Here is a 72,089-nt window from a genome sequence, read left to right as displayed (position 1 = left end):
CAGGTACCTGGGGTTAGAACTTGGACTTATCCTTTATGGGAGACATTATTCAGCTCACTACACAAAGCACATTGTTTACAAGCCTGTTCTAGCTTTTACTTCTCGGCTGCAGGCCTCAAGTTCATCCAGGGGTTTGTGAAGAATTCTTGAGCATGTGCAAAGCCTTGGGCATGTAGGCCATCTTCCAGACCACCAAGAATAAGTGGGAGTTTACCAAGACCCACTGTGAACTGTCTCATTCCCTTTACCTCCCTAGTAATTTTCTCTCTAGTCTGTTGTTTTCTTGTTTATTCCAACTAGGAGCACAACATCAGGCTAGCTGCATCATTAACCTTCCCTGTTTATTTTCCATTTCTGACAATAATTGAGGGCATGGGGTTTCCCACTCTCCTCTCCAAATCAAGTCAGACCCCTCTAGTGGCTAACCTGCTCTTTTTCATGGCTTGCTCCACCCTAACCAAATTATCACATGCTAGAACTGTGGGAGGTGGAATGGAAGCAGCCCAGGTTAATACAGCACAGACTCATTGCTTGTACCTGAGGTTCAGCAGTTGTTGTAAAATAAATACTTATCAATTTGTTGTATGCCCTAAGTCAATTTACAGACCTCTGAAATGGTTGTTTTTGGTAGTGTTATCCAGTTTTATCATTGCTTTCTGAGAAGAGGATTTGCTATGCTCCTTACTTTACTGCTCCAATCTCTCAATATTAACTAAAAATAGAGCCATTGGGCTTCCCTCTTGGGGCAGTGATTAAGAATCCACCTGCCAGTGCAGGGGACACGGGTTTGAGCCCTGGTCCAGGAAGATCCCACATGCCTCAGAGCAACTAAGCCTGTGCACCACAACTACGGAAGCCTGCATGCCTAGAGCCAGTGCTCCGCAACAAGAGAAGCCACCGCAATGAGAAGCCCATGCACAACAGCGAAGAGTAGCCCCCACTCGTCACAACTAGAGAAAGCCCATGCACAGCAATGAAGATCCAACGCAGCCATAAATAAATAAATAAATAGATAAATAAATAAATATTAATTAATTTAAAAAAAATAGAGCCACTGCCACATTGCAACTGTACTCTCAGCAGTGAAAGGAGAGAGGCAGAGAAGTCTCCAGAAATGCTCTCTCTGCACAGTTGAGATGGGACTGGATAGAGCGGGAACTGACAATAGTTTCTTTTTCCCTTCAAACATATTTATTGTCTACATTTCTCAACATCTCAATAGTAAAAAAATAGAGTATTATTGCCTAAGCCTATATTTTATAGATGAAAGGAAGAATTCAAGATCTAGATAAAATAATCCATCCATCAAGATGCAAATTGCTACAGCAATTGCAGGTTACTCTGTATACATAGTCAAAAAATTCTCACCTATTGTCATTGTCCAGGGACCATACTGATTCATTTTAAATATTTACGAAGGTTTTTTTTAGTTTTATAAATCTATAAACCTGTTATTATGAAGTTTCCATAGCTCTTCTTTCTGACTAGGAAGCCAAATCATTGAAAACCACTCCTATTTATAATATAGTCCAGTTAAAAGGTGATAAATGCAATCGTTCATTATTGACTTTGGGGCTATTAAGGTACAAAGTAACTGGATCTATTTTTCCATCTATTCTTTCACCTGCACATGCCCACACATGCCCATAAACATAACTGCAAGATAGTCTTTATTTCAGAGGCTACAAGCTAGTAAACTCTGGCTGAAACAGAGGTTTTATTTAGCTCTTACAATACATTTAAAAATATTGAGCTAATAATTAAAAATCCCCATATTTCACATAAAAAAATGAGCACCTGCTTTTATTTTGAAAAAAGGGCAAGCAGTCTCCAATATGTTGCAACCTCCACCTGTCCCGGTAGTTTCCCTGACATCGAGAACCAAAGTCAGCTGCCATCAATCATTTCACTTGCATTATTTTTCTTTTTATGGTAGAGAAAATTTTTTTGTAAAAATGTCTTTATTAAAAACGGGAAGACAAAATAGAAACTAAGAGGGCTATTTGATTATCCTTCACCCAGTTCTCTTCACTTAATGCCCTTGTCTAACCCCTATAGGCATTTGAATTTGTGATCTTCCCTTTTTGTTCCTAGATTAAAACCAAATAATATCTTGAAATAAAAATAATTCAAGATTGTGGGGCTCTTGCTTATCAGGTTGGCCTATGCCAGAAGGTAGTCCAGAAGCTGTCCAAAAATCAATTGATTGCGTAGTATAGTGGTTACATGCCTAGATCCTAGAGCCAGATTATTTGAGTTCAAATCCTGACTTTGCCACTATAGATTTTGTGACCTTGGGCGAATTACTTAAAGTCTCTGAGATTCAGTTGTCCTGCCTGTAAAATGGGGATAATAATAGCATCCACCTTGTAAGGTCATTTGAGGGTGAAATTAAGTGCTCAGAACTGTGCCTGGTAAGTGGTAAATGCTATATACATCTTTGCTATTATTGTTATAGAAAAGCAACCACCCCTATAAGCACTCCCACATTGTCGAGTGTCAGTGGAAACAATCATGCTTTGTAAAACTAATCTATCCCCAGGACACATATAAACATTTTTATGAAATTATGTCTACACAATTAAAATTGGTTAGAGAACAAAGCAATTATCTAATAAATTGAACTAATGTAGACAGTTAATTTGCCTGGATAATTCAGGTCCTAATTTTTTTTAACCTTTCAAAGCAACTAGTAGAGCTTGGATCCTGAAATGTCTAAATATCTACATCAAATCTCCAAATTACTCACTTTGCCTACATATTCCTAGTTGGTTTTTTTTTAAGTAACTTGTTTAAAAATAATAACAATTATGTCTTCAACAAAAAGTTGAAGTTCTACAAATATTAATGTCCCATCTAAGAACAAGTCCTTTGAGCTCCCTACTCTACCTCTGAAATTTTCCTTTCTGAAAGGAGGTGCTTACAACTCAACTTCCTTCCCATTGTCCTCAGAACCTCTGCTTGGAGGGTTAGAGATTTATGGTAATCTGAGGCAAGGAAAGGAGAGAAAAGTAAAAATGTACCTAATTCAAAGGAATACACAAAGCATCATTTATAATTTAACAAAAATAGATCAAAGGCAGCTGTTAGATTCCAATACATGCATTTCATTAATGCAGTAAGGGGAAAATATAAGGGCATGAATACCACTGAATAACACAGAGTGAGTCTTAATTATCTGTCCTGGAAGAAACCTATTCGCTGAAACATTGCCCAGCAATACAGGGAGATCCCTGCACTTCAGCCCTAACTAGAGCCTTAACTATGAAATCTGTAGTCCCAGGAAGGACCCATCCTAGGCCATTCTGGTTTCCAAAGGACCTACTTTCAACTTCAGAGTAATTTATGATGTCCACTGGAGACTCCCAGGGCAAAACTAGACAGTATGTTGGTGGATTTGATCAACCAAATCAAAGTAGCCACATCAAAATGTAAAAGATTTTTTTAAATTACCAATTAATGTGTGCTACAAACATTCCTCATCTTTACCCCAATCCTGGAGCTCAGGGATAGAGGGTCAGTTTCAGGAATGATACGTCTCACATGACAAGGAATATTTTTTTCCTGCAAGTTTAATGTTTCTCAGAAAATGACCAACTTGGATGTTCTAGACGCTCTCATAGAAATAGAGAGGACGCTACAAAGAGCCAGTTTCAAGTTTCAAATGGGGCCACTGATGAAGATGTTAATAAAGCAATGAATACCAGGTTCTGACCATACAATAAGTATTTTAAAAGTCCAGGGGTCAAATCTGGAGCTAACTTTTCCTACCCCATCTGTCCAACAGCTCCTCTCTGCTTTCAAACTCACTTTGCCCTCACTAAATTAATTATTTCATAAAACTGAATTAAGCACTGCCAGGTGAAACAATTTGGACTCCTGGAAAAGAGGCAAAATATATTTTTCTGCAAAGTGTTCACCTAGAGAATCAAACTACCCACAACACTATAAAACACAGACAAACAATATATATGCATGAGCAGAGCAATTTAAGGGCCCCGTGTATTTTTGGATTAATGCAAGCTTTGGGCCAAGCAAGACTGAGGGAAAAGAACAGTGAACTAAAAGGTAAAAGAATGGGCTGTAATCCTGAATGCTTACACAACAACGCACTGCTTGTGTAACCCTGCACAGAATATTGTTCCTCTCTGGCACCAGTGAGTGAAGTGACCAGATTAGATAGAAAAGTTCCCTTTTAAGGAAATTAATTTTACAATTTTCTTTGAAAGTAACTTATCATGTGTTTTCTAATTATTTTCTTTTCTGAGATGTTTTTATATTCTCACTTTTTGCCTTGTTTTACATTACATTTCATTATTTTGTGGTTCTGTTAGCTTGATAATTTATACTTTCCAAAAGTAACCTTTTAGTGAATGCCTTAGATTCTACACATACCTGTGATTTTTTTTTAATTATAGATGATCTGAAGTTTTCTTTCATATTGAAGTACCCCAGCAAGTGTGCTGCTAAAAATAATTTTCAATTTTTCCAAAAGACATTACTATTTTCAAATGATATTTATAAATGATATATAGAAGTGGTTAAAGTTTGTTTCTTTAGATATCCAATTGTTGCAGTACCATCTTTGACATCACTTTTATTTCTCTATTAAAGTACCTTGGCACATTTGTTGAAAATAAATTGAACATGTATGCATGAAAAAAAAAAAAAAGAAATTTCCCTTTCGGCTCTGACTAGAACTTAATACGAAGAATACCAAAGACCTTCCAAAGGCTTGTTGCTGTATTCCATAATGGTATGGTTTAAATTATTAGGAAAATCCTGAGCTTTTCAGCTCAGTGGTGTTTCTTATAACAGGCTTTGTCCAGGATATCATAAACTGAGCCTTTAAATACACACAGAACGTAAAGAACCAATTAGTATAAAGTAGAATTAAACATCGAAACTTCCTAAGGGCATAATCTGTGAAAGAAAGTAGACAGTATGTTTAAAACTACAAATCTCCCCCGGAAAAAAAATACACAAACACGCATTTTGCATACAATTTTAGAAGACTCACTGACCCTTAGAAAGTTTTGAGAAAAACTGGAATCTGAACATGAGAAATTAAGGGGACAGAGGAGGGTGACCTAATGAAGGCTACCTAGCCAGTGTGAGAGAAGGGTATTCATGTGATACTTCGCTTAAAGTCTAAATGCATTGTATTTGACAGCTACTTTATAATATAAAAAGCTTATTATGACTAGTCATCAGCTAGAAGGCAAATATGGCATTTTTAGTCACATTCCAGCTTTTGAAACATTAACATAATATTTTCATTCATTCATCCCGAAAAGGAAACGCTGTTCATTTTCATTCAAAGACCAGTTTCCTTTTCATTCTTAAAAAAAAATAAATAAATCTGACAAAAGGCATGATGAGGTGCCCCCTTCTGTTTCTAAACAGTTAATGCAGGGTTATTGAATCCAAGAAATTTTTGGAGGATTTCATATTAAACTATGAACACAGCAGGATTTTAAAATCCTAAAGTACTCTATTGACCTCCAGCAATTGGAATATCTCCTTATGCAGCAGAAGTTCCTCTTTGCCAATTAAAGAGTCCTCATTCCTCTCTCTGTGTAATAGTATACCCTGTTCCTGGCTGAGAAGAAAATAGAATTAACCTTGGGCTGGAGGCCGTGTGCCTGATTTCCCTGGGCGAGTGAATAAGCTCACCAAATGTATAAATAATGTGCCCAAGTCCCCTTGTTGCTCAGTTTTTTTATATTCACTGCCCACAGCCTTGAGCACAATTCTAAACTGTTAATGTGTTAAATATTTTCATCAGGGCTTGATTCCAGTTGCTGAAAAACCAGTAAGATAACAGTAAACCCAGAAGGGCAGCCCAAACTTCCTGTTCTTTGTTGGCAGAGTTTTGCTGTGCAACTTGCAAAGTTTGACAAATTATGCAAAAAACCAAGCGTAAAAGGACAGTTCCGAGATGCACATCGAGGTGCTGGAGCACAGTTGTTTTAGTGGAACTGCTTCTGGGCCACTGCCAGTAGCATCTGGGCAGGAAGGAAATGTAAATTAAAAGGAAAAATTAGGCCATTTTAGAGCAAAGCCATTTTTCAGCAAACACTCGGTGCTAACACTAAAGAATAAAGAAGGCATTATGTAGTTTTAAATTGAATTGATTGATTCTTTTCCTGGGTTCTTCTAAACTGCTTCTTTCCCTCTTCCCTGGAGGCACTGAGGGGTTTTGATAAGAGCAGCGGCTGTTCTCATCCTTGGTACTTCATACAACCTCTTCTCATCTCATTCAACTACAGAAAGTGAGTTTGTCCTTATGTAAGATGTGTAACCTTTGCTGACATCAAAGCTATTCGCTTTTTTTTTTTTTTTTTGTATTTTAATCATCTTCAAAACTAAACAAATAACTCTAATGTAGAAAACTAGACTTTGGAATCAGAAGTGAATTTTAGACACCTCTCTACTATCTACCAGTCCTTTGAACTTGAGATTCCTTGTAAGATTCAGAAATAGATCTGTTTCCTGTTACACTATCAAGTGGATTTTAAGATAAAATGAGATTATATATGGACGTTCACTTTAACACTATTCTTTGCCCTTTATATTTATTAACTCATTTAATCCTCGCAACAGCTTTACAAAGTGAAGACTATTTTATTCCTATGTTACAGATAAGAAAACTGAGATAGGGAAATTAAATATTTTGCCTAAGTCCTCCCAGCTACTAATGTCAGAATCTCTGACACTCAGACCCAGGTAGTCTGGCTCCAGAGCTCAGACTTTTTACAACTACGCACACCGCCTTCCAGTATGGATGTCAAGGGTTGTCATTCATTCATTTGTTCAGCAGATATTTATTGGCCATCTACCATGTGCCACACACTCTTTGATTATAACTGAAAAATGATCAAATCAATAAGATTTTTATTACTTTTCATTTTCACCCTACAGAAAATGAAGAAAACACAGAAGGAAAGAAGAAAGAACCCATCACTGCGACCCTTTTCAAGATAGTCTCATAAAACCTTACGATGCTACCGTTCCAAGGAGAGGACCCCTCTGTGGCGCAAACTCAGTTACTGCTGATAAGAGGGGCTGGGGGTGGGGGAGACAATGGTGCACAGCAGACAGCCTCCCCCTCCACAGCAGGTGCAGAGGGGGGAAGGCCACAAAAGCACAGGGAAGCTAAATCGGGACCAGGATTTCCTGCTCACTGAACAGCAGAATCACTACGCAGTAAACCCCAGAGCCCCACTAATCTTCAGCCTGCTTCACTAGGTTCTAGAAGATCCAGGGAGACAACGTGAACTGTGAACACACTTGCTGGACGGAAAGCGCTTACGGTGTTAGATGTAATGACCAGGAGACCTGTAGTGAGTGACCCCACCTCAGCAAGGACTCCAAAATTGGTAGCTCTATACAGGAGACATAGATGTAGTATTTAATTTGTAAAATGAGGGAAAGGAGATTCAAGTCCCAGAATTTACTTATAATCATCTAGAAAAAAAAATAATTAGAAAAAGGATAATTAATAGTTTTAACGCTAATAAGGCTTTCTCTTCCAAAGTAATCAAGAACATCAAATAAGTTTAACTTCATTAGTCAATCACCTTCCCCTGTAGTAAGTTATCATGGATATTATTTACCCTACTTTTAAGAAAGGGAAAATTTAAATGATCAAGAATAAATAGGATTGTGATATTGTGACATAATAAGAGATATATATTTGGACTTCATCCCTGATTACTGGCACAGAGTTCCTAAATCCCTTCTAATTTTCTAAGTCATAGGGGTGAGAGGAGTGTCTTTTGCTGTTCATAATAAGCCCCTTTCAACCCCACCTGAGTTTATGCTAATGAGGTGACACTCAGCGGACTGCTAGATAGTTTCAGGATGGGGCTGGTAACCAGAGTAAGCAATAGTGTGATTAGAAGGTTGGAACTTTCAGCCCCACCCCTGACCTCCAAGGCAAAGGGAGGGGCTGGAAATTGAATAACCAATGGTCAATGATTCAATCAGTCATACCTACATAATAGAACCTCCATAGAAATGCTAACCAACAGCGTTTAGAGAGCTTCTGGGTTGGTGAATGCATTCATGTGCCAAGAAGGGGGTACATCCCAAATTCCATGAGGACAGAAGCTCCTGCGCCCTTTCAATCTCACCCTATATACTTCTTCATCTGGCTGTTCATTTGCATCCTTCAAAATATCCTTTATAATAAACCAATAATAGTAAGTAAAATGTTTTTCTTAGTCCTCTGAGCTGTTATAGCAAATTATCAAGCCTGAAGAGGGGCTCAGGGGAACCTCCAATTTGTAGCCAAGTCAGACAGAAGTGTGGGTTACTTGGGGGCCCACTACGTGCAATTGGCTTCTGAAGTGAGGGGCAGTGTTATGGAACTGAGTCCTTAACCTCAGTGTTCTCTAACTCTGGGTAGTTATTGTCAAATTGAATTAAATTGTAGGACAGCCCTATTGGAGTCCACAGAGAATTGGAGAATTGCTTGGTGTGGAAAACCTACACATTTGGTGTCAGAATTGTTGGCAGTAAAAACAGATAAAAGAAGAGAAATTTAGGCATTCCTACAGGAAGCTACAAAATGTCACCTGCCAGGAAAAAGATTCCCCTATCAGGGAACATGCACACTTTCTTCACTTGAAAATGTTGATTCCTTTTTGAAAATTCTGGCTAAGTATGGGCTCTGTCCTCTCCCATAATCTGCCCTTCTGATGAATATTAACAGTATTAACTTGGAAAGTGTAACATCCCTCTCTCACCATACTTTTTGGCCCATCTTCTAGGACACTTGGAAAGAGGAGGATCTTGGAGACCATTGTTGTCAATCAGTTCTCTATCACACTACACACACACACACACACACAGGGAGAGAGAGAGTGTGTGTGTATGAGTGCATATACACCATCCTGACCCTGAACAAGCTGGTAATCTTCAAAGACACAGGTGGAATGGGTAAGAGGTGCACTAAGTTCACAGAGGCCAGTCAAGCAATCCAAGGGTAATCCTGGGCCCCGGAGTTCAGACATTTCCTCAGAACAACACATCAAAATCATCTCAGAAAACTGAAAGAGCAGACAGAAATAACTACAGATATTTTTCAAAAGCAAACTGAGGGGTTAATGGTGTGGGTGATTATAAAATGGAGAAGAAGAGTGAGGCTTCATTGTCAGTGGTGATTTTCTGCTGAGTAGGGCTGTCATTTAAGAAGCAGAAGGAAAACAGAAAACATCCATGACACTGTGATGCCTGGAAACTTTTCAAATTCAGCTTTAGATAGAGGTTTGGGGTCCGAAGGAGGCTCAACATAAAAAGAGGGATTTAGGTCTTATCTTTAAAAAGCACCTGAAAAGAGAGAGCAGTTAACACACTGGTAACCAAGGGTTAACAAGAGAAGACGTGAATTCTGTAGATTTTTTGGAACACACATTCTTCCAAAGGCAGAAGAACCAATTAAATGATATAGGATCATAGATTCTTGGAAAATGTTTTAGAGATGTAGACCCTTGTTCCATTCCACATGATTCTGTAGCCTTTGACTGAAAATTTTTCTTTGTTCATTGGGATGAAATTTGCCTCCATATAACTCACATTTACTGATCCTAGGAGTAGTGAGAATAAGTCTCTGTGACAGTTCTTTAAAAATGAAGGCAGTTATTAATCCCTCTCCAAGCGTGCTCTTCTCCAAACCAAATAGCTACAGTTCTCTTTGAAAGTCAGATGACATGGCTCCTAGGGTCTCTCAAAACCCTAGGAGCTCTGTTTTGGCATCAAACTTCAGCGGCCTAAGAATCACCTGGAATGCTTGTAAAGATGAGAGGAAGCCTGCCAGCCGCACCCCACCCCCATGTCCTGTTGTAGTCAGAATATCTAGGATGGGACCTGAATCAGAATGTTTAGGTCTCCCTTCCTGATGCAGGTGGCCTAAGACCCACACTTGAGAAACTGCTAGTATATTCTTGCCACATTAAACTGTGATGTCACAAATTGGATGTGGCACTTCAAACTCCCTCCTACTAATTCAGGGTCGAGTGAAACAATAACCCTCTCTGATCTGGACACACAAGCCTATTTTCAAAGCCTCACCTCTTTTGGATAAAATATTTTGTCAATTCTGTCCTTTGGGAATATAACTACAAAGCACATTAACTTTAATGTCTAAGTGAATATGTTTTATATGACCCAAATCATAACTGTGAAAGTTGTATTTGGAGTTTTATTATGATGGGAGCAGGTATAATTCAAAAAGAGTCTTTTAAGTCCTGACCCTGGTCCTGCCTGACAGGAAAGATCCTGACAGCCTAGGAATATTCTTACACACTGATCTCTTTTTAGTTGAAACGTTTTTACTATTATTATAGTCTTTGGAGAATTATTTACTATTCTAAAACTCAATCATTTTATGTGCCTATTCTTACTTTTGATCAGAGACCACCCTGTCAGTATTTTTCATAAGTCCCCAGTGTCATAGGATCTGTGGACAATTATAAGAGCTCCTTCTAGGAAAAACAAAAGACAGAACAGACTCCATTTCATTGTGGAGACACAATGTCCTACCCAGCAGAATAGTGAAGTGGAAAGTAGCAACTCCAGGTTCAGGTATGAATCAGGAACAAGGCATGAAGCAATGTCCTGGCCAGACATCTGATATGCCCAATAGGAGCGAGGCCTCCCTGTGACCAGAGACAAGTCCCCATATCAGATTTCAGGTGTGACAAGAGAATAGAGGCTTCTCTTGTCCCCGATCTAAACAGAGAAACTTTGAAAGAAACTAATTTAAGAGCCAGACTGGTTCAGACACCCCAAAAGAATAATGTTTATGAAAATAAAACAGAAGATACTGATTATTAATGTTTACAAAATAGTTCAGAGAGGTGCCATCAGCCAGTTTTCTCTACTAGTAACAATTTATATAACTACAGTACAATATCAAAATCAAGAAATTAACATGGGTACAATCCACAGACCTTATTCAGATTTCACCTGCTTTATATGTGCTCCTTTGTATGTGTTTCTATGTAGGTATATCGTTCTCTGCAAGTTTATCACATATAGAAATTCATGTAATATTATAATATTATGATATATTATCATGATATTATGATACCATATCATACCATAATAATATTATCAAGCTTTAAATCGGAACATGATGATTTATTTTTTAAGCTTCCATGTTGTTGATGAAGTTATTGAACTAGTATTGTAATGAAATTCAACCTCACTATTAATCAAAGAAATCCTGTGTAAAATTTTAAAATACTCTTTTTTCCTTTTAAATCAGCAAATTTTCCTAACTGATAATATTCAACATTAGAGTATAGTAAGTCTGGCGTTCTCATGGTCTGCTTCTAAGAGTCAAAATCAGTACAACTGTTCTGGAAACAAATATATATCAAGGGCCTTTTAATTTTTTTCTCCTTCTGATCTAGCAACTCCCCTTCTAGAAATATATACTAAGAAAATAATCAGAGAAGTAGACAGTTATCAGGAAAATATGTTTACCTAATGTTATTTACACTAGTGAAAAATTGAAAACAGACTAAATGTCACAAAAAGGCCATTGAAGCAATGCTATGTTAAACAACAATTAAAAGTGGTGCTTTTCAGGGACTTATAGCCTAAAGAGAATCCCTATATAAAATATTAAGTAGAAATAGTAGCTATAGATCATAGCTCACATTAGTTTTGTGGAGATGTATTTTTAAAGCACTGGGCTTCTGCTTCTGGGAAGGTGGGGGGATGTACTTTTCTCTAGTCCTCCTGATAAGTAAAATGTTATATGTAAGACAATCATAGGAATAATCAGAAAGGTGGAGAAAGGAAGACAGAATGGCTAGGGACCTCAAGATGCAAGGAATGATATGGTCGTGAGTACCCTGGATTTTCTGTTTGCCTCATATATCCCAGACTTGTACAATAGCTAAGGAAGCCAGCTACTCAGAAAATAAGTGCAGATTTTTAAAAAGCTCGGACAAAAGCCTGATGTCTCTAGCCAAAGGACTAGGAGAGGGGGAGCCAAGCAAGATAGTAAATGTTCAGACAAAAACAGCTATACTCTAGGCAAATACCACAGAAAAACCTGTGGTTCCCAACCCCACCCATGCCAGCAAAGGCTGAGTGGGGAGCTAGACTTCCACCCTCACCAGGCACCCCAACACCCCTGCCAGGATTGCATCTGAGAAGGCCAAGTAGAGAAACTAGACTTGCATTCCCATCAGCCAGTAATGAGCTTCCACTCTAGCAGTGTCATTGGAGATCACATGGGAGCCTGGACTTCCATCTCCACTTAGTGCCCCCTGACATCTCCAGTGGCATGGATCAGAGGAGGCCTACTGATGAGTCAGGATCCTCACCACTGCCCAGCAGTGATGAGGCCACTGGGTGTCAGTTGAGGCTATCTGGGGAACAATAACAATGCACTCCAACCCCTTCCAGCCAGGCAGGTATCAGTGGAGGCCAAATGGGGAGCCAGAATTCCCAGCCCTGAAAGGCAGTAATAAGGAGCCTCCTCTTGAATGTCAATAGAGGCCAAGTGGGAAACCTAAACTCCCAGCCTCATTTGGCTGTCACAATGTTCTGCCGCCATTTCCCTGCTGGAGCAGGGCTTCACAAATCCAGCTGATACAGAAGGTTTAATTAAGATCCAAGGTCTCATAACAAAATGCTACCCAAATATCCAGATTTTGATAGAAAGTCATCTGTCATACTAAGAAACAGGAAGATCTCAAATGGAATAAAAAAGACAATTAATAGATGCCAACATTGAGATGACAGAATTATCTGACAAACATTTTAAATTATCTATCACAAAAATGTTCAATGAGCAATAATTAACACACTTTAAACAAATGAAAAAAATTGAAAGCCTCAACAAAGAAATAGAAGATATAAAGGGGAGTGAAATGGAAATTTTAGAAATGAAAAATACAATAACCAAAATAAAAAACTCAGTGAATGGGCTCAAGAGCAGAATGAAAGGGACAGAGGAAAGAATCAGTGAAATAGAAGATAGAATGATAGAAATTACCCAACCTGAACAACCAGAAAGAAATACATACTTCTAAGAAATGAACATAGCCTCAGGGACTCGTGGGATGATGACAACAGATTGAACATTTGTGTCATCAGAATTCTAAAAAGGGAGGAGAAAGAGGAAGGGGCTGAGAAAGGACTCAAAGAAATAATGGTGAAAACTTCCCAAATTTGACAGAAAACATAAACCTACAGATTCAGTTTGGGAGAAAATCCCAAATAAGGAAATCCAAAGAAATCCATACCAAAACACATTATAGTCAAACTTCTGAAAATGAAAGACAAAGAAAAACTCTTAAAAGCATTAAGAGAGAAATGACATGCCATCCATAGGAACAAACTATTTGAATGAAAGTGTATTGCTTATTCGAAACCACAGAGGCCAGAAGGAAGTGGCACAACATTTTTCAAGTGCTGAAAGAAAGAACTGTCAACTCAGAATCCTATATCTAGCAAAAATAACCTTTAGGAAGGAAGAGAAAGACAGTACATTCACAGATGAATGAAAACTATGAGAATCTGTCACCAGCATACCTACCCTAAAAGAATAGCTAAAGAAAGTTCTCTAAACAAAAAGGAAATGATAATAGTAGGAACCTTGGAAATACAAGGATCAAAAATATGGGTAAATACAATAGATTTTCCTTCTGCTCTTCAGTTTTCTAAATTATGTTTGAGAGTTGAGGCAAAAATTATTACACTGTCTGACATGGTTCTAAATGTATGTGGAGGAAATAGTTAAGACAATTATAAGGAGGCAAGGGTAAAGGAAAGTAACAGGGGTAAGGTTTCTACACTTCATTTGAAATAGTAAAAGGACAACACTAGTCAACGGTAACATTAGGTATACATAATGTAATACCTAGAGCAACCATTTAAAATGTTATACAAACAGATACCACCAAAACATTATAGATAAATTAAAATGAAGTCTAAACAATGTTCAAGTAACCCCCAGGAGGGTAGGAAAAAGAAAACAGAAACAAAAATCAGAGAGAACAGAAAACAAAATGGCAGTTTTACATCCTAACATATCAATAATTACATGGAAATTGTTTAAATACAATAATTAAAAGACACAGTTGGCAGAGTGGATTAAAAATCATGACATAACTATATGATGTCTATGAGAAACTCACTTTATTTTCTTTTTTTTACTTTTTCTTTTTTTATTGGGCTATAGTTGTTTTATGTTGTGTTAAGAAACTCATTTTAAACATAGCAATATAAGCATGTTGAAAGTAAAAGGATGGAAAAAGGTATACCATGAAAACTTTCATTTAAAAAGCAGTAGTGGCTATATGAATATCAGATAAGTCTTCAGAATAAAGAAAATTACTAGAGACATTATATAATAATAAAGGGGTCAATCCACCAAGCAGATATAGCAGTTCTAAATTTAGATACATCAAATAATAAAGTTCAAAATATGTGATGCAAAAATGATGAAACTGAAAGGAGAAATAGACAAATTCACAATTACAGTTAAAGACTTCAACACTCCTTTCTCAACAATTACCAGAACAACTAGATAGAAAATCATCAAGGACATAGAACTCAAAAACTTATCAATCAACATGATCTACTCATTCATAGAATATTCCATGCAACAGCAGAATACATATTTTTTTCAAGTTCCCAAAGAATATATTCCAAAATAGACCATATTCTGGGCCATAAAACAAACCTCGACAAATTAAAAAAAAATTGAAATCAGGCAGGGAATTCCCCGACAGTCCAGTGGTTAGCAGTCCATGCTTTCACTGCCAAGGGTGTGGGTTTGATCCCTGGTCAGGGGACTAAGATCCCACAAGCCATGCAGCACAGCCAAAAAAAAAAAAAAAAAAAAAAATCAGGCATCATTCTTTGACCACAGGGGAATCAAATTAGAAATCAAAAACAGGAAAATCTCCAAACACTTGGAAGTTAAGCAATATGCTCCTCACTCTTAAATAATCCACGTCAAAGAGGAAGTCTCAAGGGAAATTTTTTAAAATATATTAAACTGAACAAAGTGAAAACACAACACATTAACACTGAAGCTGTGCTGAGAGTGAAATTTACAGTGTTGAATGCACAATTAGATACAAAGAAAAATCTCGAATTGATAATACAAGCACTTGCCTCAACAGTCTAGAAAAAGAAGAGCAAAATAAACTCAAAGCAAGCCTAAAGAAGGAAATACTAAAGAGAAGAGAAGAAATCAGTGAAATTGAAAACAGAAAAACAATAGAGAAAAATCAATCGAATGCAGAAGTAATTCTCTGAAAAGATCAATAAAACCAACGAATCTCTAGCACGACTGACAAAGATGAAAAGAGGGGCTTCCCTGGTGGCTCAGTGGTTGAGAGTCTGCCTGCCGATGCAGGGTACACGGGTTCGTGCCCCGGTCCGGGAGGATCTCACATGCCGCGGAGTGGCTGGGCCCGTGAGCCATGACCGCTGAGCCTGCGCGTCCGGAGCCTGTGCTCCTCAACGGGAGAGGTCACAACAGTGAGGGGCCCGCATACCGCAAAAAAAAATAAATAAATAAAAGAGAGAAAAGACACATATTACAAATAAAATGGAGCTAGCACTACAGATTGCAGCCAACAAAAGGATGATAAGGGAATACTATGCATTTGAAATAGTACATATAACAAACATTGACAGTTTAGGCAAACTCAACCAAGTATCAAGATTTTGCTAGGTTACTCATTTCAATAATAATCCCAGCAATAAGTTAATTGAAGCTTGAAAACAATACCTTCTTTTCATTTTCTTATCTTTTAAAACAAAAATATTCCCTCTAAACCACTGTGGGTACTGCCCCCCAATCAGGTTCACCGTAGGTACTTGTTCAAAATGCAGATTTCTGGGTTCAAGCACAGGTTTACTTAATCCAGACCCCTGAAGGTGGGGCTAAAGAACCAGCACCCCAGGGATTCTAGTGCACACTGAAGCTTGTGAACTCCAGCCTCACCTCAAGAAGCCTTGAAGTGAAAACAGTCTGATTGTTTTCAGAATGTTACCTTTCATTCTTCATTCTTGTTCTATCTTTTGTTACCATCCCATGAGTGAAAAATAATTGCCACAACTAAAGGGCTTTTAGCCTTGCTTCATAAAGCAAAGATGATGATGCAAACAAGATTTTCACAAAACTAAATATGGAAAAACCAGCCTCAATGGGAAAATGTAATTTCCCTTTCCCACATTTTTTTCCCCATTACTTTACCCATATATGCATCCACACTTTTGGTTGTTTGGTTTGTTTACTTTGATTTAGGCTCCTGACTAAATTTGTTAAATGTAGTTAAGTTGAGTGTTGCCTCCCTGAATCAGGCATATCGTCCTTCCATCACTCCATGCAGCTATATTCCTGCCTGTGTTGTGGTGAATCAGTTGTGCATGTCTTCACAGGATGGTTATGAGATAATGGAAAGATTCCCACAGACATCAAGCGTGTAACATTTATTTAATGGCAAGGATGTGAAAACTTTGAAGATGGTTGTGTAAAGCAAAGCAGGCAATAGCACAAATAGAAGCAAATACATTCCACAGGGAGATTCACGGCTGTGGATAAACCACCCTTCTGGGCATGAGAATTTGCTGGGCAGGAGACATCTTTTCCATTCTCACGGAAACTGGTGCCCCTCTGTTCTGGAAACCACCCAGACTATACCAGACTACAAAACACCCCCAAATCCTTCCTAGGTGTTTACAGCAATGCTGGGGAAAGCAAAGGTCCTTTTTCCAGAAGCATGTTCTGGACAGTCTGTCCATTCCTGTATCATTTCCAAAATATGTCAGAGCCTCAAGCACTGTGGTTTCTGGAAGTGCCACAGGGAAAACCAACAACAGAGGAATGGTGCCATTTGGCAAAAGTAGAAGTTTAGTTGCCAAGAACTTGACAATGTTCTAAGAGGCAGGCACAGTGTTACTCATATTTTAGGAGCTTTTGAAAAATAAGACCAAGACCAATTTACTCTTCCTTCTTTTTCACTTTCTAGTTAAATTCAAACAAGGTCACCACCTCCTACAATCACACTGGCTGGCTCTGTCTCCTGCTCCATTGGGAAAATTTAGGTCAACTAACATCACCCATCTCACCTTTCTTTTCCCTAAGTATGTATTTTCTACATTAGCTTCCCTTAAGAAACCATAAGACATAGTGGTCAAGAGCATGAACTTTGAAACCAGATTACCTGGCAATCTGACTACATACCAGCTGTGTGATCTTGGGTAGTAACTTAACCTTTCTGTGCCTCAACTTTATAATCTGTAAAATGGGGATAATAATAATACATACCTCACAGGATACAAGAGTCCTTGTGAGGAAGAAAGGCTTACACTTGTTAAATATTTTGAAAACACTCAGAACGTGCCAGGCACATAGTAGATGGTTTTTTGGCTATCATTACTCCTATCTCAGAGAATGAAGAATCCTTCACCTTTTAGAGGTAAGCACCTGCATCTGTACCCCTGATGCCCTTCCCATCATCTCCAACAAGAGCGGGCTCCATCAGTGTCTTCTTCCTCTATCTGCAATCTCTCCCTCTCTCCTAGCTCTTTCTCCTCAGCCTTTAAAGATGCTCGAGTGTGGAGGAGTTAGGTAAGGGTTCACAGAGAAATCTAAACTGAAGCTGGCCTTGAAGGCTGAGTAGGAATTTGCTGATGCAAGGAGGGGAGCAGGGAATCAGCATAGGGCTGCAGGAGTGGGGTTTCAAGCAAAGGGAACAGCACTAGCAAAGGGCTTTGATGTTGCATGGAGTGCCTGAGGACTTGCTCTGTGTGGTCATGGTGTAGAATACCTGGAGTGAGTCGCTAAAGGAGAGTCTCTAGGACAGGGTCACAACTGCAAAGGCCTGCAGAACCAGGAAGGAAAACTGAATGAGTCAAGTGGGCTGGTTAAGAAAATTGGGAATGGAGGAGGTCTTAACCTTGGTGCCCACCAAGCAGAGCCTGCGACAGGGGCTTAAGTACAAGCAGTTTATCTTAAGGAGGTCTTCCCAAAGAATGAGAGTGAGGGGCTGGAAAGAGTGAAAACGAGGAGAGAAAACCAATCCAAGGGTGACGGTGATCTGGTTACTGCGGTGGAAAACTGCAGCTCTGTTCCACTGGGGACTGTCCAGGAGCTATGGAGAATTACTACCTGGAACACAGCTTGGAATTATTCCCCCAAGACATAAAAATAGGGAGTATTTATCAGCTGGCTCTTGATCCTCATTGCCAAAGGGCTGCCACATAGGTTATTAACACCTTGACGCTTTACAGGTTTGCACCTATAACAGAAAGGTTAGAGTTCCTTCCTGCTTTCCATCCTGCAGCAGCAGAGGAGCTGCGGGGCAGAGAGCAGGCTTGTAGTTCCAGAAGCCCCAGAGGAGTCCAATAAAGGGTGGAGGCCCGGCTGTTTTTTTGCAAAGTGGAGAGCTCATGCCCCATCCAAAAAGTGTAGCCACAGCTCACACATCATCATCTGACTTATACAGAAATGCTGCCCAATATGGCCAGAAATCCAAATTTTTATGGTAAATCCATTGGCTTTAGTCTCTTAGGAACTAACTCTAATTTTTCTAAAACACTGTGGGGCTAGAGAAAATATATCTGCAAGACAAATTCAGCCTTAGGCTGCTGGTTTGTGAGCTCTGCTTTAAAAAGACTTTGATTTAATTCTATGACAATAGGGAAGCAGTGAAGGTTTTAAAGGCAAAGAATGACACGGCCAGATTTGACTTAGGCTCCTTCCTCAGATGCTTGGCTTTTACTCTTCAGGGCATCAGTCTATGAATTCCAAAAGTGGCAACCACCTGTGATAGGGCAATTACAAGGTAGCACATAAATCTCTCTTGAAATCCAGCACAGGCCACAGTTTTTCTAACTGGTAGTGACTCTGTAGAGTCCTTGAACCCAAAGATGAATTCCTGTTTTCCTCGCCAGCTACCAAGTGATAAAATGGTGATGACACGCAAAGAAACATGAAGCCGCTCATTCTCTTTCCTCAGTCCACTAAGAAGGACTTGGCAGGAGGGCATGTGGATGAAATATATGGCGGCATCAGGCAACAGCCATTCTGAGAGTGCCCATCTGCAGAACACAATGAGCATTTCCTAAGGCCTTTGCTTATGAACCCATTGGGTGGATACTGTGCTGCCAGCAATCAAAGAGAATTCCTAAGGAACAAAGTTCATCATCCTCCTACAGGTGGAGGAAAGGAACAGAGGAAAAACAGCATCACACTCAGCAAATGAAAATCCCCCAGGCTGCTGACTGCGAGCCACTGGCACTAGAGGAAAGAGACAGGGGGTCCTCACGCAGAAATAGAGGCACAGTTCTCGTCCCAGGGAAAGGCTTTGCCTTATAGTTTTATCCATCCAAAACAGGAAACATATAACTAAGGTGTCGCTGCTTGCCTTTTAAAATACAATTTTGCTACAGCAGTGAACTCTTCAGCTTTGGTCACTTGTTTTAATTCTCTAGCATGTATTTTTAAGCTGTAACGGGGTGAATAAATTCATATCTAGTGTAACACATGGAAGAATTTAGCAAATCTGGGCTAGAGATGAGAACATATGGTTAAATAAGAAGCACTATAACAGATACTGAAAGTAAAGGGCTTAGAAAACTTCTCCAGTAAAACATAAAAGCTACATACTTAGAGATACAGTGAAATAGGTTTGGAAGGATGTACATTATGCTAGTAGTACGAGTTACCTCTAGGAAGGGAAAAGTGGGGTTGGGGAAATGGGGGTTTTAAGGAGCATTTTCCCTTTTCAAAGGTGTTGGAATATTTAACAGTGAAAATGTTTGTATGTCTACTTACGTGATTAAACATGAACTTAAGTAATGGGAAAAAACAAATTTTTGAGAAAGTTCCTTCAGGTCACATAAATACACTTCAAAATAGCTGATCCAGTTGTGATTTAATGATCTGTTCTATAACTTATTTGCAAAAATGCAGCGTAACTGGATAGGTGAATAATTATTCCCAAGACTCCACTGAAGGTCAGAAATTTTTCCAATTTTAGTGTTGGGCAGAAAAGCCCACATCACTAAAGGGACAACGTCCCAAGTTCTCTTTCTTTGGGGAGCTGAAGTTTTTATGCACTCAAATCCTATGCCCTGTCCAGTAAGTGGGTGGCAGCTTCCCCCAGGAAGAGTCCCAGACTGGATGCTGAAAATGGAGTGCTTCACAGCCCGCTGAGCACAAAGCACAGAGCCTCAGCATCCTGCAGTGTGTTCTTTCTTAGGACTAAGGTATTCTTTCTGTCAAACTGCACTTTTTCACTCAAAATTTCAAAGTTTTCTTAAGTGGAAAGGAAATTTTGCAACAAATTTTAAGAGAGATAAGATTAACAAAGTGCTCTTTAGAAGATTATCTGATATATAGTTAGTGCCTTACAAGTGTGAGTTAAGCCAATTAAGCTCTATGGACTAAGAACTAATTGTACTTAAAATAGGACAAAGCATTTGCTCAAGTGTTTTGAAAATTTCCTGCATTAGAAGTTCCATCATAATATCTACCTGCCTGCTCTAGCCCCTTGTTGGTAAAACTGTCCTTTCTAAAGAGCCATCCCAGTAAAAGCCAAGCGACATACACAATGCAGCCACGGCTGTTTTGGTCCAAGCAGTCATTCTAAATCTTGGCTACATATTATAATCACCTAAGAAGCTTTAGAAGTCTCTGGAGACTCAGGCATATCCTAAAGCAATTAAATCAAAATCTTTGGGGAATGACCCAGGCATAAGTTTGCTGTTATTTTTATTGCTGTTGGCTTTAACTCCCCAGGGGATTCAACTGTGGGTCTGTTTGAGGACAACTGCTCAAACTTTAATATGCCTACAAATCCCGTGGGGATCTTGCATAAAGATAGGTTCTAATTCAGTAGGTCTGGAGTGGAGTCTGGGATGCTGCATTTGTAACAAGTTCAGAGGTGATGAAACAAGGATCCAGTTTCTAGAGTCTATGGAGATAAATTTTTAAAATCCACTGCAGTATTGTTTCTAAAAAGGAAATATTGAAAAACCACCAGAAGAATGAATTCAGACAGTGGGACACTATACAGTATTAAAATGAATAAATTATAGCTAAATGTATATTGATAAATCTCAAAAACAATGAGAAAAAAGAAAAATAGAGATATCTGCATATTGTGATGCCATTTATATTAATTTTGAAAGCATAAACAATATTATATATTGTTTATGATACATATGATATTAATATAGTAATGTATGTGGAATAATAAATACCAAGTTCAAGATGTGGGTTTATCTGGGGGGAGATGAGATTAGAATTGGAAAAAGGTGCACAGTGGGCTTCAGCTGAATCTGTACTTCAAAATATCAGAATAAAATATGGCAAAATGTTAGGATTTGATAGAGCTGGCAAGCTTTGTGATGAGTATATGTATGTCTGCTTGGTTTTCCTCTATATTGCATATATGAAATAATTCATAATTTTAAAAGTTTAAAATTTTTGTACACCCATGTTCATACCAGCATTATTCACAATAGCCAAAAGGTAGAAGCAGCCCAAATGTCCATCAACAGATGAATGGATAAACAAAATGCAGTATATACATACAATGAAATATTATTTGGCCTATAAAGGAAAGGAATTCTGACACATGCTACAACATGGATGAACCTTGAGGACATTATGCTAAATGAAATAAGACAGTTACAAGAAGACAAATATTGTATGATTCCACTTACATGCGGTACCTAGAATAGTCAAATTCATAAAGACAGAGAGTAGAATGGTGGTTGCCATGCTCAGGGTGGGGTGGGGGGTGGGAAATAGCGTTTTTTAATGAGTTACATAGTTTCAGTTTAGGAAGAAGAAAACAGTTCTGGAGTTGGAGGGTGGTAATGGTTGCACAACAATGTGAATATACTTAATGCCACTGAACTGTAGACTTAAAAACGGTTAAAATGATACATTTTGTTATGTATATTTTACTACGATTTTTAAAGGTTTGTAAACTTAAACAAATCACAAGAATATATACATCCATCAGTAGAGGACCAACAAAAGAAATTTTGGAAATTATACAAGGGAACACCACACTGTCAAAAAGAATGAGATCCACGTGTTGGTATAGAATGACTGCCAAGGCACGTTGGTCACTGGAAAAAGTGTATGAAATGCCACCATTCATATTGCATAGAATATCTCTGGGAAAATAGCTAAGAAACTGGTAACTGTGATCGCCTCTGGGGAAGGAAACAGGGAAGCATGAGTTCAGGGGTGAGACCAAGACTTATCTATTCAAAAAACTCAACTGATTTTTTTTTTTCTTGCGGTACGCAGGCCTCTCACTGTTGTGGCCTCTCCCGTTGCGGAGCACAGGCTCCGGACGCGCAGGCTCAGCAGCCATGGCTCACGGGCCCAGCCGCTCCGCGGCATGTGGGATCTTCCCGGACCAGGGCACGAACCTGTGTCCCCTGCATTGGCAGGCGGACTCTCAACCACTGCGCCACCAGGGAAGCCCCTCAACTGATTTTTAAATGATCAATTCTCTAAACTATCCATACTACTAAGAGGGATGAAAATAAATAACTAGAATTCACACCTAATACCCCAATTCTGAGTAACTGAATTTTAGAGAGGTTAAGTGACATGCACAAGAGCACACAAGTAACAGAACTGGAACCAGTTATCTTAGTATGTACTTTTTCTAAATGTTTGAAATATTTAATAAAAGACTTAAAATATGTCTCTTTATGTACTGCTAGCTTACTGAGGTACAAAACATTATGTTCTCCAAAATAAATTATGTTTGAGAAAACCTCAGTATTATCTAGTTTAGTTTGTATATTGTCAGCATGATTTACACATGTCTGTTAACATTTGTCCCTGTATATAATTTTTAAAATTTTCAACAATCTTCTTTGATGAAAAATTTTTCTAGTCCTTTCCCTCTAGTTTGGGATTTTTGTTGACCATCATTTTAATGTAGTTTCCATGCTTGTTGTTCAAATACCCAAAAATGTATGGATAATGGATTCTTTAAAGCAAAATAGACATTTTTAAAACATCACAAAGAAATCATAGACACATATGCATATATATACAGACATATGTATCCTGAATCCAGATCCGCCACTTTTCCCACTCTGCACACTTTAGCAGCTAAAGCTGTAAAAGAATACACTCCTCAATATCTCCCAAAGACATATCTGCCTTTGCTTTATTTACGGATAAAAAGTCCTTTCCACCACTACATGTTTTTTAGCCAAAGATCCTGCTTCAAAGGTAGTGTACCAACCACATTCATACTGCTAACTGCAAGATTTAAAGAGTCCACAGGGTGGCACTAGATACCTTTGGTCAAAGTCCATAACCTGGTAAGCTGTTTCCAGAAAACAAGGATAGAGAAGAGCCTCTATCATCAGCAAAGATTAAAAAATTGAGGCTAATATGAAAGACATCTTGTTCCTGTCTGGAGGGATGGCTGCCAGCCAAAACACATTTGAAGCTCCAATTACATACTTAAAAACTTATCCAAAATGCCAAGCAGAAGTTATAGACTGCCCGTGGTGGAGCATATTTCTTCCAGTGGCAAATTTCCATCTGTCCCTTTGGACATACTTCATTACAAGTATTTGATCATCTTAAACATAACATATTTCCATCTTTCCATCTACTCCCCCCAACACACATCTCTCTCTCTCTCTCTCTCTCTCTCTCTCTCTCTCTCTCTCTCTCACACACACACACACACACACACACACACACACTATGCAGTGTATTTTCAGGTGACTTTTGTTTTCTGATACAGGGTAAGAACTCATAATCACATCTCTATTAAATAATATTTATACTTCAAAATAGTTACCTGTCTTTATCTTTTTCTAAGTTCCCAATTTTCAACAGTTTATGAATGTCTCACAAATAGGAATAAAACTTGGTGGGTTAAGTTTCAACTCAGATGATAAAAATCTTAAAACTTATCACAAAAAGATCGATTTCTGATCTTAACAATCTAGTATCAATTTATAACAGACTGGGAAAGTTCAGTGTTAGTCTTTTCCATACAGGCAATTTTAAAAGATAACACCCCATGCTTGACCTTGAATAGATTTTCAGCAAACACATAAGCCTCAGAAATGCCTGAAGAAAGAAAATCTGACAAGCTCAAGTGGTTTAAAACTCTGTTTTTATGCCCATTGTCGTGGCTTTCTTTTAAGCTAAAAGTCTCCTGTAGATGATTTAATAAAATGTGCCAATGCCTTGAGTATTTTACAACACACAGACAGATTCAATGCAATCTGTTCACTTCATTCAGAAACACTTTTTCTGTGCAGACACAAGAATTTTTCCCACGACAGTAAGTGTATGTGTCTTGCATCCCAATTAAAAAAACCACAACAGCACCTTCCAGGCCTATAATCTTTTTAAAATAAGCATTCAAATTCAAAAGCACATTGCATACAGTTAACCAGAGTGCTTAAAAGACCATATCCCAATAATATATTGTTTATATAAGCTGATTATATTTGCAAGAGTATTTTATATGTGAACTACACAAAAGATTAGCGGGCATATACGCCTTTTAATATGTGTTTATTTCCAGAAGCAGCAGTTATGGTCCCGCTAAGCAACTTTTCTCAGAATTTGAAGGAAAGATAAACTTTAAAATATATCAATAAAATTGAGAACTCGCTCCAGTCCCAGGCGAACTCCAGTGATGGGGGAAAGGGGTAGGTAGTGTGGGCAGCTGGGTCAATTCTACTGCAAGCCCAAGTAGCTGACAATACTCTGCATGAGTTCAAGAAGCAGGTGGCAGAGTACGTGCAGACTGATGAATGGTGAATCCACAGCCATCAACCATCTGCATCAAAAAGAACACCTCAGCACCTCAGTGCTGACAATGTACCTTCTTTCCTTGATCTCCAACTCATAAGCAAATGATGTGCAGACAAGACTCAGAAACTCTTTTATTAAATTGAACACAAAATGACTGTTATAATAATGTCAAGCCTTTATCAGAAATCAATATATAAGTGAGTATACACAGCCAAAATGAGCCATCAACATAAGCAGTGTAAATTTTAAATAACTTTCAGATTTCTCTATCCAATATGCTGAAGAAAATAAAACCAAAAGAGCAATTTCAGTTTCACAATTCACAGTTGAGTGGTTCTAATCCCATGACACTTTTGTCATTTATGTAGCCTCAGAACACAAACAGACTTCCAAAGTGGTGACTGGCACATAGCATATACAGCATATACAGATGTTAAACCCCTGTATGACATTTAGGGAAAATTGTAGGAAACAATCCCAATTTCATACAGTTTTGGCTGGCATTTTTTAGCTATATCCTTTACCAGAGACATTGTCCTAGTGAAACAGTAAAAGCAGTTTTAAAAGTTTGTCATGCCATTAAATGAAGGGTTCTAAAGCCTCCCTTGGTTTTCCATGATTTTATTCTCTAATTTAAAACAATGACTGTGCTAAAATGCAACATTAACAGTGAAAGCAAAATCAGTTTTGCTTCTGGATCTAGAGCATACATCCAAGAGAGGCAACTTATTGTCCTAGCAGATACATGAAATGCTTTAGAGCAGAGTCTGACATACTCTAGTAAGGCATTTCAAAGCAGACACACCATACCCAAAGTAAATTATTATGGCAGCCAAGGATACCACAAGGTGAACACCAATTAATACAGAATAACATGAAATTCTTACAAAAAGACACATTAATTTACAAAACCACAGAAAGATGCTCAAGTACCAAAAGAAGGCAAAACAATGACCAGCCACTCTAAAAGATTTTTCAGAGTAGAAATAAACTGCTTTATATGTGCTTTGCCCTAGGGTAATATCGTTCATCCAGACACATGGGGTTACTTTTCCTTAAAAAAATATATCATGTAGAGAATATACATATAATCAGCGATATAGAACATTTATTTTCACTAGTGAGGGGGTCACTTAAGCACTTACATAGAAAGAGTTATGAATGAATCAAGAAGGTTATATAATGCAAAAGGAAATCTGATAAAACCTGTATTGTTAGTGAGATTTTTAGCAGTTGCATTGACTTAATGAGGAACTCTGACCATGGAAAAATCTTGAAGTTCAAAGAATTGTGAAATGTCTAAAAATGAAAGTCTAATTAGTAAAAATACATATTTTCATTTTAAGGGCCCCAAAGGAAGTGTTATTTTGAAAGCCATGAATTTTATCAAGCAAGCACAAGAACATGCATCAGGAATACTGACGTTTCAGTTCTGACTTACCCGCTGAATCTTCATGACCTGCAATAAGTCACTTAAATTCTTCCAATTTTGTCCACAAAAAAATTGGCATAAAAATAAAGGCATATGTCAAAACTTTTTCCTAAATAGTACTAGAGTAAAGCTGAAGATGGTTACTAAGGCTCACAATTTCAACAACTCATCGTACAGTACAATCATTTTTAATCCTGCTAATTATGGCTAAGAGAAAGCATGGGCAATTACAATTCTCAGGGAAGTCAAAGGCTTTAGATAAATTAATGGTTCCACTTTCTAAACTACTCAATCTGTTCCTGTAGAGTTGATTAAAACAGCTAATAGTCTATGGGGTTGACTCTTTACTCCTTTCTACCTTCTGGTAGAACATGTGAAAGTAGTAAAAGAAGTGATACCATGGAGAAAAGCAGCAGTAGATTGAAATGAGGTATAAGCTGATTTAATAAACCCCAATCAGTAATTTACAGTTTTTTAAAGAAGCTGCATAGTTCAGCAAAAATACATCATAAGAGGAGGGGTAAAGAAAAAATTTTTGTCATGAAGCTTTAAAATGTATGACAATTAGCATTTAAAATGACCAACACCAGAAAACTTCAGTTTGAAAAGGAGTCGTCTTCCCTCACTCTAAGCACATACAGAAACTGAAAGAGGAAGGCTAAAGTCCACAGGAGAAAAGGACATATGTTAATTGGCTCAGGTTTTCAACTTCATACACAGCTTTTTAAAAGATGTTAATATGCAGACAAATATTAAACTACAGTTAATGCCACCTATGCCGAAGTGGTTAAGGGAAATGTCTGAAATTTACATTAAAGTGTGTATTTTTTTTTTTTTTTTTTTTTTTTTTTTTTTTTTTGCGGTACGCGGGCCTCTCACTGTTGTGGCCTCTCCCGTTGCGGAGCACAGGCTCCAGACGCGCAGGCTCAGCGGCCATGGCTCACGGGCCCAGCCGCTCCGCGGCATGTGGGATCTTCCCAGACTGGGGCACGAACCCGTGTCCCCTGCATCGGCAGGCGGACTCGCAACCACTGCACCACCAGGGAAGCCCTAAAGTGTGTATTTTTTAAAACTCCATTGTTTGATGGATAAATAGAGGGATAGACAGATACGCAGTAATACAAGTACTGGAGAATGTTGATGGTAGAATCTAGTGGTAGTGTACTGTAAAATTCTTCAACTCTATATTTAAAATTTTTCATAATAAAATGTCAAGAAAAATGTTAATATTTCTACAATAAAATTAATTTAGCAGTGTGTTTTAAAGATTCAAAGTACTCAGGCAATTTAAAATTTTAAATTAATTGAAGTAAGGAAAAGTTTGCTTTAAAACACCTTGAACCTGATTTGTGAAGATGCCTGTTTTTAATGTAGAGATGAACTAGCACAATTAATAAGTATTGTGAAGACAGTCTCTTCACACATTTCATTTGCAAATACATAATTCTATCCTCTCTACAGTATTAGATAAGTTTGAAAAAGACACTGGAATAAAGTTTTTCCAGACTTCAATATCAAGCTCTCCCAATCCACCACACTACTATTCACTAAATATAAATATAATACAGATCAAGGCGGAAAACAAAAATGAATGACTGTTGCCAGCCTGGGACAACTGGATTCATTTTCAGGATGTATGGTTCCTGATCAATAATGATACAGTCTTACTCAATATCAAATTGAGATTGCATAAAGAAAAAAAAAAGATGTAGAACACAGAATGCACATAAAGCTTTTTTATTCCAAGCTCCTGTTTTATGAATCGTGATTAATGGCAATAATTCTATCATGTCTTCTCTCTGTGAAATGCTAAAACTTGCTAAAGGCACTCATATTCTGGGCTTATCAAAGACAGGGTCACATGGTACCATAAGCCAGTTTTTTTTTTGGTAGCTACCCAGAAAGGGAGTTGATAAACGATCCTCCCATTCATAACAAGAAGGCAAAGTCAAACAGCTATCAGTAGAAATATCATATGAGAAGCTATTTACACAGCTATTTGTCCATTCAGTTAGATTGATAGTAATAGCTCACAATGGCAGGGGTCCACCACCAAAAAACTAAAGCAACAACAAAACATTCTTTATTATGCCTGAAGCTCCTGAAGGGTGATTTGGCTGGTTAAAATAAAAAAAGTTGGTAAGGTGGAGTATTTTTAAAATATCTGTTCAAAAGCCTGCATTAAACTTTTGCCTATACTGACAAAACATTTCTCTATCTCTAAAGCAGCTCTGTTTTCTTCAGTACATGTTCCACCAAGTTTCTTTAGAAGGTACTTCCAGCCTGTGTCTGACACTGAGGAAACAAAACAGATTAGGTTCCAAATCCATCACTCCTAGGCCTCTTTGTAGAGGATATTATGCAGAACAGTTACCTGTGTCCCCTGACACAAGCAAGACTCGTTTCACATGGGTCACTGGATAGTCCTCAAACTGTCATTGCTCATAATCCCAGCCAATTCAGGAGTGAAGGAATCATTAATCCCACCACTAATCCTTTGAGTCTATCTACAGAGGAAGATTTAACTACACATAGATATATACATATATCCTTTTATCCTTGTTCAAAGTGTAGATAGTGTAGCTACAAGCAAGCACACCAGTACTGGAGAACAGCTCTGTAAAATAAAGTGGAAGATCTCATGCTTTCCTTTTAGCTGTTTAAGTAAGAGGGACATGGGGATGATCTCTGATAGCCATGATTCTTCATTCAATCTCAGGGTTTCAAAAATTCTAAATGGTTTTCTAAGTTTACCAACTAATGAAAAGGGGCAATAGGGAGGAGGAGTTGGAGGCGGAACTTTTTCTAAATGAATCGTATAAAACAATTATTCACCTTGCAGAATTCAGTGCAATAGAGACAAGCAGACAAACGTCATAAACAACATGCACATATTTACAAGTTGTAGTACGTGATACACAAAGACAAGACCAACAAAGTGTTTTCAATGTGGGGTCCAAAGGATTACATGGCACACTTGGTTCTGTAGCTGAACATTTTTGAAAAAACACTTCGAAGGCATAAGCAATCCAATCTTTTAATTGGAACACCAAAATTTTTCCTTCACAACTTCTTGCCCTCAATATCTTAGAAGAGTTTCTAATTGTTATCTTCGAACACTGATTTTTGAATGACAACTTACACAAAGATATTCACAGAGAAAAGAGACTTTGATGCTCTGAGTTCTTCTTGCAGATTACTGGAATCTACTTATTTGACTAAAGGTTTTCCATTGGTTAGGCCTCTGTCTGTCCTTATATACAGAATATAAAAAGATACTAACGTGATTCCTGGGGAGCAAAGGGTGCAAATTCTAAAGCACAATAAAGAGCAGGACTCGATTTCACTAAATGAAACCAAATGAGATCACGTATCACTGACTGCAGTAGTAACAACAGCCTTATTTGACAGGGGAAAAAAACCACTGTCTGTAAGGAATGCATGAGTATGAGAAATTGTACCATGAAGAGATGTACTTATTTAGGCATTTCCTTTCTGACACCTCTGTCACCCTTTGCTTCACCTATGGAACACAGGAGAATATTGCAAGGTAACAAGCACAAAACATAACCCACTGTCAGAGAGATGTGTGATTTTTTTTTGGACATGTATGTAACCTTTATAAATTATCACAGAAGTTATTTATCAACTTCCTAGAGTTTGGAAATTAAGGAGCAAACCCAGCTATTGTAGGCAATATGGTATCTAAAGTGTCATATAAAACAAATACATCACTCTTTTTTAGTGCAAAGAAATATAACAAGTAAGGATTAACACTATAAATCTAACTTTTTTTAAAAAAGAAAATGCGTTTATGGATTCATAACATCCATTAAGGGCACTGAGAGATGAGAAACCTGAATATGCAAGGCCAGGAAAAACATTAAGGCCTTAAGTCCACTGCTGTTATATATATATATAATGAAATTGTTTTGTGGGGAGAGTAGAGGGAATCCTTCCTTTAATTTTATTTGCAAAGGAAAAACCGAAAGTGGGTGAATGCCACTTTTATAAAATGTAAATTCTTATCCACAATCTTTTACTGTTATCTAAGGATTCAATGAAATCTTCTCTATGGTATCACATAAAGCTATATGACATAGTTTTATACATATATGTGTGTGTATATATATAAATACATATATATACACACATACATACCTATACATGTGTATACATATATATAGTCACACATACAGAGAGGGGAAAAAATGAGATTTTTAAATAATCACAGAATCATGTGGCCAGAACAGTCATATTAAAATCTACCAAAAAATTATACTTAGCAGCAAAATGAGTAACCTACTGACCAATAAGATAAGCTCTAAATTGCCCTAAAATAATCAATTATACTTTATAGATTACTACAAAAAGGGTTATTATACTAAGAGTCACAGGTCTAGATAGAACCTCAACAGAATATTATTTCATTCTTCTGTTTCTGGGAGAAAATAAAATTACTAAGCAATTTTACTTTTCAAAAAACCACCACGTCAGCAGAAGGGCAACTTGGTGGTGTACCAGAGGTTAATCACAAAACTTAATTTTAAATATGGGTCTAGTATTTAAAAATTGTTCAGAAGTACTAAAGGAGAGGAATGATGATTATAATTTTCCTTCTCCTCATCTCTTTGCCTACAGAATTTTCAAGGAAAAATAGGAGTTTTATTTTTAATTAATAATATAAGCAATCAAAAGTGAATTTACCATAGTGCAAAGATACTGCTCAATATAAACTACCTGGTGAACATGGCCTTTCAAAAGAAGTATGGATGAGCACCAGTCTTATCCATGTAAATATAGTAAATAGGTAAAATATGGTTAATGAAAGTTCATAGAATCCTCCATTATTTAATCTAGATATAACACTAGAGCTTCTCGTTTTAAAAACAAAGAACAAAAATAATAATACTGTTGAAATTATCAGATATGAAAGTAATCTATAATATATTTTTATTATCTTCAAGGAAGCTAGATTATAAAGAATAATGCCAAAGTTCAGGTATTTTTCTATTGGAAATGATGATACTAAAATTTGATTAACTTTTAAAAAAAAATTCTTCTCTATCTCAGAAATAGTAAAGGTGTGGTATTTTTCAGGACAGTCAACAAACTAGCAAGACAAAGAAGAATGTAAGTAAAACGTAAGGATCTGTTTACCTAAAAAGTCTACCAAAACAAACATCAAGGGTTATGAACTTACAGTTGAGACCATCATATAAGTACATGTTATTATCATCAAGTAAGTCGAAATTGAAATATCAAACACATTTCATTTCCTAAAACCAACTGAAAAAAACGTATTTTTTTTTAAAATCACATCTATTCTAAACTCATTGGATATTCAATTGTGGGGCTTGGAAAACCCACAACATAGCTGGGGCATGAAAATGAGCTTATTGGATAAGCTAATTCAACTGGGGGGAAAAAAGAGGCTGGAAGAAGGTGAATTTAACTTTGCGAAATTCACAACTGGAAATGAAGTTTCACTGTTTGGAAGTACACAAGCACGTTAGAACTGTCTGAATCCAAGAAAACCTGCATTTCAATAATTGGAGGACATGATAAAGAGAAAAACTGTCCTGGGAAGGACTCTAATGCAGTTTTACATAGTCTATCCTACTGACAATGCATTGAGTTGAGGTGGTGATTCCAAAGAAGCCTTGGGAAACTAAAATCTTTGCTTACCTGTTTTTACTATGATCTGAAGCAAGAACTCAATAAAATTATTTATTTAGCAGTACGTAACATTAAAATTACAAAAAAAGATGAAGTTTTTAAATAGCTAAAGCTCTAAGTGGTCAGGCTACTAGTTGACCAGAACTTGGTCAAGATAAAAAGTTATTTCTCATGGGGTAGGCAGGTCACAGGCTTTAAGCAGCTCAACACAACTGACCTGAAAAAGCATCATGACTTAAGCACGTTCTCTTCCTTCCCCAGTTTTGACACCTCGTGATACCACTGCAGGTTAGGTGTATTAACATTAAGCAGAGGAATGTACTCATATCAAAAGAACCACAAAGCAGAACATGTTGACAGAAGGCAAACAACAGGCAGGACAAGCTGCTCTATCTGAATATGACAATCACTATACATATCCCAGATTCTCCATCTCATTCCTGTACCGCTGTTCAGACACCTTGCTTTTATGTTGCTTGCTCTCTAAATGCTGCCGGAATTCCATTTCTTCGCCAGCCCCAACATTACACATGGAGCAGTAAAACTGGCCACTTGGAGTAACGCACATGGCCAGATCACGTGGAATTCTCTGCCGAGAGCGGGGATTGAAGTAAGGACCTGCTAAAGCAAGAGGCAAAAGTAATGTATTCACTTCAACATACTAAGTGAATGGTGGTCTGACCAATTATCACCGTAATTTGTAATTCTAAGCTCAAAGTATAAAATTCACAGATTCCTAGCTTTAAAAGAATGTAAAGTTAATGGGTTTTTTAAATTACAATTTTATACAGGTTCAACCTAAAAAAGCTAAAATGATTCCTCCAACTATCGTCAGAAATGTTACTGTAGAGCCAGACCCAAACTCTAAATGGCAATGTCTCTAAAAAGTAAATATAATTTATAAAATACTTTCATTTCCAAGCATTATATAAAAATCTGTATAATTATGCTAATTCTTTTTTTTTTTTTTTTTTTGCGGTAGGCGGGCCTCTCACTGTTGTGGCCTCTCCCCTTGCGGAGCACAGGCTCCAGATGCGCAGGCTCAGCGCCATGGCTCACGGGCCTAGCCGCTCTGCAGCATGTGGGATCTTCCCAGACCGGGGCACGAACCCTTGTCCCCTGCATCGGCAGGCGGACTCTTAACCACTGCGCCACCAGGGAAGCCCTATGCTAATTCTTTAATCCAAAAATTCTACTTCTAAGAATTATACTAAGAAAATGTTGAGAATTTTTGCATAGAGATTTATGAGCAAGGACATTTATTTCATCAGAGTTTATAAAAGCTTTTTTGGGAGGGTGAGGGGAAAGGAAAGATCCAAAAATATAACTCAAAAAATCATGGTAATGAATGCAATGAAAAACTATACAGTCACTAAAAACAATGTTATAGAAAACTCCTTAGCAACAATATTTGATTATAATATGCTATTAAGTAAAATAAGAATATCACAAAATATGATTACATTTCCACTTTACAGAAGTAACATACACAAAGAACTGGAATGACGTATACAAAAATGGTGGAATTATTGATAATTTTTTTCTTTACGTAACTGACTTCTTAAGTTGGACCAGTAGTGCAATCATTTTCTGCTTTTCCTTTCTACTATAATAATAAACATTTAAGGCTTTTCTCAAAATGTTACTTTAACTTCATGCTACAAATATTGATGTATTTTTATTACTATCTGGGTCTAAGAATTCTCCATCACCAGTATGATTTCTTCTTTGGCCCATGAGTTATTTAGAAATGTTTAAAAACTTCCAAACACATAAAAATTTTGTTTGCTTTTTTATATTTTTATTATTGACATCTCATTTAATTGTACTCTGATCAGAGAACATAAGTCTAAACAACCTTCTATCCTAAAGTTTTTTTAATCTAATATTAAGAGACCTATCTCAGCTTCCTTCATTTCAGCTGAATAGTTTTTACCTAATCTTAAAATCTTTGTCTTTTAACTGGGACTTTAGTAAGTTTACATTTATTGCAATTATTGATATGTGTTTAGATTTTCATTAATCTTATTACATTGTGCTTTCTACATGTCCCTTTTTTCTATGCTTCTCTTGCCTTTCCAATTAGCTTTTTGTTGTTGCTGTTTGTTTTACTGTTCACATGAGTGACCTCTGCTCATATGTGTATGCATTGGAGGCTGGGGTAGGGAAAGGATGAGGGACTGCTCAGTCCTACTCTCCCTACTGAAGGTAATCAGAAAATGCAGGAAATATTCCAATAAACTAGTAATTCTGAACTGAAGGTATATATCAGAATCATTGAGGAAGCATTTTCAAAACACACATATGTCTGAGAACCACTCTAAATTTCCTGATTGAAAATCTCTAAGTCATGGTTCAGCCATGTGTATTTTATAAAAACTCCCCAGATAATCTGAGTCACTATCCTGGTTAAACACCACTGCTATAATTTTTATTTTCCCCAATAAATGGGGATTTAATATGGTGCAACTTTAAACCAAATAGCCCATTTTTATAACGCATTTAAATATCTCAGCTGACAAATACCAGAAGAAACATAAAGGTACTATGATAAGAGACCTTAAAACATAGACTTGATTTAAAATCGAAACAAATAATACCCTAAATAGGAAATAAATAAATAAATAAATAAGACCTGAAATAAACACCAGCTTGAAAAACCACTAGACCAATTCCACAAAACAACAGCTAACCCCAAATTCTCAGGGCTATCTATTACCATTAAAGGAAATAAAAATAGAGGAGACCATTTGCAGAACATAGTGAAGGTATGTGGAAATCCACAGAATACCTGAATTATTCTGTACTGCATACATATTTCTCCTATTAGGCATCATCTTATATTCATTCCCTTCTTTCCGGGTCCGCCGTTGACCAACCTCTGAGGATTCTCTGGAGAAGAGAAATTTTAAAAGAGTAAGACTTCTAAACAAGGATCCCTTTCAACTCTTTTCTCTCTAGAGACAGTTAGTCTCACATAACACGCTGGCCTAAGAGAAAACAGCAATACCTACGAGAATGAGTTACTCTGAGCTTCCGCCAGCCGCAGCCTCTTGGCATGATTCTTCCCTTGATAGTGAGCCTGGGCCACAGCCGGAGAACTGAAGGAGGCATCACAGAGCTTACAGTAATCATTCTCTGTGGCCAGAATCACTCTGCCTCCTGGCTTAAAGGAGCTCATCTGACAGCAAAGACACGAGAAACAAGGTTTTAAAATGTGCACTTTATTCTCTTCTTCTCCTCAAAGTTCCTTCCTTCTAAGAGTTGAAAAATAACCGAACATTACGGCATGACCACGAACACTCAGCTTTATAAGGACAGGAAATAATTCATTCCAGAAAGAAAAAAAGAAAAAATGGCTGGGAGGCAATCATGGTTTTGCATTACAATCACCTGTGTACCAAACTGATGAATGCCTCATTGCTATCTCCATTGAAGAAATTTTAGAAAAGAAGTTTAAAAACCCAATATGTAAGATTTAGGGCAGTACAGGTAAGGCCTAAAATCACATTACCAGAAAGAACAAAGTCCTCCCAGAATCCATCAACAAGTATTTACTGAATGCCTACTGTTTATAGGGCTTGCTACCTAATGCAAAAGTGATATACAGACATGTATTTAAAAAATGAGCCCCTGTTCTCAGAGTCTATAAATTAGCTACAGATATAATATAATTAGGGGGGAAATAGCCAGCAGATCCAGACAATTGTATTCAGGTTGGGAAACAGTGAGTTAAGGGAAACCTAACACAGTGCCTGGAAAATAGTATGAACTCAGTAAGTATTACTGGGTTAACAAAACATGACACATTAGATTTTGGCTAAAGAAGAATAAAATATACAATAAAGAATCTGGAAAGCATATCATATCAGGACCAGCTGAAGGAAATAGCACTGTTTCACCTGGAAGGGAAGATTTTTATGGGGACAGGATAACTGTTTTCAAAAATCACAAAGGGCTATGCTATGAAAGAAGCCTAAGGCTGTTTGCCCAGGAGGGTGGAGCATGTTGAAAACAGTACCTAACAGGAAGTAGGTGTCCATTTTTAGAGCAGCCTTCAGGTATTAGCACTGTGACAACTACTCAGCCTGAAGATCTCTCGGGGTATTTTCCTGTCCTCTGATTCTCTTTTTTTTTTTTTTTCTCAGTACGTGGGCCTCTCACTGCTGTGGCCTCTCCCGTTGCGGAGCACAGGCTCCGGACGCGCAGGCTCAGCGGCCATGGCTCACGGGCCCAGCCGCTCCACGGCATGTGGGATCTTCCCGGACCGGGGCACAAACCCACGTCCTCTGCATCGGCAGGCGGACTCCCAACCCCTGCGCCACCAGGGAAGCCCCTCTGATTCTCTTTTTAACATATCTAATTTTCCCCACAAATTCATGAGGACATGAATAGCTGGTATTGCTATCCACACTGTAAGTACTGAAAAACTGACACTCAGAAAAGTAAAATTATACCATGGTGTTTAGGAGTAGAGGTCTAAGGTCAAGAGAAATCATTGCTCCACTACTTTATAAAATTTGTAACACGACGGACAAGTTACTTAGTTTACCTGGGCTTTTAATAAACTTCCGGGTGAAACTAATGCTGCTGGCCCATGGATCATACTTTGAGAAATAAGGTCAATACCTCTGAGTTGTTGCAAACATTAAAAGAAGTCAGGACCCAAGGCAAGAATGAGGCAAGGGAGGCACTTGCCATGGGCACACAATTTAAGGGAGCATCAAAAAACTCAGCAATCAGGATTAAAAATACTTAATGGGGGGCTTCCCTTGTGGCACAGCAGTTAAGAATCCGCCTGCCACTGCAGAGGACACGGGTTCGAGCCCTAGTCCGGGAAGATCACACATGCCGTGGAGCAGCTAAGCCTGAGCACCACAACTACTGAGCCTGTGCTCTAGAGCCCGCGAGCCACAACTACTGAGTCCACGAGCCACAGCTACTGAAGCCCGCGTGCCTAGAGCCCGTGCTCCGCAACGAGAGGCCACCGCAATGAGAAGCCTGTGCACCGCAACGAAGAGTAGCCCCCGCTCGCCGCCAACTAGAGAAAGCCCGCGTGCAGCAACAAAGACCCAACCCAGCCAAAAATAAATAAATAGAATAAAAAAAATACTTAATGGAATATTTTTACCAATCAAACTTACTGCAAAAAAATCAATGAGGAACAAAATATCAAAATTTTAAATAAAGACAGGATCAGCAACAGTGTCATGCCAAGCCACATTGCTGCCTAAGGCAAAAGGAAAATTAATAACACTTATCCTGTCTTTAAGTTTTTGACATTTTGTTCACTGTTAACTTTTTCACGTTAATTTTGAATTTTTAAAATATCACATTATTTATCTTGATTACTGAGTATTTTGGCTCCCTCTTAAATCTGTGCCTAAGTCAAGTGCATCCCTCATCTCACCCTAGGTCCAGCTCTGAATGAAGTAATGCATGAAAAGTGCTTAGCAGAGTACCTGGCACAGTAAGTACTCAATTAAAGTGATTATTATTTATTATTATTTATGACCTATAGAAAAACAATACTTCAAAGACAGAGTAGCATCCATACTTCAGAGGCTAGTAAAGTACAGGAATATCTTGCCTCAAAGTACCTGATCTATCTCCCAAAGAGTGAAAGGAACTTGGCTCTCAAGTGTGTGTCATGATACCAAAGTCCAGAAAGAGTTTATACAGGCTCTCTGCATAGAGGTAAGAAAAGGGCAGCCTCAAGAAACTGATCTTGCTGGAAAGCAAAATATAAAGCCAATGGGATTAACTGCAATAGAGATATAAATGTTTAAAAATCTTTCATTCAGGGCTTCGCCTAGACATTCAGGGCCATTTAACCCAGAATTTTGAGAAATGCATAGAGAAAGACTCATGAAATAATTTTGTTTCATCATTTCATGCACCATAACCAAAGCCAGTGAGAAATCTTGGGATTCATGGATTTTTGCATGCATTAAATCCAGCACCACGGAGTTCAAGGAGTTAAAAGCACTAAGTAGGACCTTTTAGGAATATTTGCTCAACTGTACCTTGATGGGCACATAGACAACAAATTTTACCCGTGACCATCTGTGCATAGGACAGCACCCACCTTGACACACGTGTCTCACCTGCGGAGGGACTGGAACAGCTGGAGTAGCCACAGGTTCCACTGCATTGCTCATTCTGGCAGGAGGAGGACAGCTGTTTGCTGCATAGTAATTTCGGAGTTTCTTACCATGATTTTTACCCTAGAAGTAAAATGAGATGAGAAATCACTGTGAGGAAAATTTGTCAAATTCAGTTAATGTATTTATTAATAAATAAATTTTATTCTTTCAGAGATATGCAACAGTGGGATAAACAGACCGCTAGCTAGATTTGATTATTACATCTTAAAGTAGAAGAGTCTACTCTTTGATTCTAACAGAATGATTAAATTTATCTGGGAACGATAAGAGAACAAAGCCAAAAGACATTAATTTCCTATATATTTCTGGAAAAGTACCACATTTTCCAGATCTGTGTCCTCTCCCAACTTGTTGCCATTCATATGCCACCGCCTAAATATGAATTTTATGACACTCTGATCTAATCTACTTTATAAGTCAGTAATGAAATGGGTAATCCAATTACTTTTACAAAAATAGCACTTACAGAGCATCTTTTTACTTACAAAGAACTCTCATATGCATTAGCTCATTTGCCACTCACAAAAATCCTGTAAGAGGAATTTGTTAATGTTATCCACATATGACAGCTGAGAAACTGCAATCCAGAGAGTGTGGGGAACTTGCCCCCAACACCTTCAGGAGGCCTAGCAGTGGGGCCGGAGCTTGAGGCAGGCCTTCTGAATCCAAAGCAAGGCCCTTTTTCAGTACAGCATGATGGCTTCAGTATACACTGTGAACCTCTATGGCTTTCCTCTCTCATCATGTTTCGTTTAATTTATTAGTCACAAGTTTATGGCTGAGCTGATACAAACTGGTGGGAAGGGTCAGTGGTCTAAAAGCATTCTAAATGAGGGTAAAACCGTATATTATTCTTTAAACTGCACTGTAAAATCCAAACCTGTAGACAAATATTTATTCACCATCTACTACATGCTAAGCCCTAGAAATAAATAGGACTAGCATATGATCTAGAGGAGGAGACAGATATGTAAGCAGTTAAAGGAATGAGCTAAGTTCCACTTTTTGGCCACTGGAATGCTGTAAAGGTGCTTTTACCATGGTCACAGTGATCTCCAGGAGTCAAATACAACAGTCACGTCTGTGCTGTCATTATGCTCTCACTCTAAGAAGCACCAAACTATTCATACTCCTTCCTTCTATTGTCTTCTATGACTACCTCTTACCTCCCTACCTCTCATTCTCTATGCTGCAGCGTCCAATGCACTACCCTCAGCTCTCTTTTATCTCCATCTATATGCAAACTCTAGGTTGTTATACCCAGTCTCCCAGCTTTAAAATATAATCAATAAGTTGGCGACTCCCAAAATTACCTATCTCCATCCCTGTTATGAGCTGATTGCTTGTGTCCCTCCAAAATTCCTATTTTGAAATCTAATCCCAATGGGATGGTATCTGGAGGTGGGACCTTTGGGAGGTAATTAGGTCATGAGGGTAGAGCCTAATTAATGCCCTTTAAAGAAGAGGCCAGAGAGCTCCCCGGCCCTCTTTCCACCATGTAAGGATATAAGGAGATATCCTTATATCCTTCTGTATAAGGATATAAGGCTGTCTGCAATCTGGAAGAGGACTTCGCCAGAACCCACGCATGCTAGCTCTCCGATCTCAGACTTCCAGCCTTTAGAACTGTGAGAAATAAATGTCTGTTGTTTAAGCCACCCAGCCTATGTATCTTTATAGCAGCCCCAACAGACTAAGACAATCCCTGACCTTCAGAGCCATATGCCCAACTGCCTTCGTGCGATCCACACATTGCATTCTTAAGAGGCATATCCAACTTAAAACATCTAAAACATAAATTTGGGTTCCCTCCCCACCACAGAACTTTCTCATCAGTGCCACCACCACTATTCACCCACATGTCAGTAAATGGCCCTACTCTCCACCCATTTACTCAAAAAAAGCCGAGGGGTCCTTTTCTTGAGTCCATCCCTCCTTAAAGCCAACACATGCAACCCATCAGCAAGTCTTGTCAGCCTACCTCCAAAATATATTTCCTAAGTCATTCCATTTCTTTCCATGGACACTCAAATGCCACAATACTCCAAGCTACCAACTTTTTTCACTTGTAGTAGGCAGCACCTCCTAATGGTCTCTGCTCTACACTCTCATCCCCCTAGCATTCTCCTCATATAAGCCACACTGACAATTCTAGACATAAGTCACATCTTGTCACCTCTCACTTAAAATCTTCCAATGGTCTCCCACTACACACAAACTAAAATCCACAACTCTTACCTGTAAGTCCTGTTTGATCTGGTCCTGTCTATTCTCGGACTGATTTCACACAGCACCCCTTCCTCCTCATCACGTTCCTGCCTCACGGCCCATCATGCTGTTCCTTAAACATGCCCAACACATGGACTCTAGGGCCTTTGTACTCACTATTCCTTCTGCCTAGAATGTTCTTCTTTCCAATCTCTACATGGCTGGCTCCTTCTTATCTTTCAGGTCTCAACTCAAACAGCATCTCACTCAACCTGAGGTGTCACCCCCATTGCCCAAACCCACTCCCCACACACACTCTCCGTCACACCGCCACACTGTCTGCTTTCACTTTATCATAGTGCTACTTGTCACCATCTGAAATAATGTTTGCTTATATTTTCCTCTTTCCTACCCTCTGGAATGTGGACTCCTTGAAAATAAGGGCCTTGTCTGTCTTGTAGAGCCCCAATTTCTAGAACAGTTTCTACCATATAGTAGGCAATCAATAAATATTTGTTAGATAAATGAATCACTATTATAGTGGAGATAAGGAACAAACTGCTAGGAGAACACAGAGAAGGAATGGCTTACTTCTGCCTGAGTGTGCCAGGGAAAGCTTCCCTGAAAAGGGGACGTGTGAGTTATCTTTTAAAATGAGCAAGTTTACTAGGCAGGTAGGGAGTGAGGGGAAAGAAAACTGGGAAAGAGGAAATAGTGTGAGCAAAGGCCCAGACTGCTGGAGAGATGGTCTTCAGGATCCTTTGGAAAAGAGGTAGGAATTGATATACACAGGGAGCTAATTATTCATGGTTTTGTCCATGATACAGAACTCAGACTTTAGAGGCAGTAGGGGGGCCTCTGAATGACTTTAAGCAAAGCAGTTACATGACTGGATCGCATTTGATAAAGATCATGGGAAATGTGAAGACAGAGAAGAGAGCCAAAGACAAAGCCCTAGGATGATACAATATAGTGCAGTAGAGAATGAGGATCCAGAAAAATGAGATTGAGAATGCTTGGTTTATGAAGTAAAAGGAAAACCAGAGAAGTGTGGCATTATGGAAGTCTAGAACAAGGTGTTTCAAAAGAAGAGTCTAGGTATATACATTATTAACCCAGGAACTTTTACTTCCAGGTATTACAAAACAGAAACATACATATAAGGAGGTACCTATAATAAATGTTCCCAGAAGGACGGTTTGTAACCAGTGAAAACTGGAAACAACTTGACAGTTTGTAACCACTGAAAAGTGGAAACAACTTAAGTGTCCAACTACAGGATAATGGATAAACTGTTCATACAATGTAACACTATACTGTAGTGAAAATACACATCCTAGGCCATGCGTGTCAACATAAATGATTCTCATAACAAAATGCTGAATAAAAAGAACATGTTGGAAAAGAAGATATGTAAGAGTAATCATTTTAATCTGGGGGTTAAAATATGAAAACCACTACATTTTTTATAGGAAGATACATATGTAGCAAAAGTACAAAAAAGTCGGGGGCGTGGACAATAAATACCAACTTAGTATAGTGGCTACATCTGGGAGCATAGGAGCATCTACTGTTGGGAAAGGACACAGCTTCAATTGAATTGATAATTTTCACTCTTGAAGCTAGATGGCAAATACACATGTTCATTATATTAAATACTTTTTATGCCTGAGGGACTTCAAAATGATTTTAAAACACCAACAAAAAAAGGAGTGGTTCACCAGGTCAGGACAGAGAAGTAATACTTGGATTTGAAAAGACACAGGTCAAGAATAACTTTGGTAAAAACCACTTCAGTAGAGTAGCAGGGGATAAAAGGTCATATGAAGTGGCTTAGAGAGAGAATGGGAGATGCGAAAATGGAGACAACCCATATAGGTAGCTATAGAGAAGACTTCTACCATGACAGGGAGCAGAGAAATAGGGTACAGAGTTAGAAGGGGAAATAGGTCTACAGAAGATTTGTTTTAAGATGGCTTAGGCTTCTTTGCATGACAACAGGAGGAAGTCAATAAAAACAAAAGAACAGATGATGCAGGAGCTAAAGCATAGCTATAGAAGCATAGTCCATAAAAAGGCAGAAGAAGATGAGGTACACAGGACTACAGGAGGGATCAACTTCCGAGAGTGTCAAGCATTTTATTTCCAAAGCAGTATCCACAGTAGTATTCGAGCAGATATTGCATCCATACATAACAATAATAATGGCAATTAACAATTTTGAGCACTTATGTGACAGGCAGTATTATAAACACTTCATAAATATTATCTCATTTAACCTTCACAAAATCCCTATCAAGTAGGTAAAATTATTATCCCTATTTTACATATGAGGAAACTAAGTTCAGAGAGTTAAAAATTTGCCCTAGAGCTTTCAGACAGCTAGGTAGAGGCTGCCCAGATTTGCATTTCTACACATATCCTCTATGAACAATACAGAACAATAAGAAAAACAAATAAAACTGCACAAAAACCATGTCCTCCATACAACTAGAAGCCACAGAATGCCCAGACTCCAAAATAACTGTAAGTGAAAAAGAAAAAACATCAAATCCCAGTGAGTAATCACTCATGCTCCTGCCACAAGCCTTCACAGTAAGCAAGAGGAATCCAGCAAAAACTGAAGGACAGAGAAAAGAGGGAGCTAGCAGCAGGCCTAAAATTGCTTTATAACCACTACTAGAAAAAGTAAATCCCTTAATTTTTATAAATACTAAAACACGATCCAGTCACTGACTGCTGGAGAGGGACTTAAATGTACACATGATCTGAAGTGGGTATCTTCAAAGTGGCTTCTAGAGGAGAAAAAAGGCAAAAAGGAAGGGAGAGGCACCCTTTGACAACTGGCAGGTGAAGGGGAAAAGAAGCAAAACAGGAAAAGTTAGCATCCTTCAGGACAAAACAGAACAAAGCAAAAATCAGAGGACATGCAAACACTCTCCTGACCACCGTAAAAGAAAAGAAAACCTCACAAGTTATTAAAGAACTGGACTTTGACACAGTGATAGAAGAGGTTGCCATTAAGAATTAAGAATCTCATAAACTACCCAAAATCCACATAATGAATAGACAAAAACAAATCAATTCTATACAAAGTTACTACCAAAAAAATCAATACATCTCAGCAAATGAACCACCCCTCAAAAAAAAAAAACAGGGCTTCCCTGGTGGCACAGTGGTTGAGAGTCCGCCTGCCGAGCGCTTCCCAGGTGGCACAGTGGTTGAGAGTCTGCCTGCCGATGCAGGGGACACGGGTTCGTGCCCTGGTCCGGGAAGACCCCACATGCCGCGGAGCGGCTGGGCCTGTGAGCCATGGCTGCTGAGCCTGCGCGTCCGGAGCCTGTGCTCCGCAACGGGAGAGGCCACAACAGTGAGAGGCCCGCGTACTGCAAAAAACAAAACAAACAAACAAAAAAAAACAGAAGAAAACAACACTCCAAACTGAATTAAATATAGTATTCAAACAAAACTTTGAGGATATAAAAAAATCACCTTGAATCAGGAATTCAAAATGTACAAAGAAAAATGGGCAAAACGTAACAAGAAATGAAAAGAAGGAAAATTAAACTCAGGAAAGAAAAAGATAATTATGTCAAAAATGAGGAGTAGGGCTTCCCTGGTGGCGCAGTGGTTGAGAGTCCGCCTGCCGATGCAGGGGACACGGGTTCGTGCCCCGGTCCGGGAAGATCCCACATGCCGCGGAGCGGCTGGGCCCGTGAGCCATGGCCACTGAGCCTGCGCGTCCGGAGCCTGTGCTCCGCAACGGGAGAGGCCACAACAGTGAGAGGCCCGCGTACTGCAAAAAAAAAAAAAAAAAAATGAGGAGTAAATACAAGTGTCAAAGAAGAATAGACTCAAATGAAAATGTAAAATGAGGCATTGAAGAAAGACAGAAAAGCAGTCAAGAAAATAAAAATGATACAAAGAAAAAATTTTAATGGGTCAGAGAGGAAGCAATGGAAGTGAAGACAAGTAAAGAAGGAATAACTTACGTAAAACTGAAGTCCCTGAAGAAGAAAAGCAAAACAATCAAACAGAACTAATATTTGAGGGACTTCCCTGGCGGTCCAGTGGTTAAGACTCCACACTTCCAGTGCCCGGGGTGCAGGTTCAGTCCCTGGGTGGGGAACTAAGATCCCACATGCCACTCAGCATGGCCAAAAAGAAAAACTAATATTTGAAACTATAATTGTCCAAAATTGTCTAAAATTGTCCAAAAGTAAATGAAGATCTGAATCTACATACTGAAAAGGCATACCAGGTATCTGGGAAAATTAACCCAGAACAGTCAAATCTGGGGTAGATCTTTTAAAAGGTATGAGACTTCAAAGAAAAAGAAAAAAGTCCTCAAGCTCTCCAGGCAAAAAGATCAAATAACTTACAAAGGCAAAAGAATTAGAATGGCATCCACAATATGCAAAACAAGGCAATAATGGAGCAGCATTTAAAAAAAAATAAAGTGTGAAACAAGGATCTTATGTCCAGCCAACTCTTCCTATATCGAGTGTCAAGACTGTAGAAAAACAGTTTTAAATATATAAGACCTTAGGAATTCAATACTGAAAAGTCACTCTTCAGAAACCTATTAGAGCTTCATTCAACAAAGAAATGACTGGGAAAACTTCAGCAAAAGGGCTGATGGTATGTATTTTTATATGTCTAATTGTATCAAAGACTAAATAAAAGGTGAAGATGAGGGTGAAAGATCAATGTTCAAATATTATACATTATGATACAATGGAAATAATGCAACAAAAAATGGGAAGAAAAAGGAAAGAGGAACGTAGAACAAGCTATTGATTCTGCAATAGGCAACTGTTGGGATACCATTAAAAACTGACAAACCAGACAGTAAAACATTAAATAACCAAACAGGCTGGTAAAATCATTTTAAATAGTATAAACAATAAGAAAATGAAAATGGACTACAAAGGATGGTATGGTGTGACACTTTTCTAAATATACCTTTATGTATGATTCTGACTTTTAGAACTATGTTAACATTTTACAGACTTAGAAAAAGAATCAAAGCCAACAAGAACTGGGTAAGACCCAAAATGAAATACATACAAGCAGAAATAAGCCTAACTATATGAAAAAATAAATAACATAACTGCACTGAAGGCGGAGGGAAGAAAAAAACTATTCACATATTCACATAGTCTCAAAGTATGGCCCCCATGATACTTATTAAGCACAAAAAGAAAAACAGTAACTTTACAAAGGACAAACCTAGCAGGTAGCACCTTTATAAGCTAAGTAACTTTGTAAAACAGTATTTTAACTACACACTGTAATGCTAAAGACAAAAAGAACAATGCACAAATATTTTCTTCTCATTAGTAGGCTTGTTTTTCAAAAGGACATAGATTATCAATCCCTGAACTACTTTATGTGTACTGTGAGTGAGTGAGTGTGTGTCTGTGTTGTGAATAATGAAAGTCCAGGTTTCTCAGTATCAAAGAAAGGAGTTAAACATTAAGATAAGATGGAAAGCTGGAATGAACACTGTCATGTTGTACTGAAATTTTAAGCATCAGCCTGAACTCAGTTTTCAATATATGTACATACAGATAAATACAAATGTATGTATACATACATATATATTACTAGCTCTGTCATGAGAAGATCTAGAAGCAATGACACTCCAGTACCAAAGGGCACACCTAACACTTAGATTTTGGTTTCTAAATACCATTCTCCAATAAAAGAAACCTGGCTCCTTGAAGAAATGCTTGGCATGGGGAAGGTACAACAAAATCCTGGAATATTTTGTATTGTCATAAAGTAAGGAACTATGCAAAAAATTATGGAGACATATCAAAAGAACATAAGCAGCAGCCTGAAGGGACACACACTGGTCAAATGTGAAACTGTTAAAACATCAAAATAAATTATAGTAAGTGTTTATATCCCTGGAATAAAATAAGAATCCATAATCCATAGTGATAGTCATTAATTAATTAACTAATTAAGAAGAAAAAAGTTCTTCTTTAAAGTAAAATTCTAACTATAAATGTAGAAAGAATGATTAAAACAGAAAAATCACCATTTGGCAAACACCACAGTAATAATCGTTGCAGGGAAGAATCATCAATAGATGCCAAAATCACTGAGTAAAAATATAATGAGAAATATTCACGTAGTCTCAAAGTATGCTCCCATATGATACTTATTAAACATGAGAAGAAAAATAATAACTTTACAAAGGAGAACCCTGGCAGGCACCACATTAACCAGTGATCAAAGTTAACGGCACCAGTGATGCAAAATATTCACATCATGTCCTTCCCAATATGAGGAACTGGGAAGGACACAACCTTGGTTCTATGGTATTCCTGTCCAAAAAACCACATAACCTGAATTTAAGCATGAGAAAACAACAAACAAACCCAAATTGGGACATTCTACAAAACAACTCTTCAAAAATTGCAAGATGGTAAAAAGCATAGAAAAACTTAACCCATCCAGATTAAAGAATACATAACAACTACATGCAAAATTTCATCCTGGATTGGATCCTGGAATCAGAAAAAGTACATTAGTAGACAATTGGTGAAATGTAAACAGTCTGTGGATTAGATAATATTGTTGTTATCAGTGTTTATTTCCTGATTTTGCTAATTACACTGCAGTTATATAAAATATTAAATTTGGAGAATCTGATGAGGTGCATTCAGAAATTTTTTAGCAGTGCTTTGTAAGTTAAAAGTTACTCAAATTACCCGGAGATGGAAACAACCTAAGTGTCCATCATTGGATGAATGGATAAAGAAGACGTGGCACATATATACAATGGAATGTTACTCAGCCATAAAAAGAAATGAAATTGAGCTATTTGTAATGAGGCGGATAGACCTAGAGTCTGTCATACAGAGTGAAGTAAGTCAAAAAGAGAAAGACAAATACCGTATGCTAACACATATATATGGAATTTAAGAAAAAAAAAATGTCATGAAGAACCTAGGGGTAAAACAGGCATAAAGACACAGACTTACTTGAGAATGGACTTGAGGATATGGGGAGGGGGAAGGGTAAGCTGTGACAAAGCGAGAGAGAGGCATGGACATATATACACTACCAAACGTAAGGTAGATAGCTAGTGGGAAGCAGCCGCATAGCACAGGGAGATCAGATCGGTGCTTTGTGACCAGCTGGAGGGGTGGGATAGGGAGGGTGGGAGGGAGGGAGATGCAAGAGGGAAGGGATATGGGAACAGATGTATATGTATAACTGATTCACTTTGTTATAAAGCAGAAACTAACACAACATTGTGAAGTAATTATACTCCAATAAAGATGTAAAAAAAAAAAGTTACTCAAATTAAAAAGTTAATAAAATAAAATAAAACTTGCCCAAAGCCACAAGTAAATGCCCGAGCTGGGGACACTCTTGTTCCAGAGCCCATACCAACATGCTCCACTGCACCTTAGGACAACTAAACACAATTAAAGACTAACTCAGGTACCAGGAACTGTTCTAAATGTCTTAAACATACTAACTTGCAGGCATAAGTATCACCATTATCATCATCATCTTCATGAGGCACAGAGAAATGAGGAAAAATTTCCAATATCATACATTTAGTAAGTAGTAAGACTACAACTTGAACACTAGTCTAACCCCAAAGTCCATGATTTCATGTTTTTAACTAATATCCTATAAAACAGATGCTAGAAAAGAAAATAATAAGAAATCAAAAGATCCTTAAAAATTAAAGATATGATTGTCAAAATTAAAAAAAATTCAACATAGCATTAGAATTTAAGAATATCTCTCAGAAATTAAAGAAATAAGAGAGAAGAGATAAGAAGTATGAAGAATCAATCCAGCTAATCCAAGATAGAGCTAAAAGAATTACCGGGAAAAAAAAAGAGAGAGAAAATATAGAGAAGAATATTATCAAGGAAATAGTACCAAAGAAAATTCCCCAGAGTTCAAGAGAAACAGGAGTATGCAAACTGAAAGGATCCACTAGTGCTGACAGGGACAAATGAATAGAGACTCAGACCTAGACACATCCATCATTGTGAAATTTCAGATACCAAGGATAAAAAGAAAGCCTAAAAACTTCCAGAAAAAAAAAGCTCCAAATTAAAGTGGGTCACCCACAAGAGAATAAAAATCTGAATAAGATTTCTCTTCAGCAACATTAGGAAGACAAAAAACAAAACAGATCAAAACAAAACACACACATACACAAACACAAAAAAATGCAGTATAGCTTTTAACATTCTTAGGAAAATAATTTTCAGCCTGGAACTGAACTGTCAAATATGAAGATATAATACAGACATTTTTAGAAACACAAAGGCTCAGAAAAATTTATTTCCCATTCATCACTCCATCAATTTTTTATTTTATTTTTTTGAAAACTTTTTTTTTGATGTGGACCATTTTTAAAGTCTTTATTGAACTTGTTACAGTTTCTGTTTTGGTTTTTTGGCCGCAAGGCATGTGGGATCTTAGCTTCCCAACCAGGGATCAAACCCGCACCCCCTGCATTGGAAGGTGAAGTCTTAACCAGTGGACCTCCAGGGAAGTCCCTCCCTCACTTTAAAGAGAGAGATGTGTTGTAATATAAATTTATATTTATCCTTTCTTCCTTCAAGTAAGGTGAAGATGTACTCCAACAAAACAAGATTAAAAAAAAAGAAAACATGTATATTTAGAAATAGTAGCCTAAGCCATAGAGTAATGAAGAGAAGTTCAAAATTAACAGCTGTGCAGCAAAGCCAGAGGGCAACCAGTTGAGACTGGAGCAAGAAGATAGAGGGATCCAGAAGGCGGGGTCGGGGGAAGGATCCCACACAATAGACAGAGTGATCAAGAGTTGGAAGGGAAAATGAGGATATGATAAAAATACATTACGTAAGAAAAAGAAAGGAGAAAAGAAAAGCAATGAAAAACTATAGGGAATACAAAAATCTACACAATGAAGTCATGATCCAAATGTAAAATATCTAGTCCAAATTAGAACAGGAAATCAGTGGGTTTCATGAAGATAAGTGAAATGGACTGTAAACAATAAACAGAAAGATTAAGAAACTAGTAGATTTTTTAAGGCATAAGATTCTTCTCTGTATATTTTTTTGAAGTGTGAGAAACTCAAAGAAAAACAAAAAGCTATTTCAAAGTTATAATCCACATATGAAGCAAACTAAAATGGACATGATTTTGAGTAACTGGTGACTTAAAAGAAAAGGCTACCCATCCGAACATCTCTTTTAAGTAGCATGGAATCATGACATTGGAAACAAAGAGAAAGAAACAGCTTTGCAGTGAATATTTCCCTACTGTAAATAATGCAAAAGCTGAATATCAATTTTCAACAGTTGGAATCAACCTGCAAGTATGAAGCATGGGAAACTTAATTTGATTATAGAATAAACAAAAATGTGATAAACCTTGATAGTGTCAAAATAAAACTACAGCCAATCCAAGATGTGAGGTAGAAAGAAGAATGGAGAAGAAAGAAAAGGTAGGGGATGGATAAGGAAGGGAGAACAGGTGATTACTGCTTTTCATTATAAGTACTTTGTTCTATAGGCATTATTTTGCGAAAAATATCTTTTAATGTTTTAAGGAGAAAGCTGTTACCAGTGCAGATGCTACAAAGAGGTCAAGTGAGAAAGCTAGATTTGGCCTGTAAAGTCACAGATGACCTTGAAAAGACCATTTCACGAGAATATTGGAATGGAAACCAGAGTACGGTGGGCTGGGAAATGAAGACCTGAAAAGGACAAGTATACCCAGCAGAACTCTAAGGACAGGAGAGAAGAAAAGAAAGGTTGCTAACAAGAAGAATTAAAAGGAAAGGGAAGGTTGTTGTTGCTATATTTATTTACATGGGGAAAAAACGTGAGCATGTTTTTAATTTGACTAAGGTAAAGAAGAGACGACAGGTGATGAAATCCAGAGTACAGGATGAGGAATCAGCCTTGTACAGAAGAAGGGATATCTATTCTTCTGAAATACAAAGAAATGAGGTAGGGATGGATTCAGTTTGGGTGGCAGAAAGGCAGTGAGATCCAGCTAACAGGATGACAAAGAGCTTCTTCATCCACTAATGAAGTGTATTCTGACCATTCTCAGTACACTGCAAGTTCATATGAAAAACAATCAGATGGGAAATTTTTGAAAACATAAAAATTAGCTGAAATTAGAGATTATGCTATCCAAAGCTGGGTGATCAATATGAAAATGTATGTGCCAAAATCAGTACTTTAAATTTGGGGACAACATCAGTTGCATTCTCTGTATTATGAATTAAGATCACTACCTTCAGTATTACAATTCTAGAGCTACTTTTTCCCCCTGTGTTCTATCTCTCTTTCTTTCTTTCTTTTTTCTATTTTTTTTTTTTTAATATATTTTGGCTGCATTGGATCTTTGTTGCTGTGCGCAGGCTTTCTCTAGTTGTGGCGAGTGGGGCCTACTCTTCATTGAGGTGCGCGGGCTTCTCATTGCAGTGGCTTGTCTTTGTTGCAGAACACAGGCTCTAGGTACGCGGGCTTTAGTAGTTGTGGCACATGGGCTCAGCAGTTGTGGCTTGCGGGTTCTAGAGCACAGGCTCAGTAGTTGTGGCGCACGGGCTTAGTTGCTCCACAGCAATGTGGGATCTTCCAGGGCCAGAGCTCGAACCTGTGTCCCCTGCATTGGCAGGTGGATTCTTAACTACTGAGCCACCAGGGAAGTCCCTATCTCTCTTTCAAATTAACCTGATTACTATGATAGGTTATTATTTGGCTACTAAATATTACAAATAGAAATCTATGTTTATGACAGATTTTTAAAATTTACCTTGAGTAACTAGTTCTTTTTCAAAAGAGTACAGGAATTAACAGAAAAAAAAATGGTTGACTTTATTTTAAAATGTAGATGCTTTAGCAAAATTTATCCATGCTTTTTGCTTTTAAATTTCTCTTAATGACCTTCCATCCTAAAGTGGTTCTTCCTCTGGGCATTTATACTGCTGAAACAGTGTTATGTTACTCCATGACAGGCTTACCCTAAGTAACCTGAAGCCTGCAGACAATTTTTAATAAAATGAAGACATGTTTTTCCTCCAAAGGTTTTACTTTAAATTATAACTAAAACCATAATTTTGAGACCACAAAAATATGTACCCTCATTAAAAATTAAACACAGCTAAGGGTATTTTGAAGCAAGCTGACTGGGTTAAAAAGTCCTGAGAATAAAACTAAATCTGTGATGACCACTGATACGCATGGGTCATTGCTAAGGCAGCCCCAACTTAAGAACACAAGGATGGCAGGGAAAGATCACAGTGAGCTTAAAGGGAAGTATTTATTGAGCAGTTTCCATTGTGTGTCCTGGATTACTGGAACATGATACGGTCAGACTCTAGTGTAACACCACTCAAACCAGACTAAAGGTTGTTTACAATACCCTGGGCAATTTGAAACTTTGAGATTTCAACAATGGCATCAACTAACTAAAACATTTTGAGTAGTGTAATCAACCGTGATTTATCACCTCACATGAATGTGTTTCTAGATTAAAAATAAGCTACCACTGACCCCTTTTATCTCACACATAATTGAAATAATGAATTTGCAGTCTTGGTATCACTCTGTATTAAAAATTACAAAGCAGGTTTTTAGAGTTGAAATAAAACTTTACTCCCACCATCTCACCAGCCATTAGCTTTATTAGTCTACAATCATTGCCATTCTGCCTATTTCTGGTTCACAATAAGACTTACTCATTAGTCTTACTCTTGTCTTTAGCAGCCTTTTAAAATCACAGCCTATTCATGTACCCTTGGTGTAGTCTCTGATGCATCTTTCAGGCTAACATTTCTATGCTTTCCTTCTATGTTGGTTCACCCACCTCTAGGTTGTGTTCATGTTCTGATTGTTTATTATTCTCATTTACTCTTTGATCCACACTCTCTCAACTTGACATTTCTATCTCGTTGAAATCCAGATTTCACGTCTAAATTAGCTTTCGTCTATGCTATCCTAATGAAATTGCTCTGTACTTGTATACATGAACTGCTTTGCTTTGTTTCTCTGCAGAAAATTTCTTCTTCTTTAAGAAGTACCAGTGACATTGGTTTCATTCAAATCTTTGCTTCTAAGCTCTCAGGAATCGGCTTTTATTACACCCAAACTTTTCATTTTCCATTAGGTTCCACTCTCTTGATACCTGCTTGCTTCTTCTCTACTCTAACCTTCCTTAGTTTTTGGCTGCTTAAATTGTTTCTATGACAGGCTGTCCTTTTCCTCCAACTTTTTCACTTAAAAATTCTGATTATTGAGAAATTTCTCTAAAATTTACTTCCATTTTCTTATATTTTCTAATTTATATATTCACTGTATCACTGAGGGAGCTGAAATTAAGTATATATTACTCGTCAGCTAAAAAGTTCAGAGCGCACACACACAGAAATGTAGAAGAAAAGAAAAAATCTAAATAAATGTTGATTCTCTTTCTTATTTAGTTTAAGCCTTAGAATCCAACGACCCTGCTCAAACTGAATTCTCTCTATGCATTAACCAAAAGCATCCATCACTGTCTATAAAGTCACAAAGTGCTATTAGGAGAAAAAAAGGCAGGAGGTGTATGCACAATCCATGCACACATATTAAAATTATACATTGCCCGCGAGTCTTCCCTCATAAAAGTAAACAACTCTTCTGTAAAGAGTAATTATGTGTTTGTATGACACACAAGTGGGTTTGCTCCCAAGTTAATGGCTTACTAGGGGCTTTACACAGCTAAAAATCAAAACTTTAGAACCCAGGCTTGATTCTTCATAGTGAGTCGTTGGCCATAAAACCGAATATTCCACAGGAACAAATGAAGACAAAAACTAGCACTGTGTCTTGGATTTGAGATAGATCATCCATCCTAACAGACTCCAACCAAATGGCAAAACAGGCAAAGGAAGACCCTGTATTAAACCATCGTCGTGGGGAGTGGTACACAGAGAGAATGAGAGTATGGGTTGAGGAAAAGGAAAAAAATGTAAACTAAAACCAGAAGAGGCCTTTATGAACCAATAATGACACGTGCCAAGATCTGGGTGATAATCAACTCAACTTTTTGCACCAGAGGGCAAAACAAACCCAAACAACGGGAACTCCAGAGAAGTAACATATCATGTTTTCCCCTAAATCCCAGAGAAAACAATTCACCACCAAAATGTTTCTGATGTACAATCACAAAGTGACACAATTATCAGTCTTCAAGATCAAAACAAAACAAAAAAGACTCGCACCCAGAGTAAATAAAAACTTTAAGTTGGAGAAAGTTGTAGAGGCACAATAGAAGAAACATCTTTGTAACAGTCATCTTTCTACCATACTGTCTTATTATTTTAGATATTCATGCAGAGAATAGATAGTCAAATCAATGATGACCCAGAAGATACACTTTCATTCAATGGCATTTGGCCTCAACTGCTTCTTTGAGCTCTTTTCTCGAAAAAAGGATATAATTTTATATACAGAAAACAATCTAGAATAAAAAGAAATACTGTACTCTCTTTCTAGCCAAAATTTAATTTTCCATTTGTTCTTAGGTAATAACATCCTTTAAAATTGTCCTTTCCACTAGTTATTCTACATGGAGGTGGAAGCTTTACATCTTTGAAATAAGTAACAGCTCATACTAAAGGCTAAAAGGAGTCAGAGTATGATTATTAAAAATGAAGAACAGGGCTCAATACTGCAATGTCATTTTATTCTCACTACAGAAAGATACCTGCGTTTTCCTTAGCAGTGACAGAGGTCAACAGGAAAAGCATAAGATTCATAGACAGAGAGTACCCTGAACTGATACAAACTGTATTAGCTAGAAGAGAACATTTATAAAACTAATTCTTCTAAACAATTCTGACACTGGATTGAGTTTGGTACACCATGTTTCAAACAGCTGTTCTCCTTAGGATCACAGGTTCAAACGCGCATAGACGATTTACATTTAACAACTGGTCAGCTATCAAATGCCACACAGCTAAGTGTAGGAGGTTGAGAGAGATGCCATCCTATGAAAAGTGATGCTTTCTTTTAAAGTAGGAACATTGTGTTTTTAGCCAAACAAACTAATACTTAGCCATCTTATTATTCCAGGCACAACTGGTCACTTCAGAGACAACTCTGAATTGGGCAGAGCCCTGAAATGTTCTCCCACTAAATGCCTGATTTTTCTCTTCTTCCCTTACCTGATAATGAGCCTGGGCTTGCTGTGCTGAGTTCAAGGTGACATTGCAGAGCTTGCAGTACAGGGGCTTACATAGCTCCTCCAGGGCAGTGTCTTGCTCCCCTCCCTTAGGTAACTCTTCTTCCCCTGCCAGAGGCAAGGAAGCCTCCTGCCCAAAAGGCTTCTGCGGCGGAAGCAGCAAGGTTCCTGTAGACCTGGCGGCCACTGACATAGGAGGAGAGGATGAGGGCCGCTTAGGCGGAGGAAGCCCAGCGTGTTGCAAGAGGATCATTGGGTAGGAAAGACTTGGGCATAATCCAGTGGGTGACGAGAAGTCGGGTCTTCAAATCTGAATCAACAGCAAAAAAATACTTAAAAATGTGTCCTCTGCAATATGACGTGTAAATGACCACACCACCTGCCCCTTCCTCTGCTTCTCCAAACCATCTTTAGGACTCCTTTCCTTTTACCTCGTCCAGCAGACTGCCCCTGTGTGTTAATCCACACTGACACAGTGCTCTTCCACTGAGAACAGCTTTAGAGATCTGGCTTGATTTTGCTTGGCACAGCTCCAAATGCAGTCCCTCTGGCCCAGGAACATTATTAACAGTATTGCATCCGTGGCTAATTAAATCTAAAAATCACATGGCTGAAATGGACATCAAAGGTCACCCAGTCCAGACCCCTTCCCTCTCGCACACTTAAACACTCCTGATGATAATCATGCATAGACAAAAAAAAAAAAAAAAAAAAACACCACCAGCAAAGAACCTTAGCAAATATCTCCTTTCCGTGCAAACTAGTCTTTCTATCCAAATGATATCAAAAAGAATGAAATAAAGAGTGTCACTGCTCAGATTACTGCCAGCACTTCTAGAACTAGCTAAAATATCATGGAACTCTAGGAAAAAATCTGAGTTACCATGTGACAAAAATAAATAAAAGTGTACCTTCTGATCAACTAGTAATATTTAAATAATTGAGCCAATGACTCCTCAGAGCAGAGGCTGCAAGCAGACAACCTATATGCCACATGCAGCCACAGATGTGCTCTGTTTGGAATATACAGTGTTTTGTTTTGCTTTCATTTTTAAATTGAATTAAAGTCAACATTTAAAAATCAAAAGATTTGTGGCTCCTCTTGATAAAAGGGTGATCTGGCAATACTTGGCCCATGGTCCTACATGGGCAACAATTAGCTAGTTAGTGCTGAGAGGCACTGCCCCGGGGTAGCCAAGCTTCCCTTCTCTAGGTCACCTCAGTCCTCACTCAGCCTGCTGCCTATATTCATATTACTTGCCTGCTCCCTGTAAGCTTGAGTTTAAGACCCCACCTCATACAGCCTTAGATGGTATTCATGAGTCCACTATAAAATCAGAGTATTTTCTCTCCCTCTAGAGGTAAATTACCTACATGAAATAGTGTATCAAGTAAATGTCCAATGGCATACTGAATCACACTACCACAAGCCCCAATATAATTCTAGTTCCTCAGTCTTTCGACTACTTGCTTTCCCCTTCTTATTAAATAACTGATAGTCTCTATTCTGTTTCCCTCAGAAAAGACCCAGTATGTTCCAATCCCACTTCAATTTTATCGATGATTTCTCTGGCCTCCCACCCAGATGGCAACTTCTAACCCTGAGTATCTCAAAATGAACCACAGTATGCACTTTGAGTTCCCACGACTCTAATTAACCCAAATTAAAATCCTTATTTCAAAATCCTCTATCCTTTTCACTCTCAATACTATTAAAACCTCTTTTCTTGGTCAATAGAATATGGCTATTTTAAGCTGCTGAAATTTTCCATCTGCAATAGAAATGTGTACATTTTATGACAATAATAGATTTATTAAAATTAACCAAGAACATTTTGAAAAGTTAGAAGTCTCTTTTACCACATTTAATAAGTACATAAACATGGAAATTATAACCAAGTAACAGCTTTTATACTAAATTCAGGGTCTTGGGGCAGCAAAGGACATCAGTGCAATGGGAAAATAATATAGTAAAGGACAAAGTACATAAATTATTAGTCATAGTACTTAACAACACTTCTCGTTAAACATTATATTTAGAAAAACAACAATATTATTTTATTCTCAAGCAGAAGTATGCTGTCCATTTCTCTGAGAATATTTTTTTAAAAAGCAATACAGATTTAGAACATTTAAAAAGTCAGGGTCTCTATAACCATATTATTTCTCTCAATTAAATCAAAGACATTCAGAAAGCAAAGGCAGATACGGATATTTTGAAAAGGGAAACTAAGGAGACAAAGACCACTTTTTTTAAGTTCAACTACCTAATTATAATAATTCATAATATTACAAAACTACACATACCACCTGTACAGAGACATACTGATACCAAAGTGCCGACGACAAGCTGCCAGCTCAGAAGAAAAATGGTGGAGGAGGGTGTCAAGACATCTGGATAAAGGAAATCAGCAATATAAACAGAAAATCAAATGCTACCAAATGCCTAGACATGTCTGGACTTGTTTTATGAAAGTTTACTCCCACTTGAGGAAATACCAGCATGTGTCTCCCCCAGTGTTGTCTACAGGCTTCCATCAAAATAAAGGCCTTATAAAATCCTCTGAATTGAAGAAAAAATTCTCACCAAGTACAGACTTACCCATTATTGCATCTTACCTTTATAATGTTTAAAGAATAGCTAGATAGTCCAAAATTCTTTCTTGTAATATTTAACAATAATCAAAACGATGTCAACTCCCCCCAAAAGCATCTGTGCATGACGATTACATCAGGTATTTCTATACTTGCAAAAAAAAAAAAAAAAAAACCTAGCGTAAAATAAAAATCTAAAAGAAATACTAAAACGAAGCCTTCAGTGAAAGCAGGAATGGTGGAATATAAAGAGACTCAAAGCACTTGCGACTCAGATCTGCTCAACTACCGCATTAGATTAAAAGAAACAAACTTGATAGCTGATGTAAATAAAATATTCCTTGGATCATAAAAGCCATTCAATTTGATGCTTGAAGTGGCATAAATGAAGGATTTATGGTGCTTAATATCCCGGTTTGGAAGGGGTTGAGGGGACAATAAAGAAAATCAAAGCTTCAGTGTACCCTATTTAAAGAAAACGAATGATCATATAGCACAGTCTTCATGATCGGACTGGGGCCTACTCTTCACTTACTGTATTAAAGACAACCACTTTCTCATTTGGAGAAATCTTCTGAGGAAAGGGAACACAATAAAGGAACAGGTTACTGGCACCTCAGCAAACTAGGGAAGTCTGTAATTGGGAATTCTGGAAACGAGGGAAAGACGGTGAGCATTATTCAAAGGTCATCAGAACGCAGCGAGAAGGAATGAGAGAGAGGAAAATAGAAAAATAATCAGTTGAGGTAAGGTACATCACATAAGGAAGACCTAAAAGAACGGAAGAATCTGGGGGAGAAGAGGCCTTGGTGGATTGGCGAATGTTCTCTAGGCTCAGCTATGACGGTTCCTAATCCCAGGGAACCTTTCACGTTATTTGAATCAAAGCTACATATACTTCGGCATCGCCCACATATACCTTACATTCTTAAAATGTGCATGCATAGACACGAGCGCGCACACACGTACATACACATACACACGCACCTCAATCCCGTAAGGATGCCATCACGAAAGATGGAATCCCCGGTCTCCCACGGGGCGGGGGCAAGCGCGAGGGCCAAGGCAGCTGCACGCCTAAAATGATCCAAACAGTACACGTGAAATGCTTATAAACAAACAGATAAATAAAAGCAGCGCAAGCCTGTCACGTGGAGGGCAGGTGGAAAGCCCGCACCGGAAAGGAACTCTTAAGTCCCGTCGCTCCTGTGCCCATCCTAAATGCCCCGAGGCTCGCGATCGCCCGCACTTACCGGAACCCCCGGAACGCTCCGGGAGTCTGGGCGCCGCGTCTGCCCTGGACGCCCGCCGCCCTCTGTCCTACGCACCCAGCTCGGCCCGGTTCAACTCCGCCTCCCTCCTCGCAACTTTCTCGGTGGTCCCGCCGAGCCCCCTCCGCAGCTAAAGGCTGACTGTCAAAAGTCAGTCCAACCGGACCCACAGGGAAACAGCTGCAGGAAGTGACTGCGGAACCCGGAGGCGGCGGAGGAGGAGACTGAAGGCGCCGGCCCGGCGTCGCCAGTGCGCATGTGCTTGGTGGAGCAGGCCCCGTGGCGGCGGCAACTACAGCGGCGGCGGAGGCTCCAGCCCCGGGCTGGTGGAGCGCGCGCCCAGCAGGTACGGGGACTGTGAGCGCAGGGGCGCTGAGCAGGAGCGGCGAACCAAGGCACGAGTCAGAGGGAGGATGCACCACCGCGAGTCCTAAGACCTGTTCATCATATAACCTGGAAAGTTGATCCAGAGCGGAAACCTGGGCAGAGTTTTTGCAACTTTCATCTCCTCTCATTGAGATCCAAACCTTTCTCATTCCAGCCCCACCCTCAATCCGCTGATTGCCGGCTAAGGCGGCAGAGTGGAGTGGCCAAAATATCCAGGGTCTTTTAACCTGCTGCGACAGAACCTTTAAATTGCACCTTTCCCCAGGAAGGAGGAAGACTAGTGCGGCTGCCTACTCAGTGGTCTCCAATCACACAAGAAAACACGGAGGGAGAAGGAGAGACAGAGACAGACAGACAGACAGACTTGCCCTCTCCCTAGCATCAAAGTGGGCAAGGGATAGAGAAGACCTTCTCTTGAGCGCGCGCGCGCACACATACACACACACACACATACACACACACACACACACACACACACACACACACACACACCAGCCTCGCCTGCAAAACAGGAAAGACTAGGAAGAGACGGGCTAAGGCCAAAATGTCACATCCTCTCATAGTCAACCTCAACACTTTTCAGGGTTGACATTGAGAGATGAGCTGAGAAAATTCCAGCTCTGAAGTTCTGTTAACTTGTAAATTATCCCATAGGAATATTTCCGGGGCGGGGGGAGGCACGTAAAATATGCATAACATAAATTTACCATTTTCACCATTTTAAATGTTCAGTTCAGTGCCATTAAGTACATTCACAACGTTGTGTACTTATTTTTTAATCATTAATTAAAATGTCAAGGAGACCTACTTATAGAAAGATGTGCCCTAGTAGTAGGCAAACTACTGCAGGAAATTAAAGCTGTTTCTTTGGTTGAAACACACCATCCAATGCTACCACCAACACACCAAATTGACTGTTTTCTAGAAATGACTTAATAAATACATTGTTTAGCAATCACACCCACAGCTAGTGTACACAGGCCATTTGGGGAGAGTAATCCATCATGCTTAGGTAGAAAACAAATTGTTTTTCTGAACTAATTTTCTGTTTATATATACATACTTTATATGTCAAGTTTTTAAATGGCCACATTGTTTTTAAGTAGTCTGGTTTGATTCTTCCATATGAAACTGTCCGGTTTCCCCATCGCCATTTATTGAGGAGGCTGTCTTTTCCCCATTGTATATTCTTGTCTCTTTTGTCATAGATTAATTGACTATATAAGTATGAGTTTATTTCTGGGCTCTCTATCCTGTTCCATTGATCTGTCTGTTTTTATGCCAGTGCCATGCTGCTTTGATTACTGTAGTTTTGTAGTATAGTCTGAAGACAGGGAGCATGATACCTCCAGCTCTGTTCTTCTTTCTCAAGATTGTTTTGGCTGTTCAGGGTCTTTGTGTTTCCATACAAATTTTAGAATTATTTGTTCTAGTTTGTGAAAATGCCATTGGTATTTTGATAGGGATTGCATTAAATCTGTAGATTGCCAGGGGTATTATTGTCATTTTAACAATACTGATTCTTCCAATCCATGAACACAGTATATCTTTCCATCTGTCTGTGTCATCTTCAGTTTCTTTCATCAGTGTCATAGTTTTCTGAGTACAGGTCTTTTACCTCATTAGGTAGGTTTATTCCTAGGCATTTTATCCTTTTTAATATCATGGTAAATGGAATCGTTTCCTTAATTTCTCTTTCTGATAGTTTGTTGTTGGTGTATAAAATTACAACAGATTCCTGTATAATTTTGTATCCTGCAACTTTACCAAATTCATTGATGAGTTCTAATAGTTTCTTGGTGGCATCTTTAGGATTTTCTATGTATAGTATTGTGTCATCTGCAAATAGTGACAGTTTTACTTCTTCCTTTCCTATTTGGATTCCTTTTATTTCCTTTTCTTCTCTGATGGCTGTGGCTAGGGTTTCCAATACTATGTTGAATAAAAGTGGCAAGAGTGGACATTCTTGTCTTGTTCCTGATCTTAGAGGAAATGCTTTCAGCTTTTCACCATTGAGTATGATGTTGGCTATAGGTTTGTCATATGTGGCCCTTATTATATTGAGGTATATGCCCTCTGTACCCACTTTGTTGAGAGTTTTTTATCATAAATGGATATTGAATTTTGTCAAATGCTTTTTCTGCATCTGTGGGGTGATCATGTGATTTTTATCCTCCCTTTTGTTAATGTGGTGTATCATGTTGATTGATTTACAAATACTGAACCATCCTTGCATCCCTAGGATAAATCCCACTGTAACAAGGTACATGATACTTTTAACATATTGCTGAATTTGGTTTGCTAATATTTTGTTGAGGATTTTTGCATCTACATTCTGTGATATTGGCCTATAATTTTCTTTTTTTGCAGTGTCCTTGACTGATTTTAGTATCAGGGTGAAGCTGGCTTTGTAGAGTAAGTTCAGAGGCATTCCTCCCTCTTCAACTTTTTGGAATAGTCTGAGAAGGACAGAATTTCTTTAAATTTTTGACAGAATTCATCTGTGAAGCTGTCTGACCCTGGACTTTTTTTGTTTGGAGTTTTTTAGATTACTAATTTAATTTCATTACTGGTAATTTGTCTATTCATATTTTCTATTTCTTCCTGATTCAGTCTTGGGAAATTGTGCATTTCTAGGAATTTATCCACTCTTTCTACATTGTCCATTTTATTGGCATGTATTTGTTAGTAGTGATCTTTTATGTAATTCTGTGGTGTTAGTTGTAACCTCTTTCATTTATGATTTTATTTATTTAATTTTTAATTGCTTTCTTGATGAGTCTGGCAAAAGCATTATCAATTTTGTTTATCTTTTTGGGACTTCCCTGGTGGCGCAGTGGTTAAGAATCCACCTGCCAATGCATGGGACACGGGTTTGATCCCTGGTCCGAGAAGATCCCACATGCCGCGGAGCAACTAAGCCCGCGTGCCACAACTACTGAGCCTGCGCTCTAGAGCCTGTGAGCCACAACTACTGAGCCCATGTGCCACAACTACTGAAGCCCACACGCCTAGAACCCATGCTCCACAACAAGAGAAGCCACCGCAACAAGAAGTCCGGGCACCACAACAAAGAGTAGCCCCCGCTTGCCGCAACTAGAGAAAGCCCGCACGCAACAACGAAGACCCAATGCAGCCAAAAATAAATAAATATTTTTTTTAAGTTTTATCTTTTCAAAAATCAGCTCATAGTTAAATTAATCTTTTCTATTTTTTAAGTCTCTATTTCATTTACTTCTGTTCTGATCTATATTATTTCTTTCCTTCTACTAACTTTTGGTTTTGCTTGTCCTTCTTTTTCTAGTTCCATTAGGTGTAAGGTTTTGTTATCCACTTCATGTGAATGCAAATGTTCATGATCCTCTTTCCTCACTGGGATGGAAAAGAATTTATTTACCAAAATCAGTGACCACAAATAATGTACCTGAAGCCACATTCATCTGTTCTAACAAAAATACTACACCCAGCATGACTACTGCAGCGAGACTATTGCTTGAGGTAATCTACAGTTATTCTGCAGGATCTATATGGCTACTGCAGAGGCCAGTCTGGTGGATTAAATCGAGATTATCATCTTTGCATCTTTTAGATATTTAAGGGACGCACTCCACTGTCTTCTCTGGGATGCAACATTGTTTTTGATTTACTGTTTTAGCTGGGGGTAAGGATGAGAAGTTTCAAAGGCTTCCACTTAGTTTTCCCTGGTATGATATTTCTTACCTCACAAACCAAGACCCATTATGGGGCTATGACATGCTTGACATAACCAAGAATGTCGTTCCCAATTTAGCAACATGAAAATGAACACTAGGTGGGTCTGCAGTCTAATGGACCAGTGGGAAGTCACACTTTGGTCAGGACTCCATTCATTACCTGCCCCCCCATGTGCTTCCAAACTAATAGGGCGTATTATGGACTGAATGTTGGTGTCCCTTAAAAATTCATATATTGAAGACCTAGCCTCCAGTGTAGCTCTATTTGGAAATGAGTTCTGTAAGGACATAGGTAATTAAGTAATTAAGGTTAAGTGAGATCATAAGGGTGGGGACTTGATCCAATAGGATTGTTGCCCTTATAAGAAGAGACAACAGAGAGTTCATTCTTTCTCTCTTCACATGTGCACATAGAAGAGGTCATGTGAGCATACAGGGAGATGGTGACCACCTACAAGTGAAGAGAAGAGGCCTCAGAATAAAACCTACCTTGACATCACCTTGATCTTGGACTTCCCAACCTCCAGAACTGTGAGAAATAAATTTCTGTTGTTTAATCCATCCAGTCTGTAGTATTTTGTTATGGCAACCCAAGCAGACTAATATAGGGGCATTATGACACTTTGGGTTTCTGTTTATCAATGTCAACTTATTTCCTGCAGCGTCTAATAGTCTTCAACATGTCTGGGCTGTTCCCTTTCCTCAGTGAACAGAACTGTCACCTGAATAAATGGCCATAGGTCCCTTTGGGCAAAGACTGAGGCTACCATCAGGGCATATACTTCCTGTGGTATTTCAGAGAACTTCCTCTTGGGAATCTAGCTACCTCTTCATGTAGCAGTTTCTGGACCTGAACACTGACTCAGGTCTGGGCAAGTGATCATCTCTTTTCAAATTAAGGTAAAATTTACATAGCACAAAATTCATCATTTTAACCACTTTAGAGTGTACAATTTAGTGATTTATAGCACATTCACAATGTTGTACAATTATCACCCCTATCTAATTCCAAAACATTTTATTACCTCTAAAAAGAAAATCTGTACTTATTAAGTAGTTGTCACTATTCTCTATCCCACCAACCCCCCACCAGCCCCTGACAACTACTAATCTACTTTCTATCTCTATGGATTTGCCTATTCTAGACATTTCATATAAATGGATTCATATATCACCTTTCTTCTTTACTTTTTAATGGAAGATAACCCTCAGTTGCCTGCTTATCCATTGCCACTTTCTTTTGATTATATGTACTAAACAGCACCCTCATTGCCTGCTTATCTCTTTAGTCTCTAGGGATGCCATGCTCTGTTAACCATCTTCACAACGTTATGTGGTTCAAGCCTGCCTCTATGAACTGAATGTTTGTGTCCCCACAAAAGCCATACATTTAAAGCCTTAATCCCCAATGTGATGATATTTGGAGGTGGAGTCTTTGGGGAGTAATTAAATTCAGATGAGATCATGATGGTAGTACCTCCATGATGAGATTAGCATCCTTGTAAGAAGAGGTGGGGACCAGAGCTTCTTCTCTCTACCATGTGAGGATACAGAAAGAAGGCTGCTGTTTATAAACCAGGGCAAGGGCCCTCACCAGAAACCACCACATGTGCTGGCACCTTGATCTCTGACTTTCAGCCTCCAGAATGGTGAGAAATAAATTTCTGCAGTGTAAGCCACCGAATGTATGGTATTTGTTATAAAAGCCCAAGCTGACTAAGACAGCTGCCATTCCAGCCTCTCCAGACATTACAATAATTGCAACCCCCTGGCTTCTGGCAGATAAGCATCACCCTCTGGCCTCTATAACTTTGGGGTCCCATTGTTCCCATTGCTATCATGAGCCAAGCTCTGTGACAACTTCTCCTTCCATCAGTTATAACCTACAAAGGAGAGCCACCATTGACCTTGTTAGTTATTCCCCTCTCACTTATGCACTCATGATGGTCTTGGTAATGATGTGTCCTCTGGGTCTTGGGCTATAATTCCTTGGTGGGTTTTCTGGTGGTGCATAATATAAACATTTTGGCATGCCCAATCCCTAAGCCTTTTAATCCCTTCCTCCACCATCAGCCATGGTAGTTCAGGCATTTAAATTTCATTCAGCCTGGGCCATTGCTTTCTCCAAGCTTCTAAGAGTCATCCTAGCTCTGAGTTTGCACCATCCTCTGGCATCCTTGTCAGGATGTTAAATCTCATATCCTAAGAAAGTGGCCCCAAGTCAATAACCTCTTCCTTATCCAGTCTTAAATTTTAGTCACTTTAATCAAGAACCTTCCCTAGCTCCTGTCAGTACATGCTGACTCATTTTTGCAGCTCCTTTGGGGTATGGTCTCTTTCTTTCCATGTCAAGTCCAGCATGTCCTTGGATGGGTTATGTTGTGACTTAATCTTAGTTATTGGCCTGGAAGCCAGAAGAGGAAGTAAGGACAGATCTTGAGGGAACCTCCACTGCTTTGCAGAATAGTCCTCTGTAGTATCTTCCCCTATGGGGGACAGAAGATAGGAGTACTAGCTCTTAATACGGAGGGGCGGGATATCTCTGCAGGCTCTGATGGTTCAGAGGAATCTGGGGATTCAAGATCTTTGAGGTTATCCACACAAATATCCTCATCCCATACATCAGGGACCCAAGTTTTCAAACCAAAGCCCTCACCTTGACATAGCAGTCCTGCCTTAGCTAAGAAGTCAATTGTCTTTGAAGACCGGTGACTCAAACTAAGTACTGAGTATGGTTTTCAGCAATTTTTGTTCTCTCATTGCAGGAGATAAAGGCCTTTTGTAATTACCAAAGAGGTCTTACGACATTCACACTTAGTTTTCAAGTGTTTGTTAAATGCCCTCAACATTTCTTTAGCCCCCTGTAAAGCATCAATGCAACTTACTATCAGTCAGCAAATTTCATGTCATTGTTTTCATTGTTCACCCACTACCACCCTGGCACTTCTCAAAAGCTTGAATTATTGTACCAGTCAAGGCATTCTCCACCAGAACATTTTCCCAAATCACTAATGGTGAAAGTGTAAACAACTTGGCTGCCATCTTGTGCTAGAAATTATCTTTGCCACACATACCACTTGGGATGCCAGCCAGATGGTGAATTATCCAGTTCATAATCTTCACTGCTGGTGCCTTACTGCATCACTTCAGGTCCTTGAGTAAGCAGACACTAAGGTAGTATTAGGAGTGCAAGAGTTTTATTGGAGGGTGAGATCTATCAAAGTTAGAGGGAATAAAGCAGGACTAGGCAGGAAAAGCCACCAAAAACCAATGTAGATCTGACAGTCTTGGCATACCCAGTGGGGATCTCCAGAATAAAAAAAATACCTATTAGAACTCTTGTATCCTACTTTATGATATGTTTGTTTGAATATAGAAACAATGTTTTGAATTAGTCACTGCTAGGGAAAATTTTAGTAAAAGCATGTCTTGTGGTAAATTGACAGAATTCTGTAACAGTGAACACCAATTTGAAAAATTAGATTCAAGCAAGCTCCTACCAAACATATTTTCAATTTCTTCTAAATTTTCTCTATTCTCTTGAGGTAAGAATATTTTGGAGACCCAGAACCCCATAAATGTGTAGGTAGGGATAACAAGAGGTTTGTTTGTATGTGTTTGCTTTTACTACATTTCAAGCTATGAAGGGAAATCAAGAGGAGGCACTCAGAATGCAGCTACAAAGATAAGTGGGTGCAAGCAGAAACATCGGGCTAATGTTAGACATTCTGTAAGAACAAGTCACTAGTGACATAAGAAAGACTGATAGGCTCCTTAATCCAGGGTCAGTATATTTTACAAGTTGGGGATTACTTGTCAAAAGACATTTTCAATGAAGAAAGTGAGATTTTACCATTAAAGCTATAATTTTCAATCACATGTATATTTAACAGTCTCAAATGGTTCATGACCCTCAAGATCAACCTTCTTCTTCAATCCTCAAGATCTACCCTCAAAGATCATTTTTCATTGAAGCAACACTATTGTTTTCAGTAAAAACATTCACAATTTATCATTTTTACCATCCTGTGAAATGTTCTCAATAAATTCTACAGTATTAGCTAATAAATTCAGGAGATAAGCACCTCCCAACTTTATATGTGATTTCACCACATTTATTAATTTTTTCAGTTTCTATTCTGTTCACTAAAAATTCATCATCTTGTTGAAAATATTTTTGTTTGTACTTTGCAAATAAACATGAATTCACAAATATTCTCATTGTAAACAATAGTAAACAAAAATCAATGAGAAGCTAGATCAATAATGTTTGTCATCAACATGTTTGTATACATGTTTTGAGCATATAAAAATGTGTCTTTCAACAGTATAGTTCAGAAAGGTCAGTTGTTTCAGCTTGGATACCAGTTTTTGAGGCAAAACATATTTTAGCTAAATCTACAGTACCAAATCTTCTACAAACTTTCTCCCATTCAGTAGCATCATTTTCTACAAGAATTCTGAAAGTAATTTCAAAGGCAGCTTTAATTATTTCATTTTTGTTTAAAACTTTTTTGTTTAAAACTTTTAGTGATTTTCTTCATAATTTGTGTGGTTGGTTTTTAAAAACCACTGGAAGATGGGTCACTTTATGTAGTTACTCTGACTTTATCCCCGTAAGTCATGCTAAGGTTCAAGCTATTTTGCACCTCCATAATAGTGACTCATGCTTGAAGAAGCACCAATGGTAGAGTCCTGTACTCCTCACCAAATATACATGTGCTACTCCACATTTCCTTAGACACTTGCAGTTAGATAAGCCTGTGTGACTAGCTTTGGGTTGGGAAAGAAAATAATGTATGTCATTTCTAACTCAAAGCTTTTAAGAGCCAGTACGTGATCTTCCAATCTGGAAGCCAGGTTTTGAGATAACAGTCACAATATGGAAGCAAACTAGATTCTTGAGTCCCTGTTTGGAACAGAGCTGCCCTGCAGAGCAACTGGACCCATGGTTGACTGGTCAAGTGAAAAATAGCCACTGTACTATTAAGCCACTAAGATTTTGAGGTTAATTTGTTAACCTAGCATAACCTAGCATCTGAGTACATTCTACAATTTTTTTTTAAAGGGAATAGTTTTTTTTGGTTGGTTGATTTAAATTTTATTTATTTATTTTTGGCTGTTTTGGCTCTTCATTTCTTTGCGAGGGCTTTCTCTAGTTGCGGCAAGTGGGGGCCACTCTTCATCGTGGTGCACAGGCCTCTCACTATTGCGGCCTCTCTTGTTGCGGAACACAGGTTTCAGATGTTCAGGCTCAGTAATTGTGGCTCACGGGCCTAGTTGCTCTGCGGCATGTGGGATCTTCCCAAACCAGGGCTTGAACCCATGTCCCCTGCATTGGCAGGCAGATCCTCAACCACTGTGCCACCAGAGAAGCCCCATTCTACAATTTTTGATTACTGCTGACTCTCCCTACTGTGATTGGAGTAATGCTAATTCTTTTATTTTCTGCCAATGAGGTAGTCTTCACGGAAAATGCCACTCGCTCACAACCTTTGATCATTTCAGTTATTTTCTTTATTCGAGTATGAATAATTTACATATTCATACGTTTTAAACTTATACTGTACACCAAAATTTTCATTTGCCACTACCCATGGGTGGCCCTAGTTGAAAATACAATTTTAAATGTATAATATTACATTTTTAAGAAGAAAAAGAGAGGCATTACAGTAATTTTTAAAGCAGAATTTCAGGTATATTTGTATTACAAGGGAACTAGCTGCCAAGGAAAGTAAAACTAAGTTTCATATTTATAAACAAAAGATTTAATTATGGGAAATTATGTTAGGAAGTTGAGCTGATTTGTGAGAAAATTATTTTCTACAATCTAAATTATATATAAACAAATACACAAACAAATGTATGCAGGGGTTTGAAAAGAGGCTACCTTTTCAAAATACTAAATGTGTGAGCCTCCACAGGGTGACTGAAAAATCATATGGTCTAGATCTAGGGGGCAGAGGATGAATAATAGAGTGGAAGTGCGTTCACAGCAAAAATGTACCCAATTGGGAGGGGGCAAAGGGGCAAATAAACAAGGTTTCCTTAATGATACAAAAGTCCAAATTTCCCAGTAATTCCCGGTATATAAAAATATTAAAACATATAAAAATTGAAAAAATGTAAAACATAAAACTGGTAAAAGACATAAAAACACAAGATAACTACTGATTTTTCTTGTGGACTTATGTGACAAAATGTTTTAATAAAAAATATTCACAACTTTCCCCCAAAATCTTCACAAAAATTGAATGCTTCAGAAAGATGGGACATGTTAATTCTTTGGTTTTAAGTATCCCCAGTACGCTGATATATATAATCCCAGGGACAGAATTACCTCAATTTGAGAAACATCACTCCAATTTCCCTAAAGATTATCCTTGTATTACGCTAGTACATCTGAACACTTTCAATTTTGAGTGTGTAGATTTTTCATATCAGTGCTTTCACTTAGTGATGTTTTGTTTCTATGCCACCAGTTTACATTAAGGGGTACCAGACAGTTCAGGTTGCTATGATAGAATATCATAGCTTGGGTAGATTAAACAACAGAAATTTATTTCTCGCAGTTCTGGAGGCTGGGAAATCCAAGATCAAAGTGCTGGCATATTCAGTGTCTGGTGAAAGCACTCTCTTCCTCATTGGCATATGGCCATCTTCTTCCTGTACCATCACGTGGCAGAAAGAGAGAGAGAGGGAGAGAGAGAAAAGGAGAGAAAGCGAACGCTCTTAGGTCTCTTTTTATGAGGACACAATTCCCACGGTGAGGACCCCGCCCCCCCATGACCTCATGACCTCATCTAAATTTAATTACCTCCACAAAGCCTCACTTCCCAATATCATATAACATATATATGATAAATTTTGGAACATAAAAAAAAAATTCATATGTAACTCATACTAGAGCTCTTTTAGATATATTGTTGAGAGCTTGTCTGTGATTTCATATAATGTTCTCTTTATGCAGTTCCATGAAATAAATTAAATTTCTTTCATATCTCAGTCTGGAGGGGGGGATGGGAAACAATTTTCTTTTTCCCACAAAACTGCTTTGTTTTTTAAATTAATAATGCTGATTCTTTTAATTGGATTGTGGTGAAGCCGTTTGCCAAGACGGCCCCCAGTGATCCCCAATGATCATATTCTTGTGTAGTTGCATCTCACAGTGTAATAGGGTTGGTCTGTGTGACCAACAGAATACTACAGAAGTAATGGTATGTCATTTCCAAAACTAGATCACAGAGGGCAATATGGCTTCCTCTCTTGCCTTCTCGCTTAAATCAGTCACTCTGGGAAATCCAGCTGTCATATCATAAGGACACCCAGGCAACCCTGTGGAGAGGTATGGTGAAAAATCAACGCCTTCTGCCAACAGCCAGCCAAGAACCAAGACCATCAGCCTCAGCCAACAGCCATGTGATGAACTATCTTGGAAAGGGATCCTGTAGCCCCAGCTGACATCTTAACTTCAGCCTTAGGAGAGACCTTGAGCCAAAAGCAGCCAGCTACACCCCTCCTAGATTCCTGACCCTCAGAGATAATAAATGTTTGCTATTTTAAGCAGCTAGGTTTTGAGGTAATTTGTTATACAGTAATAGATCATTTATCAATCTGCTTCCCTCTTTCTTTGGACTGTTAGGAATCCTAGATTCAAATATGAGGCTCACCTCTAAAATTTATACAGGATGCTCAGCATGTATTTTTGTGTTTTAACATTATTTCCTTATTTTTATTTTTCTCTTATCTCAATTTCCTCTTCTATTTATATACTCTTATTACAATATATGCTAAAGCCACCTCAAATAGTTTTATGGGAATAAGGCAAAGTATTTTTTATGACAAAATGAAGAAAAATAACCAGAGGAGGATAACAAGATATAAGTAAAGAAGTTAGTATTCCATGCTAGACCTAAGTTTAAAGCTTTCTTCAACATGGAAGAAACAAAGCTATTATCTGAGGCTTTCTTAAAGGATTTGGATGTAAGTTCTAGATAGGAAAAAATAAAAAATATTCAACAGAAGTATAAGCCATTTGAAATGAAGGTTATGCTTTTATCCTCTGAGTAGTGATTCAGAACCACTAGTCCACAAAGATAATTTCACCTGTCTGCTAGAAAATAAGAAAAATAAGGGCAATGCAGTCAATTTTCCATTAAATTAAATTTATTTAACTAAAATTTGGCTGTTTATATTGAGATTATGTTCTTTCTAATCTTGATGTATCTTCTTTTAGAATATAGTAATGATAGTATATTGTGGGGTTTTTTTAATGTTCTTAATCACACAATTTCCCCATTTCTCCCAATATTTATGTGTTTTTGTTTGGTTGTATCTTATTAAATGTTCCCTGTGCATGAAACCACTAAGTGGAGAAACCACTGCTCCTAGAGAAGTATTGAGGGATGGTGGTGGAGGTGGCAGGGCAGTGCACAGATCTCAAGGCAAGGCCATGTTTGAGGGACAAAAACATACATACTTTCAGTATACACTTTGTTTTCATAACACGAACTCCAGACAAGAGAGCTCAACCAGCGTGCACCTCAGGCCCTCCCCCCACCCCAACCTGCTTGAGTTTCAGTGTTCCAGAGCAGTAGATAGACAGCTTCCTACCTTTGCCCCTTGGCCTGTGGAGATAATACAAGAGATTATACAACACTTTTGCTCACTTAACATTACCTACAGTCTGAAGAATGTCTACAGATAATATATATACAGTTAGTCCCCTACATATGAATGAGTTGTATTCCAAGAGAACGTTTGTAAGTCCAATTTGATGTAAGTCCAACAAAGTTAGCCTAGGTACCCAACTAACACAATCGGCTATATAGTACTGTACTGTAATAGGCTTACAATGCTTTTCACACAAATAACACATAAAAAACAAACACACAAAAATAAAGAAATCATTTTTAATCTTACAGTACAGTACATTGAAAAGTACAGTAGTACAGTACAACAGCTGGCATCCAGGGGCTGGCATTGAGGGAACAGGCAAGAAGAGTTACTGAGTAGAGGAGGGAGAGGAGTAGAGGAGGCGGGAGAGGGTAGAGCTGAAGGATCGTCAGCAATAGGAGATGGAGGGCAACTGCAAGTTCACTCACGCCTGACGTTGATGGCACAGGTTCTGGTTCCTTGCTGGATTCAATTCCATCTACCCTCTTGAAAAAACGATCCGGTGATGTCTGGGTAGTAGCTCTTTTTCTCGTTGTAGATGACATGGTAGCACTGGATTGTATTCTGAATGACTGCTGCAAACTTTGTGTACTGTTCTACGCTTCGGTCCTGTGCCTCAAAAACTAACAGTGCCTCCTCAGATAAAGAAAATCCCCTTGACATTTCCTGCATCATGAATCTCTTCGGTTCTTCAGTTACTTCTTCCTCTTGTCCCTCTTTGTCCTTTCTCTGGGCCTCCAATTCCATCAGGTCTTCATTAGTAAGCTGCACAACGTAAGTACACAAAAGCACAACCACTTGCAGAGGACGCATGCACGTGACAATGTACGCCAGACATGTGAACTAGCTTATGTGATTGGACGTGAAAAGGCACGTTCGCATCTTTCAAAGTTTGCAACTTGTAGGGGACTTGTTGTACTTTGTTTCAAATGC

General features: G+C 38.3%; 1 protein-coding gene across 2 annotated transcripts; it reads right to left on the bottom strand.

The window, feature by feature from the left end:
- Positions 1-32,337: 32,337 nt before the first annotated feature.
- ZMAT3 (zinc finger matrin-type 3) lies at positions 32,338-54,767 on the bottom strand (the record flags this gene model as incomplete). 2 transcript variants are annotated; one of them, XM_079705030.1, is made up of 5 exons in its annotated part: positions 32,338-32,549; positions 34,720-34,820; positions 34,943-35,109; positions 38,036-38,155; positions 54,498-54,767. In XM_079705030.1, the coding sequence occupies 5 exons, from the start codon at positions 54,765-54,767 to the stop codon at positions 32,338-32,340; spliced, it is 870 nt and encodes a 289-aa protein (XP_079561156.1). The 2 variants fall into 2 exon arrangements, with proteins under 2 accessions (XP_079561156.1, XP_079561157.1); XM_079705031.1 differs by having other exon boundaries at positions 32,338-32,546.
- Positions 54,768-72,089: the final 17,322 nt, after the last annotated feature.

This window comes from Hyperoodon ampullatus (assembly GCF_949752795.1).
Source record: "Hyperoodon ampullatus genome assembly, chromosome: 5".
Taxonomy (NCBI): domain Eukaryota; kingdom Metazoa; phylum Chordata; class Mammalia; order Artiodactyla; family Ziphiidae; genus Hyperoodon; species Hyperoodon ampullatus.
This window is presented reverse-complemented; position numbering and strand designations above follow the sequence as displayed.